We start from the raw sequence: 72089 nt of genomic DNA, 5'->3' as shown, positions 1-72089 counted from the left end.
GAGTACCTTTCTGCTAATCTAATTAAAATTAGTGACATCATTTAACATTTATGTCTTCAACAAAAATTTGGAATCCTGAAAAAGACATTTAATTTGCTAATAAATATATTTGAATCGAATTGAAATCCTTACATATTACTTTAAATAAAGAACACAAGATGATTTATGATGTAGAAAATTCTATCCCTCATTGTCCAAAATCTAATAGTTAAATTGAACTTGTTAAATAATATTTTTGGCCAGGCATGTGGCTTACACCTGGAATCCCAATACTTTGGGAGGCAAAGGCAGGTGGATTGCTTGAGCTGAGTAGTTGCAGACCAGGCTCGGCAACATGGTGAAACCCAATCTTTACAAAAAAAAAAAAAAAAGAAAAAAGAAAAAGAAAACTTATCCAGGCATAGTGGCTTGCCTGCCTGTAGTCCCAGCTACTCAGGAGGATGAGGTGGGAGGATCACCGGAGTCTGGGGAAGCTGGGGCTGCAGTGAGCCATGATTGTGCCACTGCACTCCAGCTTGGGCAACAGAATGAGACCCTGTCTCAAAGAAAGACAGAAAGACAAGGAAGGAAGGAAGGAAGGAAGGAAGGAAGGAAGGAAGGAAGGAAGGAAAGAAAGAGAGAAAGGAAGGAAGGAAAATTAATAGTTTTGGTGCCAATAATCTTTATGGAATTTTGCTTTAATGAAATAGATTTAACTAAGTAGTGACATGATCTGCTTAAGTGTACCGACCCTAGCAATCAGAGGCCTCCATATCCCCACAATGACTTAACAGTTACATTTGACAAGCCTTGATTCTCCTAACCTACGCACAGCATAGTCAGAATTTCAGAATTCCAACTTTCCCTATGCTATTTGGGCACATTGCTTAACTTCTCTAAGATTTGATATTTTTACTCTTAAGATACTACTAATAATAGTACCTAGTTTTTATGATATAATGTGCATCAAACGCATTATACTTTCAGGCAGATGGCAATTTCTCAATAAATATTTGCTAATGTTTTAGTACAAACAGGAAAATTGGATTATGATATTTATGACACTGTTTATTCTCCTTCTAGAAATATTTGTTTCTAAAACTTGTTTTCAAATTAGAGCACTATTTTGTATTCAGATTGAAAATACTATATGTTCAGATTTTTTAAAAAACAGTATTGCATGAATGTTTTAATTAAAATATTCCTAAATGAGCTTGAGCAAGGAGGACAGGGGAGATAAGTAAAATAAGGCTTTGTGGCATAGGAGACATTTGGTGGAAATCTTTCAGCTCAACTAAGATTTGAAAAAAAAAGAGAATTTTTATAAAAAATGTAAAGGCAGGATTTACCCTGATGAGCTTGTGGAGAAAATACAGAGTCTAACATAATTCAAAAGAGACTAATCAGTCAAAGTAGTTTTGAAGGAATATCTTGAAGAGAGAGAACATAAAATGAAGATCAGGTATGTAGTTATTTTAATAATCTATCCATGAGATAAAAAGCATTGGGTTTTATTTTATTTGTCAAAAAGGGACAATAGTTCCAAGAACCATTCTTTGTTCAGCCTAAAGAGGTTTTTACATTTTGAACCAGCGACATATTGTGCTAAGTAGGATAATATCCAAATTTGTGTCTATATCAACAATTTTGTTCTCAATTAAAAACACTTTATTCACACAACTGATGATTATCTGCACTTGATTTAGTGCTGAACTGTCAAAGGGGGACTAATAAAAACAAAATATTAGAGTTGCAAGCAGTGTAAGTGGAAAATAATGATCATATTGAACTCATCATTACTGAAATAAGAAAACAAAGCAAAAAATAAATAAGAAAAAAATTGACTACATGAACATTTGCTTCTCTCCTAAGAATCAAAACCCTTAATTTGCTGTGGCAAAAAAGCATCTGGGTCCATGAACCCATGCAAAAGTCTACTGTTTCTGGGAGATAAGAAGAAGCAAAACACATCAGCTTTCAGAGAAGGTTAAGACACCTCTCATACCCTACCCTACCCCACCTGACACCAGGCAAAGGATCACTGCTTCTCGGAGAGGGATGCAAGAAAAATACTCCTCCATCAGGAGAGGAACAAGGATTGTTTTGGGGCCCAGGATTTTGCACTAATGCAGAGTCGTGCTACTGTGGTAAAGGTTTGGAAAGTCTCCGTCCAGTGACCACAGACAAAGGTACATTGTTCCTATGGAAGGAGAAATAAAAGAGTTTGTCCTTATTGTGGGGTTGAAAACTTGCAATGATATAAATCAGAGGTTTTCTACTACTGAGGTGGGAGGAGGGTAAGGTATTATTTCTTCTGCAAAAAACAACACAGGTAAGTGACAGTTTGACTCCCACTAGAATGAGTCAAGAAGTGCTAAAAATACCCCTTCTGTGAGTGTCCAATGATGAAACTGGCTCAAAAATAACATGAATCATCCCTCTGTCCCCAACCTGAATTTTTTGCCTAGTCACACACACACACACACACACACACACACACACACACACAAAATGATGTTCTACAGTTAGAGAGGAAAAAAAAAGTGGAGAGAGACCCTCTCTATAACATAGGTTGTAAGGACTACCGAAAGCTAACTGGAACAGGATCATTGGCATATGCTCTCCAGAGTCTAAGGCCCCACACAAGGCACATCATATAGCAGCCTACTGCTGGAGAAATCTGAGTTACATTGGTCACTGAATGTTTCAGACACCACAGCAAAAAGCAACCTTTGTTCCTGCCCACACTAATAGCATGACATAAAAATGAAACAGAAATATAAAACAATCTCGACATAAATAATTATCTCATGATCTACTGTTTTTCTACATCAGATGATTTGCATTTTTTAGAAATTGGGAGACACATAAAAGCAAGTTAGAAATTTGAGTTATGAGTTATAATATTTTCAAAGGATAAAAAGTCAACAGAATCAAATTCAGAGATAATTCAGATGTTGGAACTAAGTGCAAGTAATTTAAAATAATAATGATCAAAATGTTAAAGGATCTAGTTAAAAAAAGACAACATGTATGGAAAAATGAGGAATTTCAGCAAAGATGGAAACAGTAAAAGGAAAAATCTAGAAATAAGTGAAAGCATGAGAACAGAGATGAAGAATTACATCAGCAAGCTGATTAGCAGACTGGTCATCAGAGTTAAAGAAAGAAGCAGTAAATTTTATACTAGGTCAATACAAATCATTTGAATGGTAGCACAAAGGGAGGAAAGAGAAAAACCAAATAAACCAATAAACCAAGCAAATAAAATACTCCAGTGAATCCAAGAATTCTCTGGTAATATGAAATTAACTAAAATACAATTAATTGGAATTACAGAAGGAGAGTAAAAACAGAATGTAAGAGAAGAAAAATTTGAAAAAGATGACTAAGGAGACCAAATAACCTCAAAATATCCAAGAAAGATTAATACAAAATTTAAAGAACGCTAGAATAATCACACTAGTCAAACTGCTGAAAACCAATGATTAGCATAAATCTTGAATTCAGTCACAGAAAAAATAGGAACACTGTGTAGAGAGATAAACAGAAACAAACATTATAATGAACTGCTTGTCAGTAACTCTACAAGTCAGAAACCAATAATACAAAATTCTTAAATAACTGAAGAAAAGTCAATCCCCAATCTTATATCCATTAACTGTAATACAGCAAAAATAACAATTAAATGACATTTGCAGATTAACACTGGAAGAGTCCCTTGCTAACAGGTATGCACTAAAATAAATGTCAAAATCATTTCTTGAGGCAAAAGGAATATGGAAGCAGGTGAAAGTTGAAACTACACAAAGAAATAAAGCCAGAGAAGATATAAAGATATATAACCCAATTATTTTACATTGCTCTAAAGATAATTGATTGTCTAATTTTTTAAAAAAAGAGTAACTTTATATTATGGAATTCATAATATTTGAGACTATAATGCATGACATAAATAGTATAAAGGAGAGAGGAAACAGAAATGTACATTTTAAGGTTTTTATACCATAGTTGGTATAGTACAAATTATAGGTTACTGTAATAAGCTAGAATAGGTATTGAAATCTCTAGAGAAACCATGAACATTTTTAAAAAATGGTATGTGCATTGTTTTCACAGAACTTCCAGCTTTTATTTATTTGTTTTTATTCATTTAATTTTATTTATTTTCTTTTGAGATGGAGTCTCGCCCTGTTGCCCAGGCTGCAGTGCAATGGTGTGATCTCAGCTCACTGCAACCACCTCCGCCTCCCAGGGTTCCAATGATTCTCCTGCCTCAGCCTCCTGAGTAGCTGGGATTACAGGTGCCCACCACCATGCCCAGCTAATTTTTGTATTTTTAGTAGAGACGAGGTTTCACCATGTTGGCCAGGCTTGTCTCAAACTCCTGGCCTCATGATCGGCCCACCTCAGCTTCCCAAAGTGCTGGGATTACAGACTTGAGACACTGTACCAGGCCCCAGCTTTTAGTTTTTAAGGTAGTTGTTGTGTTATTACATGTGAAGTAAGGTTATTCTTAAATATCTATGTTTTGAGAATTAATGATAATGACAAATTAGTTTATCTCAATCTAAATGACATTTTAATATTAAATATTTAAATTTTTTATTATTTTTCCTTTTTAACAGAAGTCATTCTAACTGGTGTGAGATGGTATTTCACTGATGTTTTGTTTTGCATTTCTCTGATGATTAGCGATGGTATGCATGTGTTAATATGTTTGTTGGCCACATATGTGTTCTTCTGAAAACTGTCTGTTCACGTTCTTTGCCCATTTTTTAATGGGGTTATTTATTTTTTGCTCGTTGATTTGCCTAAGTCTCTTATGGCTTCTGGATAATAGGCCTTTGCTGTATGCATAATGTGTGAATATTTTCTTCCATTCTGTAGCTGTCTGTTCAATCCCTTGAGAGTTTCTCATGCTGTGTAGAAGAAGCTCTTTAGTTTAATTAAATCATACTTGTCAATTTTCATTTTTCTGGCAATTGCTTTTGAGGACTTACCCATAAATTCATTGCCAAGTGCAATGTCCAGATGAATATTTCCTAGGTTTTCTTCCAGGATTTTTATAGGCAGAGGATGTAATCTCATGTCAATGGGTCTTAATAATCAAATGACTCCACACTGAGAATCATTACTGTGAAAAATTGATTTTGTTATAATGATGGAAATTTAAACATATAAAAGTAAAAACAGATGCCACCTCTTTGCTAGAACTCCACAAGGCAAATTACTATAAGAGAGGCAGAGGAAATTATATATATATATATATATATATATAATCTCCAAAATATAATTTGCAGTGAAATAAATGAAAGCACATTATAAATAAACTTACCTGATTTTACAAACTAACCTGTAAAGGGATTTGTACTAATTTTTCCATTGCCTGCATTGCCCTTTCTTCTAGATCCAAATTATATTTTTGTACTTCACCAATGTGTCTTCACCAATGTGTACTTTCCATACGTTTTTTAAGATTTAATATTACTTCTTCCAACATCTTTTTAGCCTCCTCTAGTTTTTTACATTCCTGTTGTATTTTTTCATACATAATAACTCCTGTTGAATACCTTGATTGTTTTGAGTCAAACAGACATATTTTGAAGATACAGCTTCCAGCTCTGCTGTAAGATCATCAAACTACATTAATAAAATAATATAGCTTGAAAATGAAGTAGGCTGAGAATAATCTCATACAAAACCAATAACAAATTTTGAAATACATTTACTTGCAATAAAATGTTATCTATAATGTAGATTCTTTAAATGTTAACCCTTAAATTACTCAGAAATTCAAGAACAAAGTAAAAGCCACCATAAGTCACATATATTCTTTACTATCATCATCTTTGCCACAGAACTTTTGCACTTGATCTTTATTTTTCTGATAATTTGTGTCTGTTCCTCCTTAAATGGCTCTACGTTAACTCTTATTAGAAAGTTTCAAACCCCTTTCTCTCATCATCATGCCCCAAAATTTGTCAAAAAAAGTTTCAGAGATATAATATTGAGTTATTTAGGCCAAAGTCAATAAATGGCTCTTAGAATAAGACTTTGAAAATAATGTAATACTCTATGCTAGGCATGGTGGCTCATGCCTGTAATCCCAGCACTATAGGAGGCTGTGGCAGAAAGATTACTTGAGGCCAGGAATTTGAAACCAGCCAGAGCAACATAGTGATAACATAATCTCGACAAAAAAAATTTTTTTTTTTAAATTAGCCAGGCATGGTGACTTATGCTTGTAGATCCAACTAGTTGGGAGACTAAGGCACAAGGATGGCTTGGACTCAGAGTTCAGGGCTGCAGTGAATTATGACCAAGCCACTCCACTTCTGCCTCGATGACAGAGACCATATCTCAAAAAAACACAAAATAATCCTATAAATAACGATTCTAATGCCATAAGCCTTTCCCTAGGCTGTAAATGTTTTATGTTAATTTGAATTGCATTTTTAAAAGTAATGACTCTTGGGGTAGAGGCCATAGAATACAGCACCCAGATATAAATCCACATATTTGCCTTACAAGAAATAAATCCACATTCTTGCCTTACAAGAGCTCCTGAAGGAAGCACTAAACATGGAAAGGGACAAACAGTATGAGCCACTGCAAAAACATACCAAATTGTAATGACCATCGACACTATAAAGAAACTGCATTAACTAATGGGAAAAATAAACAGCTAACAACATCATGACAGGATAAATTTCACATGTAACAATATTAACCTTAAATGTAACTGGGCTAAATGCCCCAGTAAAAAGACACAGACGGGCAAGTTGGAAAAAGACTCAAGACCCATTGGTGTGCTGTATTCAGGAGACCCATCTCACATGCAAAGACACACACAGGCTCAAAATAAAGGGACGGAGGAATATTTACCAAGCAAAAAAAAAAAAAAAAAAAAAAAAAAAAAAAAAGCAGGGGTTGCAATCCTAGTCTCTGATAAAACAAACTTTAAATGGAAAAGATCAAAAGAGACAAAGAAGGGCATTACAAAGCAGTGCCATCTGCTTTTCCTCAGGACTCTGCTCCATCAGCCATCAGGTGGCAGCCATTCAGGCTGTTGGAACCTGGCCATCCATGCTTCTCTGAGTGGGTGAAGTTAAAGGCTGGTCCAACTGCATCAGGAGTATGCTTGCAGAGGTGGCTGCTTGCTCTTTGAGCCAGCTTGGCCTTGCCTGGCATGCACAGGCCCCAGCAACTGACACAGTGCTCTGAGTGAGCTTGTCCTGCCTGGGGCCAAATTCTAAGTCTGGCCAGGGCCACAGAAAGGCGAGTCCCCTGGGTGGTAATCCTGACTTTTTTCTGCACTTGAACATAAAGTCCTCCTCAAGACGGCCTGTGGTCTGCCTCTTGGCAACCAAGAAGCCTGCAGTGCCATATAAGCTCAGAGGCATGGACTAGAGCCCCAAAGGCAGTGAACACCCTGCTCCTGAGCCTGCTGCTAATTTCTTCTGTGTGGCTCCATTTGCACAGCTGTTGTACTGAGGCTTGTGCATGCTGGGCAAGGACAAGCTGGCTCAAAGAGCAACCAGCCACTTCTGCAAGGGTGTGACAGGAGCAGGTAGACCAGACACCAACCTCACTCGCTGCCAGCCAGACACAGCACATCAGTTCTTCTACCCTAGAGGTAGGGCCCCAGTGCCATCTGCTTTTCCTGAGGCCTCTGCTCCATTAGCCATCAGGAGGCAGCCACACAGGCTGTGGGAACCTGCCTATCCTTGCTTCCTTGAGTAGCCGAGGTTGGTGGCTGCTCCATCTGCTCCCGGTGCACCCCTGCAAAGGTGGCTGGTTGCTCTTTGAGCCAGCTTGGCCTTGCCTAGCATGCAGAGGCCCCAGCTACTGACACGCTCCTCTGAGTGAGCTTGTCCTGCCTTGGCCCAAATTCTAAGTCTGGTCAGGTCCGTAGAAGGCAGAGTCCCCTAGGTGGTAATGCTGGCTGCTTTCTGCATTTGAACACAAAGTCCTCCTCAAGACGACCTGTGGTCTGCCTCTTGGCAATGAAGAAGCCCACAGTGCCATATGTGCCCTGAGGCATGGACTGGAGCCCCAAAGGCAGTGCACACCGTGCTCCTGATCCTGCTGCTCATTTCCTCTCTGTGGCTCCATTTGTAGCACAGTTGTTGCACTGAGGCTTGTGCATGCCGAGCGAAGCCAAGCTGGCTCAAAGAGGAACCAGCCACCTCCGCAAGGGTGTGCCAGGAGCCGGTGGAGCAGACACTAAACTCACTCACTGCCGGTTGGGGCACATCAGTTCTTCTCCCATAGAGGTTGGGCCCCAGTGCCATCTGCTTTTCCTCAGGCCTCTGCTCCATCAGTCTCCAGGTGGCAGCCACTCAGACTGTTGGAACCTGGCCATCCGTGCTTCCTTGTGTGGGTCAGTTTGATGGCTGCTACATCTGCTCCAGGCACACCCTTGCGGAGGTGGCTGGTTGCTCTTTGAGACAGCTTGGCCTTGACTGGCATGCACAGGCTCCAGCTACTGACATGCTGCTCTGAGTGAGCTTGTCCTGCATTAGGCCAAATTCTAAGTCCAGTCAGGGCCACAGAAGGCAGAGTCCCCTGGGTGGTAATCCTGGCTGCTTTCTGCACTTGAACATAAAGTCCTCCTCAAGATGGCCTGTGGTCTGCCTCTTTGCAACCAAGAAGCCCACAGAGCCATACTAGCCCCGAGGCATTGACTGGAGCCCCAAATGCAGCACACACCCTGCTCCTGAGCCTGCTGCTCTGTTTTCTCTGTGTGGCTCCATTTGTAGCACAGTTGTTGTACTGAGGCTTGTGCATGCTGGGTAAGGCCAAGCTGGCTCAAAGAGCAACCAGCCACCTCTGCAAGGGTGTGCCAGGAGCAGGTGGACCAGCCACCAACCTCACTCACAGCCGGTCGGTGTACATCACTTCTTCTACCCAAGAGGTAGAGCCCCAGTGCCATCTGCTTTTCCTCAGGCCTCTGCTCCATCAGCCATCAGGACGCAGCCATGGAGGCTGTGGGAACCTGGCCATCCCTACTTCCTTGAGTGGGTGAGGTTGGTGGCTGCTCCACCTGCTCCTGGTGCACCCTTGCAGAGGTGGCTGGTTGCTCTTTGAGCCAGCTTGGCCTTGCCTGGCATGCACAGGCTCCAGCTACTGACACACTGCTCTGAGTGAGCTTGTCCTGCCTGGGGCCAAATTCTAAGTCTGGCCAGGGCCACAGAAGGCAGAGCCCCTGGGTGGTAATACTGGCTGCTTTCTGCATTTGAACATAAAGTCCTCCTCAAGATGGCCTGTGGTCTGCATCTTGGCAACGAAGAAGCCCACAGTGCCACACGAGCCCTGAGGCATGGACTGGAGCCCCAAAGGCCGTGCACACCCTGCTCCTGAGCCTGCTGCTTGTTTCCTCTATGTGGCTCCATATGTAGCACAGTTGTCGCACTGAGGCTTGTGCATGCTGGGCAAGGCCAAGCTGGCTCAAAGAGTAACGAGCCACCTCTGCAAGGGTGTGCCAGGAGCAGGTGGACCAGCCACCAACCTCACTCGCTGCCACTCAGGGTACATCACTTCTTCTATCCTAGATGTAGGGTCCCAGTGCCATCTGCTTTTCCTCAGGTCTTTGCTCCATCAGTCTCCAGGTGGCAGCCATTCAGGTTGTTGGAATCTGGCCATCCCTGCTTCCTTGAGTGGGTGATGTTGGTGGCTGCTCCACCTGCTACAGGCACACCCTTGCAGAGGTGGCTGCTTGCTCTTTGAGCCAGCTTGGCCTTGTCTCTCATGCACAAGCTCCAGCTACTGACATGCTGCTCCGAGTGAGCTTGTCCTACGTTAGGCCAAATTCTAAGTCTGGTCAGGGCCACAGAAGGCAGAGTCCCCTGGGTGATAACCCTGGCTGCTTTCTGCACTTGAACATAAAGTCCTCCTCAAGATGTCCTGTGGTTTGCCTCTTTGCAACCAAGAAGCCCACAGTGCCAAATGAGCCCTGAGGCATGGACTGGAGCCCCAAAGGCAGTGCACACCCTGCTCCTGAGCCTGTTGCTCATTTCCTCTATATGGCTCCATTTGTGGGACCATTGTTGTACTGAAGCTTGTGCATGCCGGGCAAGGCCAAGCTGGCTCAAAGAGCAACCAGCCACCTCTGCAAGGGTGTGCCAGGAGCAGGTGGACCAGCCACCAACCTCACTCGCAGCCAGTCGGGGCACATCAGTTCTTCTACCCTAGAGGTAGAGCCCCAGTGTCATCTGCTTTTCCTCAGGCCTCTGCTCCATCAGCCATCAGGAGGCAGCCACTTAGGCTGTGGGAATCTGGCCATCCCTGCTTCCCTCAAGTAGCTGAGGTTGCTGGCTGCTCCACCTGCTCCTGGAGCACCCTTGCAGAGGTGGCTGGTTGCTCTTTGAGACAGCTTGGCCATACCTTTCACGCACAGGCTCCAGCTACTGACACGCTGCTCTGAGTGTGCTTGTCCTGCGTTAGGCCAAATTCTAAGTCCGGTCAGGGCCACAGAAGGCAGAGTCCCCTGGGTGGTAATCCTGGCTGCTTTCTGCACTTGAACATAAAGTCCTCCTCAAGATGGCCTGTGGTCTGCCTCTTTGCAACCAAGAAGCCCACAGAGCCATACTAGCCCCGAGGCATTGACTGGAGCCCCAAACGCAGCACACACCCTGCTCCTGAGCCTGCCGCTCTGTTTTCTCTGTGTGGCTCCATTTGTAGCACAGTTGTTGTACTGAGGCTTGTGCATGCTGGGTAAGGCCAAGCTGGCTCAAAGAGCAACCAGCCACCTCTGCAAGGGTGTGCCAGGAGCAGGTGGACCAGCCACCAACCTCACTCACAGCCGGTCGGTGTACATCACTTCTTCTACCCAAGAGGTAGAGCCCCAGTGCCATCTGCTTTTCCTCAGGCCTCTGCTCCATCAGCCATCAGGACGCAGCCATGCAGGCTGTGGGAACCTGGCCATCCCTACTTCCTTGAGTGGGTGAGGTTGGTGGCTGCTCCACCTGCTCCAGGTGCACCCTTGCAGAGGTGGCTGGTTGCTCTTTGAGCCAGCTTGGCCTTGCCTGGCATACACAGGCCCCAGCTACCGACATGCTGCTCTGAGTGAGCTTGTTCTGCTTTGGCCCAAATTTTCTCTCTGTCCAGGGCAGAGTCCCCTGGGTGGTAATCCTGCCTGCTTTCTGCACTTGAACATCAAGTCCTCCTCAGGATGGCCTGTGGTCTGCCTCTTTGCAACGAAGAAGCCCGCAGTGCCACACGAGCCCTGAGGCATAGACTGGAGCCCCAAAGGCAGCGCACACCCTGCTCCTGAGCCTGCTGCTCATTTCCTCTCTGTGACTCCATACCTAGCACAGATGTTGCACTGAGGCTTGTGTATGCCAGGCAAGGCCAAGCCGGCTCAAAGAGCAACCAGCCACCTCTGCAAGCGTGGGCCAGGAGCCGGTGAAGCAGCCACCAAACTCACTTGTTGCAGGTCAGAGCACATCAGTTCTTCTACCCTAGAGGTAGGGCCCCAGTGCCATCCGCTTTTCCTCAGGCCTTTGCTCCATCAGCCATCAGGAGGCAGCCACTCAGGCTGTGGGAACTTGGCCATCCCTACTTCCTTGAGTAGCTGAGGTTGGTGGCTGCTCCACATGTCCCAGGTGCACCCTTGCAGAGGTGACTGGTTCCTATTTGAGTCAGCTTGGCCTTGCATGGCATGCATAGTCTCCAGCTACTGACATGCTGCTGTGAGTGAGTTTGTCCTGCCTTGGCCCAAATTCTAAGTCTGGTCAGGGCCACAGAACGCCAAGTCCCCTGGGTGGTAATCCTGCTGCTTTCTGTACTCGAACATAAAGTCCTCCTCAAGACAGCCTGTGGTCTGCCTCTTGGCAACCAAGAAGCCCGCAGTGACATACAAGCGCTGAGCCATGGACTGGAGCACCAAAGGCAGTGTACACCCTGCTCCTGAGCCTGCCTCTAATGTCCTCTGTGTGGTTCCATTTGTAGAACAGTTGTTGCACTGAGACTTGTGAATGCTGGGCAAGCCCAAGCTGGCTCAAAGAGCAACCAGCCACCTCTGCAAGGGTGTGCCAGGAGCAGGTGGACCAGCCACGAACATCACTCGCTGCCGGACATGGTACCTCAGTTCTTCTACCCTAAAGGTAGGGCCCCAGTGCCATCTGCTTTTCCTCCGGCCTCTGCTCCATCAGCCATCAGGTGGCAGCCACTCAGGCTGTGGGAACCTGGCCATCCTGGCTTCGTTGAGGGGGTGAGATTGGTGGCTGGTCCAACTGCTCTAGCCACACCCTTGCAGAGGTGTCTGGTTGCTCTTTGAGCCAGCTTGGCTTTGCCTGGCATGCACAGGCCCCAGGTACTGACACGCTGCTCTGAGTGAGCGTGTCATGCCTGGGACCAAATTCTAAGTCTGGCCAGGGTCACAGAAGCCTGAGTCCCCTAGGTTGTAATCCTGGCTGCTTTCTGCACTTGAACATAAAGTCCTCCACAAGATGGCCTGTGATCTGCCTCTTGGCAACCAAGAAGCCCAAAGTGCCATATGAGCCCCGAGGGATGAACTGGAGCCCCAAAGGCAGTGTACACCCTGCTCCTGAGCCTGCTGGTCATTTTCTGTGTGGCTCCATTTGTAGCACAGTTGTTGCACTGAGGCTTGTGCATGCCAGGCAAGGCCAAGCTGGCTCAAAGAGCAACCAGCCACCCCTGCAAGGATCCACCTGGAGCAGGTGGACCAGCCACCAACCTCACCCACTTAAGGAAGCAGGGAATGTGTCTTTGTACCATGCATTTCACTACAAGTACATTTCTCCTGAGTTTGGTGGCCTAGGTTTTCTTCTAGGGTTTTTATGGTTTTAGGTCTTAAGTTTAACTCTTCAATCCATCTTAAGTTAATTTTTGTATAAAGTGTAAGGAAGTGGCCCAGTTTCAGTTTTCTGCATATGGCTAGCCAGTTTTCCTAACACCATTTATTGAATAAGGAATCCTTTCCCCATTGCTTGTTTTTGTCAGGTTTGTCAAAGATCAGATGGTTTTAGATGTGTCGTGTCATTTCTGAGGCCTCTGTTCTGTTCCATTTGTCTATATATCTGGTTTGGTACCAGTACCATGCTGTTTTGGTTACTGTAGCCTTGTAGAATAGTTTGAAGTCAGGTACTGTGATGCCTCCAGCTTTGTTCTTTTTGCTTAGGATTGTCTTGGCTACGTGAGCTCTTTTTTGGCTCCATATGAAATTTAAAGTAGTGTTTCTAATTGTGGGAAGAAACTCAATGGTAGCTTGATGGAGATAGCACTGATTCTATAAATTACTTTGGGAGATATGGCATTCAGGCACAGAAATGTCCTTGTGTTAGGCAATACCATTCAGGACATAGGCATGGGCGAAGACTTCATCACTAGAACACCAAAAGCGATGGCAACAAAAGCCAAAATTGACAAATGGGATCTAATTAAACTAAACAGTGTCTGCAGAGCAAAAGAAACTATCATCAGAGTGAACAGGCAACCCTCAGAATGGGAGAAAATTGTTGCAATCTATCCATCTGACAAAGGGCTAATATGCAGAATCTATAAAAACTTAAACAAATTTACAAGAAAAAAACAACCCCATCAAAAAGTGGGCAAAGGATACGAACAGACACTTCCCAAAGGAGACATTTATGCAGCCAACGAACATGTGAAGCAAAGCACTGGTCTTTAGAGAAATGGAATTCAAAACCATAATGAGATACAATCTTACGCCACTTGGAATGGCCATCATTAAAAAATCAGGAAACAACAGATGCTGGAGAGGATGTGGAGAAATAGGAATGCTTTTACACTGTTGGTGGGAGTATAAATCAGTTCAACCATCGTGGAAGACACTGTCATGATTCTTCAAGGATCTACAACTAGAAATACCATTTGACCCAGCAATCCCATTACAGTGTATATACTCAAAAAATATAAATCATTCCAATATAAAGACACATGCACACGTATGCTTATTGCGGCAGTGTTCACGACAGCAAAGACTTGGAACCAACCCAAATGCCCACCATTGATAGACTGGATAAAGAAAATGTGGCATATATACACCATGGAATACTATGCAGTCATAAAAAAGGATGAGTTCATATCCTTTGCAGGGACATGGATGAAGCTGGAAACTGTCATTCTCAGCAAACTAACACAAAAACGGAAAACCAAACACCACATGATCTCACTCATAAGTGGGAGCGGAACAATGAGAACACATGGACACAGGAAGGGAAACATCACACACAAGGGCCTGTCATGGTGGGGGGCTAGAAAAGGGATGGCATTAGATCATGGGTTGGTGCATGCAGCAAGCCACCATAGCATGTGTATACGTATGTAACAAACCTGCATGTTCTGCACATGTACCCCAGAACTTAAAGTATAATTTTAAAAAAAGAAATTTGCTTTTAATTAAGCTTTTCATCATAGAACTTGTAAAGAAAATACTTCTGAATCTTTTACTACCACATCATAGGTGGGGCAAACTGCTGATATTTTAAAAGTAACACAAATATCAAACAGAAAGAACTAGACTTAGGAACCAAACTCAGGTTTCTGTAGTGAACAGGGCAGAATCTTAACTTTGGGTTGCCACCACTACTCCTTCAGTTTGGCCTTGGCTAGCAAAAGATGCAACCACTTATGTAAAAAATAAAAATAAAAAAGTTAAAAAAATCATTTCTGCTAACTGGATTTTTTTTTTTTTTTTTTTGCGCAGCCACATGAGTTTTAGCCAATTCAGAAGCCTTGTTCCCCACAATTTGGAGCATTCTTTGGATCTGACCAAGTCAGGAAGAGATGGGAGAAAAGTGAAACAACATCAACAAAACCCCAAACATAAACAAACAAAAAGTTAAGCAAAACAAACAAATGCACAATTCATATGATTACTGAGTGTTCTAATGGTAAGGAGAAATTAAAAGCAGCTGGTGAGTAATCTTAAATTTTAGTCATTAAGGAAAAATTTTAAGACAAAACTAATTCAGCTACTTACCTGGAAATAAGTCTCAGACTGGTGATTGTTCTCTGCCATCTTAGAAGCTGGAAAAAACTTACACTCACCTTCCCTCTCAGAAGCAAGCTGAAACTCAAGAAAGGAGATGCCTGCTCTCCATCACCATGGAAGCAGGAAAACTTGCCTTGTTGGAAATAAGTAAAACTTCAGAAAAGGAGTTGCATGGCAATCAACCTTAGATATCAACCAAATTTTGGGAGATCAGGGATTCTCTGCAGGGGAGAAGCTCCCTAACCTCAGCACATTATCCTATTGGTTTGGGCAATAAAGATAGCCCAGGTTGGTATCAAGCAATAATGAGATTTATCAAAGGTCAGGACCACCTTTGTAATCTCCTTCTCTGTGGTTTTTTTTTTTTTTTTTTTGAGACGGAGTCTCACTGTCTCTCCCGGGCTGCAGTGCAGTGGCACGATCTTGGCTCACTGCAAGCTCCACCTCCCAGGTTCACACCATTCTCCTGCCTCAGCCTCCCAAGTAGCTGGGATTACAGGCACCCGCCACCATGCCCAGCTAATTTTTTGTATTTTTCGTAGAGACGGGGTTTCACCGTGTTAGCCAGGATTGTCTCAATCTCCTGACCTTGTGATCCATCCGTTTCAGCCTCCGAAAGTGCTGGGATTACAGGCGTGAACCACCGCACCCAGCCCTCTGTCTTTTTTTTTTTTTTAATCTTTATTGGTAGAGTCTGTTTTGTCAGAAACTAGGAGTGCAACACCTGCTTTTTTCTGTTTTCCATTTCCTTGAAATATTTTTCTCCATTCCTTTATTTTGAGCCTATGTATGGCACTGCATGTGAGATGGGTTTCTTGAAGATGGCATACTCCAATGGGTCTTGGTTCTTTATCCAGCTTGCCCCCTGTGTCTTTCAATTGGAGCATTTAGCCCATTTCCATTTAAGGTTAGTAATGGTATGTGTGGATTTGATCCTGTCGTCATGCTGTCAGCTGGCTTTTTTGCAGACTTATGTATGTGGTTGGTTTTTAGCATCACTTGTCTGTGTACTTCAGTGTGTTTTTGTAGTGGCTGGTGGTGGTCTTTTCTTTCCATATTTAGTGCTTCCTTCAGGAGCTCTTGTAAGGTAGGTCTGGTGATAACGAATTCCCTCAGCATTTGCTTGTCTGAAAAGGATCTTGTTTCTCCTTCACTTATGATGCTTAATTTTGCTGGACATGAAATTCTGGGTTGAAATTTCTTTTCTTTGAGATGTTGAATGTCTTTTCTGGCTTGTACAGTTTCAGTTGAGAGGTCTGCTAAGTCTGATGGAATTCCCTTTGCAGGTGAATTCTTTCTCCCTAGCTGCCTTTAACATTTTTTCTTTTATTTTGACCTCAGAGAATCCGATGATTATGTGTCTTGGGGATGATCTTCTCATGGCATATCTTACTGAGGTTCTCTGGATTTCCTGAAGTTGAATGTTGGCCTGTCTGGCTAGGATGGGGACATTCTCATGAATGATATTCTGAAATGTGTTTTCCAAGTTGGTTCCATTCTCATCTCTTTCAGGTACATTAATCAGTCATAGATTTGGTCATTTATATAATCCCATATTTCTCGGATGTTTTGTTCATTCCCTTTCATTCTTTTCTCCCCCATTCTTGTTTGCCTGTTTTATTTCAGAAAGCCAGTTTTCAAGCTCTGGGATTCTTTCCTCTTCTTGGTCTATTCTGTTGGATGGTCTTGCACATGAGATGGAACTGGTCTGACCTCAGCCCTCCCTAGTCTGCTTGCCTCTCCCAGGACCCCAGCCTGGCCACACCTGCTTACAGGGCACTCTCAGGTGCCCACACATACTACAATAATATTCATAATGCAATCACACACAATCACCATGTGACTGCATTATGAAAATTCTTCTAGTGTGATTTACAGCTCTGTCAGGTCAGTTATTTTCTTCTTTATACTCGCTATTTTGTCTGTTAGTTCCTGCAATGTTTTACAATGATTTTTAGCTTCCTTGTATTGGATTACAACATACTTCTTTCACTCAATGAACTTTGTTCCTACGCATATCCTGAACTCTGCTTGTATCATTTCAGACATCTCAGCCTCAGCCCAGTTCTGAACACTTGCTGGAGACTTGATGCAGTCATTTGGAGAAAAGAAGGCATGCTGAATTTTTGAGTTTTCAGTGTTCTTGCACAGAGTCTTTTTCTCATCTTTACGGGCTTATCCATCTTCAATCTTTGAGGTTGCTGACCTTTGGACAGGGTATTTTTCCTTTACTATATCTGATGACCTTGAGGATTTGATTGTGGTGTAAGGTGGATTCAGCCAACAGGTTTTGTTTTTGGAGGATTTTAAGGGGCCAACATGCAGCTCCCAATTCTTGGACTGTGTGCTTTAACTCTGGGGAACTTGTATTGGGCCACAACTTTGTTCTCTGGCTCCTCGAGGTTTGGAGTCCACTGCACTGAAGGGACCAAAGTGCGGCAGCTGTGGCAGAATGCTAGCAGATGCAAAAGTCCCTGCCTCCCTGTGGGCATTCACCCAGTGGTGGAGGCAAAACAGCTGGGGTGTGGGCCAGGGGGCCCCTGCTGACTGTGTGTGCTGTTGCACTGGAGGTAGTGCTGGTTTGGGGTGGGTGGCTGGCCAGTGAAGGTGCCTTCTCTGATCCCCCCCAAGCAACAGTGGTCACTCAGAGTATAAGAAGGTCCCTTTTCCTCTGCACAGCATTACCTCAAGGGTGAGATGCTAGCAGGGGTGGGGTTTTTGGTTCTGTGCCCACCATGGCTTCATCTTCGTGGCAGTTGGTGTGGGTTGGGGTGTGTGCTGCATTCCCATATGCTGTTAGGGCAAGTACAACAAAACCCACCTGTGTAAACACACACAGCAAAGTGATGTAGGAAGTTTCCATATAAAGGGCTGCAGTATGGAGAGGTAATGTGCAGGCTAGTGCGTGGCTGTAGAGGTCACCTTGCTGCAGCTCTCCACTGATCAGGCACGGTCCGCTTGTACAGAAGCTATGGTGTGGGCACCCGAAAGTGCCCTCTAAGCAGGTGTGGCCTGGCTGGGGTCCTGGGAGAGGCAAGCAGACTAAGGGGTGCTGAGGTCAGACCAGCCCCATCTCATGTGCAAGACTGCCCAGCAGAGATCAGGTCTCAGAGGAGAACTCTCTCAAAAGTGAATCCTCAGCACCGCACAACTGCTCTACACAAACGCGGCCAGACTTCTTTTTTAAGCAAGTCCCCTTTTTTACGAAGAGAACTCTTAGACCTGATCTGTGCTGGGCAATCTTGCACGTGAGATGGGGCTGGTCTGACCTCAGCACTCCTAAAGTGCTGGGATAAAGTGTCTCATAAGAGCAAGTGGAGCCTAGAGACATAGCTGTCCCTGCTCTCCGGGCTCCACATCAGCTGACTTGCTGCTTCACCACTTTCCTTGTCTCCTGGGGGCTCCACCCCAGAGAGGTGTAAGTTAGCAGTTACTTAATGTAATCACCCCAGGTTGGAGGGTCTGTGTTGTGGGCCCAAGCCAGGGTTCCTTGTCTGGTGATGAGCAGTAAGGGGTGTGTTGTACCTGTGGAAGATGGACTGACTTGTTCCTTGTGTCAACTGCAGCTTGTTGGAGGTGTCAATATGGCACTTAGGGTCTTTGCTCCCTTGATATTCTGAGGGTAGCAAGGGCAGTTCCGCTGCAGAGGCAGTGGCAGAGAGGATTTCTGTTGCTCCTGGAAGCTCTGTCCAGGGAGTTACTGAGTTGCTACTGGCTTGAAAGCTCAAGTTGGGGGCTGGCTGGAGACCCAGGCCAGGAAGACCTGCCCATCGAGGAGATATGGAAATGGGCACCCACATAACAGTCTGGCCACTTTTCTGTGGGGCTGCCGTGGTATGCTGGGGGTCCACTCCAGTCGCCAATTGCCTCATATTTTCCAGTGGCTGAAGGTATCAGCAGTGAAACCTGCGAAAAAGCAAAGACGATAGCCTGCCCTTCCCTCTGGGAGCTCTGTACCTCTGAGGTATGAACCTCTTGCCAATCTGAACACACCTGTAGGATGTGACTGGAAGCAAGTTGAGAAGTCTTGCCTAGTAAGGAGGAACAGGAATAGGGACTTGTTTAAAAAAGAAGTCTGGCCACGTTTGTGTAGAGTGGCTATGCTGTGCGGGGGGTTCACTTCAGCCCCTGGTCTCCTCAGACACTCTGAAACTCTAAGACTGAACTGGCTGAGTCATCCAAACAGCAAGGATGACAGTCTGGTCCTCCCCCTGGGAGCTCTGACTCAGGGAGGCCTGAAACCTCTGTCAGCCAGAGAACAGCAGTGAAGGTGGCTGGAGACCCTGGTTGAAAGGCTCCACCCAGTGATTAGAAATGTGGCTGGGGACTGGCTTAAACAAGAATCTGGCCACATTTTCGCAGGGTGGCTGTTCTGTGCTGAGGTACCACTTCCACCCCTGCTCAGCTTGGGCTCTCCAAAACCCACAGGCCAGAAGGGCTAGTTGCCCAAACAACAAAGGTCATGGCCCACCCCTCTCTCTGGGAACTCTGTCCCAGGAAGGTTTCAAATCTCCATTGGCCAGGGAACACTGGTGGGTGTAGCTGGAGGCCTCAGGTGGGAGATCCTGTCTAGTGACGAGGAACAGGATCAGGGGCCTTCTTACAGAAGCATTCTGGCCATGATTTGGTAAAGCAGCTGTGCTATGCCACAGGATCTCTTCTGCCCCTGGTGGGTTTGTACTCTCCAAAGCCCGCACGCTGGAATGGCTAAGTTGCCCAAACAGGAAAGATGGTGGCCTGCCTCATCTTTTCTCTCAGAATTTATCCTGTGTGATGGAGCTTAATTTTTAGGTTGTTAATTTTACCGTCAGTGTTAGAGTTGTTCAGAAAGAATCTCACTGTTATCTTTTAGGTGAGATATATGAGAATTCATTTTCTCCTGTAAATAAACCTGTTCATGTTTGTTCTCTGGAAAGAAGTCCCTTTCAGCTATCTGACTTTGATCACAATCATGTAGAGCAGTCGTCAGTCTACAATGACATGATTGAATTTCCATTTCCAGTGTTTCCTAGCTGTGTCTTACGTTCTCCAGTTCAGAACTGAGCATTCTCAGTTGTCAAAATCCTAAGCTGTCCACTGTACTTCAATATTGGTTTTCGTTAATGCTTCTTCATTCAATTGCATAGCCCTTAGAAGTTTATCAGTCTTTTCTTTCACACTTTCAATTTCCTCCAAAATTTTATTTTCCCTTAGCTGGTTCTGATGTTTTGTTTCATCTAGTTCCAGTCTTAGCATGGCAATTTCTTCCCGCAACATGCTGTTTTCACGCAAGAGATCTTCTTCTTTCTTATGACTAAGAGAAAGCTAAGTAAACAAAGGGAACTTTTAGTTAGCACTCAATAGAATGACATATCATGATTTCTTCTAAAATTAAAGAATGACATTTACATTTGTACAATGAAATAATTCCCATAGTGGATATTTAACTGGAAAAAAGTGGGACAAAACTTCAAATCTAAAAGAGTGTAAATTCCAAAAAGTTGAAATATTCATCTAAAGACCATGAAAAATAAATCACTAGAGGATTTTTAAGAATTTCAGAATTAGAAAAGCCTTTCTCTGAATTACAAAAAACCCAGAGGCATAAAATAGAAGATTAATACATTTGGCTACATTTTTTAAATTGGGTTTACACTCTGATATCTAACCTATAAACCACACCATCATAAGAGCCTTAGCTATGCATATATTAGGACAGAAGCAATTCCTCAAAGTTCTTTAAGTTCCTTTTTCTGAGGAATGTTTTATCAATATACTGTTTTTCTAATATTTTTACAGTCAGTTGTAAGCATTACATTTATTCATAACTGTTAAATCTAAGCATTGTACCCTTCTACAATGTACACATCTGCGTCTAAGCATTGCACTTCTACCTACAACACTCAACTCATTTAGGATCACGATTCTTAAAAGGAGAGGTCAAAAAATATATGCAGCCAGGACCAGTGGCTCACACCTGTAATCCCAGCACTTCAGGAGGCTGAGGCAGGAGAATCGTGTGAACCTGGGAGGCAGAGGTTGCAGTGAACTGAGTTTGTGCCATTGCACTCCAGCGTGGGTGACAGTGCAAGACTCCATCTAGAATACACACACACACACACACACACACACACACACACACACACACACACGTATATATGCAACGTGCAGGATTTTTGCCAGGTCTTCTGATGCTACTGCTAGTGATCCTTCACAAAATCACAGTTGCTTCTGTGGTGTAAATATATAAATACAAAAGAAGCCTTTTATTTCAAAATACAAATGGTAAATAAGATATAACTTACAAGGCTTTTCTTAGAAATCATGAGATTATTTGCCATTGCAATAACTTTTTTTTCCTCTTTATAATGTTTGAAACATTATAGTAGTAAGTGTGAAATAGGGGAAACATACTGAACTATTCATCTGGGAACAAAATACTTATCAATAAATTATCACTAAATGTGTATCATGGCATGTCATTGTTTTCAAAGCTCTTTGCATTGAAATGAGAAACTACTCGGAGCAAACTGTTCCTCTCCTCAAAAGCAAGGATAATGACATCCACAATGTGGCCTCTGACCCAGCTGTACATTTCCTACTTTCCTATTAGTGAAAATAACAAACTGACTTCTCTATTAATATTTTAAAAAGAACTAATGTCCCCAAACTAGCAAATCTGTTGTTAGTAGCAAAACTTATTTTTGATATTGGAAAGATAATCAATTCTTATGAAAAATATCAAATGCTTTTCCTTTGGATTGATGCCATTGTTAAGGTCACTACTCGACTGTTGCAGGCAAATGTAGTTGAATTAAGAACATGGCTTTATCCTATATGTACATATATAGATACATGACCAAGGATATACAGGGTGTGTGTGTATATATATATATATATACACACACACACACACACACGTGTATATATATGTGATTTAAAAATCCTTTATACCTTCCAAAATAAAGCTTTTTAAAAATATATACACATATGAAAACATTTGAAAATGACTAAAGAAAATACCTCAGAATTCATTTTCTTTTCAGCCACTTCTATCTGCTTTTGTTTATTAGTCAGAATCTCATCTTGTGATATTCCAGTGTTCTGTTCTTCAGAAAGTTGTTTCCGGGTATCATTTTGTTCGTCACTAGAAGAAATTTTAATTTTCATGAAATACTGGAGGTGTCCCTAAAATGATCTACAGGGCAAGATGGCACCATCAGATGTCATTCACACAATGTATATCTGCACATTAATCCAAGACAAGACAAAGGGGTCTCACATCTGTTAACCCTGCTATCCCAGTCATGTTGGCACCAGGGACTAGTTTTGTGGAAGATAATTTTTCCATGGACCTGAGGTGGGGGATGGTTCCAGGATGATTCAAGCACATTACATACATTGTGCACTTCATTTCTATTATTACTAATATATAATGAAATAATTATATAACTCGCCATCAGGTAGAATCAGTGGGAGCCCTCAGCTTGTTTTCCTGCAACTAGATGGTCTCATCTAGGGGTGACAGGAGATGGTGACAGATCATAAAGCATTAGATTCTCATAAGGAGTGAACAACCTATATCCCATGCATGAGCAGCTTGCAATAGGGTTCAAGTCACACTCCTTTGACAATCTAATGTCACCGCTGATCTGACAGGAGGAGGAGCTCAGAAGGTAATGTGAGTGACAGAGAGTGGCTGTAAACAGATGAAGCTTCACTTGCTCCCTACCACTAACCTCTTGCTGTGTGGCCCAGGTCCTAACAGGCCAGGGACTGGTACTGGTCTGTGGCCTGGGGATTGGAAACCCCTGTGTTAACACAAACTTTTTATGTTTATTTTTTGGAAACAGTTTCCACTTATATTCTTGATTCCTCTGTAATTTATAGACAACTTAGAAATTCCCTTTGGAACAAGACAGGGTCTAATATTGTGTTTTTAACATAGAACTTTGAATTCATTTTATCTGTGTATGAGAGAGAGATGTGAAATAAACTGATCAACAATCGCTTTCAATTTTACTTTTATTTCATGCATATTAAGAAGAAAACTGGGAAGCCCTAGGCAGAGCAATTGGGCAAGAGAAATAAAGGGCATCCAAATTGGAAAAGAGAAAGTCAAACTCTCTCTTCAGCAATGATATGATCTTATGCCTAGAAAACCCTACAGACTCCTACAAAACACTCCTAGATTTGATAAATGAATTTAGTAAAGTCTCAGAGGTTACAAAATATACAAATACCAATGAATAGTACCACTATACACCAACTACAACCAAGCTGAGAGTCATATCAAGAATCCAATCCTTTTTACAATGGCTGCAAAACAGTAAAATACCTAGGAATATACTTAATGAAGGAGGTGAGTGATCTATCAAAGGATAACTGGAAAACATCACTGAAGAAAATCACAGATGATACAAATAAATGAACATACATTCTATGTTCCTGGACTGAAAGCATTGATATTGTGAAAATGCCATAGTGCCCAAAGTAGTCTACAGAGTCAACACAGTTTCTACCAAAGTACCAATGTCATTCTTCACAGAGTTATTTTAAAAAGCTGCCATTCATGTAGAACCACAAAAGAGCCTGAATAGCAACAGACATACCAAGCAAAAGGAACAAACATGTTGGCATCACATTACCTGACTTCAAATGATACTCTAAGGCCACAGTAACAAACATCATGGTACTGGTATAAAAGTAGATACACAGATCAATGGAACAGAATAGACAACTCAGAAAAAAGGCCACTTACAACCAAATGATCTCTGAGAAAGGATACAAAAACATACACTGGAGAAAGTACACGTTATTCAACAAATGGTGCTGGGAAAAAATGATAGTCACATATAGAAGAATAAAATTGGATCTCTATCTCTCACCATGTAAAAAAATTATTTCAAGATGGATTAATGGCCTAAACCTAAGACCTGAAGACATTAGCCTAGGCAAATAATTTATGATGAGGACCCTGAAAGCAAAAGCAACAAAAATAAAAAATAAATAAATAAATAAAGACCTAATTAAACTAAAAAGCTTCAGCACAGCAAAAGAAATAATCATCAAAGTGAGCCAACAACCTATACAATGGGGAAAATATGGGCAAATTATGAATCTAACAAAGGATTAATGTCCATAACCTACCAGAAACTCAAACAAATCAGCAGGAAAAGTACAAATAATTCCATTAAAAAGTGGGCACCTGACATGAATAGACATTGCTCAAAAGAAGATGTACAAATGGTGAACAAGAATATAAAAACATGCTAAATATTACTAATCATCAGGGAAATGTACAATAAAACAACAGTGAGATATCACCTCACTTCAGCCAGAATGGTCACTACTAAAATAAAAAAAACAGTAGATGTTGGTGTGGATGTGGTGAAAAAAGAAGAGTTATACACTGCTGGTGGGGATACAAATTAGTACAAATCTATGGAAAACATTATGGAGAGTTCTGTTAAAGTAGGTCTTACCATCTCTATCCAGCATTCTCATTTCTGGATACCACCCAAAATAAAAGAAATCATACTCTCAAAAAGACACCTATATACATATGTTTACTGCAGCACAATTCACATATGCAAAGATATGTTATCAGCCAGTGTCCATCAACTGATGAGTGGAATAAAGAAAAAAAAAATATATATATATATATGTATACCTGAGACTGGGTAATTCATAAAGGAAAGAGGCTTAATTGATTCACAGTTACTCATGGCTGGGAAGGCCTCAGGAAACTTACAATCATGGCAGAAGGTAAAGGGGAAGCAGGCAGCTTCTTCAAAAGGTGGCAGGAGAGAGAGAAGTGAAAGGGAAAGAGCCCATTATAGAATTATCTGCTCTTGTGAGAACTCACTATCACGAGAACAGCATGGAGGAAACCGACCCCATGATCCAATACCTCCCAGCTGGTCTTTCTCTCAACACCTGGGAATTACAATTTGACATGAGATTTGGGTGGAAACACAAAGCCAAACTATTGGGGGGGGGGTGTATCCTTACTTTTAAAATATCAAAATGTCATTATTTATATCTCAAAGATACCAATTTTTATTAGTAATGATTTTGTTTGAAAATAAAATGACCTGGTAAATTTTCTTCACTTTTAGCCTAGTATTTAGTCAAAATATAAAAAGCTGAATTTGCCAGCAGCAAACTGTAATTACTTTTAAATGAGGTAAAGATGTATAAGAATATCACCGTTATTGTACTGAGAAGAAAGTGAACAAGAAAAGGAATTTAAAAAGAGAGTAGAGTATCACTACCATATACATACATGAACTGACAAAGAGACTAAAATCTCCTACTGGAGATTATGTTAGGACTTGAGCAAAAGCTTCTAAAAATACCAAAAACAGAAAGAAAATAATTAATTTTAAGGAATAAATTATACAGAGAAATATGTATTTTTAAAAAAAGAAAACAGATATTCCTGAGAGCTGTTATTAACCAATTCATCTTGACCAAAATTTTAAAATGAAGTCTACAATTCTGGAATATAAAATAGTTTCATTTTGAACATAGTTAATTGAAGGCAACTTTTATACAGAAAATTTTTGGTTAAAGTTGACTCTAACTTAGGAAAGAAATGACTTGTACCAATGGTAACAAGAAGCCACCCAAAGCCAGTTTGAAATCTAGTCAATCAATGACCACTGCTCTTGCTCACCAACCAATATCGATGTGAGCAGCTTGCTTCTGAAATACAGCCACGCAGCAGCACCTGCTCCATCAGAATAGACAGTGCCTGACCAGTATTCCTCTTACTATAGGAAGCAAAAAATTCCAACTCTGTCTCTTTATTTCAAATACTAAAGGTTCATAATCCCTTGAAAAGAATTTGTAAGTCCATTGAATGTGCCACCCTAATTTTTTTTTTAATAAAATACTAGTGGCCAGGTGCAGTGGCTCATGCCTGTAATCCCAGCACTTTGAAAGGCCGAAGTGGGTGGATCACCTGAGGTACAGAGTTTGAGACCAGCCTGACCAACGGGGTGAAACCCCATCTTTATTAAAAATACAAATATTAGCCGGGCGTGGTGGCATGCCCCCGTAATCCCAGCTCCTTGGGAGGCTGAGGGAGGAGAAATGCATGAACCAGAAGGTGGAGGTTGCAGTGAACTGAGATCATACCACTGAACTCCAGCCTGGGGGATACAGCGAGACTCCATCTCAAAATAAAATAAAATACCAGTAAAGTTTGCAATTCCTCTGACTCAGTTTGCCATAATTACAATTATGATTACTAGTAAAAGAATAAATAGTGAATAACCACAATATTGGGCTTTTCTCTCTAAATAAAAAAAATTAATATAAAGAATGTAGCTTATTATAAAAAGCCAAAACAATTTTAAAAATGCACGTAATTACCGGGCAAAACTGTTAGAATGAACCATGTCAAACATTTTTAAAGTGAGAATTAATCAAACAATATATCCAGGATAAACTCCATTCACTCATTTAATAAGTATTTATTAGGTAGCTTCATCCAATATGCTAGGCCTTTTTCTAGGCAGTGAGGATATGGTAGTGAAAAATAAAAACCCTATTCATGAGAGTGAGAAAAACACACAATAACAACAGACAGATAAGGCAAAATATACAGGATGTTACAGGAGAAAAACTAAAGCAGGAAAATGAAATGTTTATGTGTTTGATGGGGAGGGTGGTGGGAAAGTTGGGATGGTCAGAAAAGTCCCTGCTGAGAGAGGGGATTTTTTTTTCTAATACAAAAAACCTTTTATTTGTATATCAAAGTCTCTAAGAACTGATGACATAAGGTTAACAGCGTTGATGTCAAGATACAAATGGGTTTGAAGTTAGAGATGATAAATCACTTTGTTTCACTGAACCTTCCCTTCGTTACGTTAGAGAGCATCCCTGGTAGGCACCCAATTGAACCTTAAGCATGACGCGTCTGGGTAGCACACCGTTCTTCCTCAGAAAGTGGTTGTTCCTTAATGTGTTTCTTTTTACCCTTTTTCCTCTTCTTCTTAGAAAGGGGGTTTTAAATAAAGAACTGAAGGAATGGAAAGAGAAAGCTAGGAGGATATCTGGGGAAAAAGCATTCCAGACACAGGGAACTGCGAATCACAGAGGTGTGCCTGGCATCTTTAAGCACTAGGGGTAGATAAGGGATGGCAAGAATTCAGTGTGGCTGAAGCAGAGCAAGGGAGATAATTAGGAGGAACTTTGACACGTACTCTGAGTGAAATGGGAGATAATCAAAAGGGCTGGGGCAGAGGAATGACACAATTTGACTTATGTTTGAAATACATCCACTGAGTTAAGAATTGATGAAAAGGGAAGTTTTTAAAAACCAGGACTATCAATTCCCAGTCTATGACACTCATCTAGACTGCAGATGAGGGTGGCTCAGATGTATGAGATATGACTGGCTTCTGGACATATTCTTCAGGTAGACCTGACAAGATTTACTGAGAGATTAGATGTGAGGTGTCAGAGAGAGAGAGAGAGAGATGAGTCAAGAATGACACCGAGATTTTTGGCAGAGCAACTGGAAGAGTTGCCCTTAACCAAAGTAGGAAAGACTACATGAGGTGTAGATTTCAGGAAGGACATCAGTAGCCCAATTTTGGATCTGACAAGTGTGTGATACCCAATAACTAACCAAACAGAGATGTCAAGTAGGCAGGCTGATATAGAAATCTGGAATTAAGGAGAGAGATCTGAGCTGGAGACATACATTTGGAAATCACTAGCATATACACAGTAGAAAAAGTCATGAGGGGCCGGGTGCAGTGGCTCACACCTGTAATCCCAACACTTTGTGAGGCCAAGGCAGACAGATCACCTGAGGTCAGGAGTTTGAGACCAGGCTGGCCAACATGGGGAAATGCTGTGTCTACTAAAAATACAAAAATCAGCTGAGCATGGTGGCATGCACCTGTAATGCCAGCTACTCAGGAGGCTGAAGCAGGAGAATTGCTTGAACCCAGGAGGCAGAGGTTGTAGTGAGCCGAGATCACACCACTGAACTCCAGACTGGGTGACACAGCGAAACTCTGTCTCCAAAAAAGAAAAAGAAAAAGTCACAAGAAAGAAGATTGAGGAGTGAGCCCTGGGAAACAACAATGTCCAAAAGGAGAAAGATGAGGAGGAGCAAGCCAAACAGAACATGATGAATGGACTAGAAAGGTAGGAGGAAAAGCCTGAGGCAGTGAGGTCCTGAAAGCCAAGTGAAGACGCCGTTAGGGAGGAGATGTCCTCCATTGCCTCAAATATTGCTGACAGATTAAATAAAACGAGGTGGAAGAAAAGTGCCTAGATTTATTACAGAAAAAAATTAGTGATAATCTTGAGGAAAAACGTTGGAGGACTGCTGAAATTGAAGACTTACTGGCATGAGATCAAGAGTGAATGAAAAGAAAATTTGAGTTCGTGAGTGTAGACAGTTCTTTTAAGGACATCATACTTAGGAGTCATGGCTGAGAATGTTGTAATTTTCTTCCACAGTCATGGAAAAGTAATAGACAAATAGTTTCAAATTTTACATAACAGGTTTAGTTTTCAAATTTTATATAACAATTACATATTTTAAAGCTTATAAAAATTATACACATTTGGCATTAAAAATGCCAGACCAAGGTGTTAAATTCTTAAAACTATAGAACTAAAAGTTGCCTTGACCATTTCTAGATTACAGAAGCTGATTATTATTTTGTTCATGCTTATACATAAAGACCAAGAAAAACTAAAAGCTTCAAGGAGAGTATTTCTTGCTTGATAAAAATCAACCAATTCTAGGACAGTTGATACTCATCAAATATACAAAGTAATTGATGACCGTAAAATACTGAGTTCTATTAACAGGAATAAAGTGGCAGAAATGCAGAAAATAATCTTATTTTACAAATGAAATTTTAAAAATTATATGACATCACTGTGGAAAAATATGGTGAGGTGAATACTGAAATATATCCTTTTCTCAAAGGAAAGATAATGTCACACATGCAGGGCACTTTTACAAATAAGTGTTACTGCATTAGCAGCACCTTCCTTTTAGCACACGGGTCAGCAAATTAGCACCTGTGGGCCAAATCCAGCCCACTGCCTGTTTTTGTAAGTAAAGAATCTTGGAACACAGCCATGCTTATTCACTTTACAGTCCATAGAGTCAATTAGCTGGGTGTGATGTTGCACACTTGGGGTCCCAGCCAGTGGAAAGGCTGAGGTGGGAGGATTACTAGAGCCCAGAAAGTCAAGGCTGCAGTGAGCTGTGATCACACAATTGCACTCCAGCCTGGGCAACAGAGACCCTGTCTCAAAAAAAATAATTATATATAGTCCACAAAGCCTAAAATATTTACTAAATGGCTCTTTGCAGAAAAAGCTGGCCAGCTCCTGGTTTAGCAGATGAAAGATACTTTGATATATTTTAATAAAAGTTTTACCCAATATACTCAAATGTTTATATTAAATATAGATCCCCATGTACAATCCCTTGGCAATATTCAGATTGAAGGTCCAATATTTCGGCACTCAGGCACTAACAACAAAAATTTAATAACTAGCAATCTTGTTGCTAACAAGGTAGAGTGTCAATGTAGCATGTAGCTTCCATTTGCAACACAGCAGATATTACAAGAATTCTAACAAAATTATCTTAAGATGTGTTACCAAACTAAATGCTTTAAATACATTTTAATTGTGGAATAATCAGTATACTCTAGATCTAACCTCATTTGTAAAAAATGGTTGCATACTGTATTATTTTCTGGGTATGAAAATTGAGCTATTTCCTATTGGTAAGGATTTACTTTTGATAATGATAAATTCCTATTGATAAGGATCCATCTTTTTGATATAATAATGCTGTAAGAAATGTCCTTACACATAAGTATATATGTGACAAATCTATACAAATATCCTTAACATACCTATATATCCTTACTATGTTATATATATGTGTGTGTGAATATGCTACTAAATTAATGTTCAAAATGTATTTACCAACAGTGTATGAAATGTCTTTTTCAATGAGACCATTTCCTTTGCAGCAACACACATGGAGCTGGAGGCCATTATCCTAAGCAAACTAATGCAGGAACAGAAAATCAAATGCCACATATTCTTACTCATTAGTGGGAACTAAACAATGAGAACTCATGGACACAAAGAGGAGAATAACAGACACCAGGGTCTACTTGAGGGTGGAGTGTGGCAGGAGGGAGACGACCAAAAAACTACCTCTCGAGTATTTTGCTTATTATGTGGCTGATGAAATAATCTGTAGTCCAAACCTCCATGATACAGTTTACCTATATAATAAACCTGCACATGAACTTCTGAAGCTAAAATAAAAGTTCATTAAAAAGAAAAGAAAATGCCTTTTCCCTCACATTTGCCAATGCTGGTTATTTTTCAAATAAATTAATGACTGGAAAAAACGGTAACTCGTTGTTTACTGATTTTCATTTTTCTGATTAACAGGCAAGGCTGAATATTCTAGTAAAAGTATAAAATTTGTTCATCATGAATATTAGCCCAAATTAGGATTAGTTTGACAGCATATAGTTATCTCCTATTAAATGTTGCCATAGGCTTACCTGTGATACTCTTCATTCTCAGTGTCAGGAAATTGCTGATTTTCAGGTTTTCTGCTCCTCCTTTGTGGAATTACTCCATCATCACCATTGCCAGCACTGGCACCATTAGTCAGGTTTTCTGGTAATCCGACAGGATTACTTCCATGCTTCTTTATTTCTTCTTCAACCTTGAGTGGAAGTTTGATATTAAGGATGGTTATCACTTTATTGAATAAAAATAACCTTTTTAATTGATTTTATCAATTGACTCAGTTTGCCATTATTTTAGTCATTAAAAATATCTCACACTTAAATTTGATCATATATACACAACTATTACCGTATAATTTTAAGATGTAATTATCATGTCATTAGTATATCATTGACATTTTTGTAAAGTTTGCTTGATTGCTGTTTGACTGAATAAAACAGAATTTTCCAAAATTCAAAAAGGGCCCTCCTTCATTTTGTGCTTTTATTCCCAAAAACTCTTCAGAATCTTATATATGAATTTACCCCATTTGACTCGTGGGAACACAAAAATAAAACGACATAGACACAAAATGTGTCTTCTGTCTTTACCACCTAGATTTTACATTAAACACTCAGATGTAGAGGATGAGACACTGGGGGACTTCAGGAATAGAAAGGAAGATGGCCCTTTTCTGCACTAAGATATTCTCCTCCCCCACTGCCTTTGATCGTTCTTTTTTCGTTTGGTTCCTGGATATCAAAAACATGATGGTGCTCACTGAAACATGAAAACCAAAGTTTGCCACAACACAAGGAGCAGAGTGAAACTGCTGAGGTGCAAGCGTGGAATTCCAGAAAATTAGATGCTCCCCAAATTTCACATTCAATAGCTATACAATTTTCCAGCTGGAAGTTACAAAGAATAAGTAATTATCTTCTTTAGCCACATTATCTAGTGATAATCAGACTAAAACCAAGAAAGATAAAATGATTGGTCCAAAGCTCCTAAAGTGGCATTACCTAGCATTTTATGGCACCACTCAGGATTGTTCCATAATAATGAAAGAATCTCTCTAGGGTTTGTATCTCTTGAAAACTCAATGTACAGAATTCTTTCTGAGTTAAATATTAAATTTTTCACTGGTGATTTATGCTACTTACATGATAGGATCATGTATGCCTACACTTACTACACTTTGTTAAACAGCATAACATAAAAATCTAATTTAACAGAAACATTTGAACATAAAGGTATACCTCTCTATCACAGTCCTTATTTATTTCTGGTTCTTGAGACATTTTCTACAGATGCAAAAATAGAAGGTTAATTTGCTTGTTGTATTTCCGTGTATGTCTCCTCTTTTGGAATGCATGTTAAAATAATTTTATTCTTAAGTAATCAAGTATGGACATGAAAAATTAGAAAATAAAAAAAAATTTAACTGTTAAAATAATGAAAGAAATAAATAATTAAAATTAAGAATTAACTTTTTAATCTATGTTTAGCTACTGCCACATCATTGGCTTCTGAGTAACATGTGAAAAATAATTGACCTTAGACAAAGGGAGAATAAAAACATGAACCAGCAAACTTAACTTTGTTACCATTTGTTTGAACTAAACTTAATTTGTTATGTGTTAAATCTACCAAAAATGAATTAGCAGATGATTTGTAGTGTTCCAAGGGCTTCCTCACTTGAAAAGAGTATATCTCATGAAACCCTAACTAGTGAGCCCCTGTAGTGCACTGAAGTGCTTTTTTAAAAGATTCCTAATTGGATTGTAGGCATGCTTCAAATTTTTAGGAGCTGAAATCAACACCAAACAGAAAGAAATGCAAATTCTTAAATTTTAATTGAAATTATATGCTGTAATATGATAGTGTTATGTATCTAGATGATCTGCTTAAGTCCAGTTCTAATATATTCTAAGGTGTACTAATTACAATGGATAAAATTTTTTTAATAATCTGTACTGATTTTCTGCAACTAAAATAAGGTAGAAGGTTATTGTGTTTGTGCACTAACACCAAATGTCCCATTCTGCAAGATATGATTCTTGTAATAGGCAGTTGGGTTGCTTTTATGACCTGGTTCCCTCCCTGAACAGAAATGCTGAAGTCAGCGAGAGACCACAAGGCAGAATATGTCTTTAACCTTGGTATCAGTGACTGACAATATAAAACTGCAGATTTTCAATCACTGGCCGTGATTATTCTTTAACCATGAATCCAGCTCAGGGACCTTCAGTGTTACATTGTTCATAGTTCTATTGCTTAATAATATAATCCAATAATTGATGTTACTTTATCATGTTAGGGTGTTGTAAAAATAAAAGAACAAACAAAGGTCTGGAATATGTTTTTGCCTCTATTCCAAAAGGAAAGATTAGCTATAAGCTAATCAAAAAGGCAGATAAGAATATTTTAAATAGAATACTGTAAAATAAGAGTATTTTAAATTTTATAGTGGTTATGTTTTTAAGCTAAATATCAAATGTTAAATTAGAATTTATTGATTCTTCTGTTAATGAGATTGCTGAATTTATTAAAATAAATTTTAAGAATCTTATTAAAAAATTCTTAAAAAAAGAATCTATTGATTCTTAAAACCTAGTCTGAAAGGTAATTTCATTTGGACTATCTAATATTGATAAAGCAAAGAAAACAACATTAAATCAAAAATTTAAATTTAAAATTTTCCATGCCTCTGGCTGGCTATTTTTACTGACTTTAAGCCTTTGTGACTCTTCCTCTGATGTCAGCTTTAAGTCTTGTTCTGTTGAGAAATCCATATATTCAGTTAAGATGAACCACTTAGAACAGTTAAAAACTATTGCCTTTATAAAAATAGATTGAAGACAACATTTTATTTTATTTCATAAATTGAGTGTTTAGTCTTTCATGAAATAGTTACTTAGGAAATAATTCTCCAAAACTTCAACAAACCACTTGGGGAGACACCTGATGTGATTCACTCACAAATTCATCCACCCCACATAAATGAACAAAACCACCAGAAACACAACTTTAAAATACAGTAGAAACATATAAGGTAACTCAGTATGTTGTTCACTTCCTAATAGTGAAGCAGTAAATGTAAAGAAAAGAAAATTTAGTTTTAAAGAGAAACAAGTTTTCCTGCACTTAGCTACTCTGACTCTAAGGATAGTATCAGGCAGGGCCCAGGAAAGATTGTGGTGACCCTGTCTGAGAAGCCAGAGCCCACAGGTATGGGCTCCAGACATTCCAGAGAAAAGTTAAGAAAACAAATTCCTTTACCATCTCCCCTCCCCCTCAGCATTTATTCATAGCTATTTTTACAAATGCATATATTTTGCAAATTCTTGTTTTCCTTCAATGCAGCTGCAAGGTCACAAGCTATGCAGTGGTTGCAAAACTGTCACTATATGATTAACTGCCTTTGTTCTGCTTCTGTAAGTTTGCCTATATAAGCCAAGCCTTGTCTTTGTTCAGGGCTCAGGTTTTTGATGCAAATCCGCTGAGCTGGTGTGCACCTAAATAAAATCCTCTTGTTTGACCCACTGGGTCTCTCCTGCCTCCTGTTTTCTGCAAAAATAGTAACTTACAAATGATTTCCAAAATTACTACTGACACCTTTGTTAGTGTACAATGTCGTCTTAACATCTAAAATGTTTCCATCCACTATTATGACAAATTTATATTCATTTTTCTTTTTTTTTTGTTTTTTTGTTTGAGCCAGGGTCTTGCTCTGTCACCAGGCTGGAGTGTGGTGGCACAATCTCAGCTCACTGCAACCTCTGACTCCCTGGTTCAAATGATTCTCCTGTCTCATTCTCCTGAGAAGCTGGGATTACAGGCACACACCATCATGCCCAGCTAATTTTTGTATTTTTAGTAGAGATGGGATTTCACCATTGGCCAGGATGGTCCTGATCTTTTGACCTTGTGATCCACCTGCTCCAGCCTCCCAAAATGCTGCAATTACAGGTGTGAGCCACCACACCTAGCCTTATTTTCATCTTTTAAAACAATGCTATGGGAAGTCTTCCTTGATTCTGCAGATGTTTCCCCAGATAAACAGGTAACTCCTTCCTTGAGGTAGCCTTAGGACCTCACTGATTTTTCTACTGCACCTTTACCACCTGAACTGTACATTATTCCTCCACAGGTCTGTCCTCTCTACTCCAAGACTGCAGAGGACAGTCTTGCACATCATCTTTGTAAAAACAGGCTTTATTTTACTCAGAAATTTCTTATTGAGTCCTGCTACATACATGCTAGGTGTTAGGGTTTAAAAAGAATGAAAATAAAGCCTGTCAGGGATGACTTTTCTAGAACACCTGCCCAAGCAGAGACTTAAATATTGAGGCTAGCTAGATTAAAAGTGGTAGAGGGCAAGAAAGGGTGACAGCATGCCACACAGCAGCAAGAGCAGGAGCGAGGCCTGAAAGAGTAAAAGTATTTGCCTGCAATAGAAGGAGGAGTGAGTAGGGCATTAAGAGCCACTCAGTAATGCCAGAGAAAGGGCACACAGGGAAAAGGGCTAAAGATGTAGAGTAGGGCAGAAGTCAGATTATGAAAGCCTTATGCGTACTTTTAAGATGCTTAGACATTAACGTTCAAGAGTGGTCCCTGGTCCTATCTGTATTTAGATGTAGATCATTTTAATGCCAAAACCAATATTCCTAGTGAGCCATTATTCATTAAGACAAGGTGACAGCTAGCTCATGTGGACACAGCTGAGATGATACTATGTAGCAAATTCTCAAAATTCTAATGAACGCTTGGAAAGTCAATTCTATAATAAGTCATAGAAATTATAATAAATCACTTAATATTTGGGAAGGTGCTTTATAAAGTTATAGTGTATATGAATATAACTAATAGTTGTGAATTCAGAGCTGTGACAATAAAGCAAAAAAATCACACTGTGTTTGAGTCAGCAATCTTTAGATTTCTATCTAGTCTTCCTACCCAGTCCATAAATTCTAAGTATAATCCTAGTACTTGCTCTCAAGTTTAAGTTAAATGCTAGCCTATACAAAAAACACTCTTTCTCTTACTTCTTTTTTGTTAGTTATATATTGCTTTATATAAAGGAAGAACACAAAAATACCCTGCTAAAGGGATTCTGTTTGGCTGCAGGCTGCAAGAGGGGAAAAACACAAAGCACATTTTGCAGAAAATGATTTTTTAGAAGTCAGAACTATGACATGAAGTCAAGCAGGGCACTCTAGGACTGACTTTGCTGTGCTTCCTTAATATGCTCCTTGCTCTCTTTCTTTTCTGGAAGCTGTGACTCACACAGGTCATGGAGAAAATTTCCTACTCCTTCCTCATGTCCAGGTTAAATACTAGTGTACAACGTGGAAACCTGTAAATTATCTGACATTTCTCTCTGTCCCCCAAAACTTTCTCATTCAATTATCACTAAATCATATTGACTATACCTCTCTTCTTCCTCTGCTTTATATTACCACTGCCACTGAGAACATAAACATTTACAAAATGGCTTTTATTACAAACAACTCTTCCAACTATTAATGTTATTTCTTACATGAAAAAAATTAAGCAAAACAAATGAAAAAAGCATAACACCAAAAAAAGGCCAACACATTAAAATGAGTAACTGAGATTCCAAACTTTATTTTGCCACGGGCAGGCGAAAACCTTAGAATACATTGACATGGAAACTATAGCTGACTACTGCAAAAGCTTCCTTTGTCTCCTGGTTTCTTTACATGGTTATCTTCCATCAATCCCAGCAAACTATAGGCCACAGGCCAAATCCAATCTGCCTTTTGGCTTTGTAAATAAAGTTTTATAGGAGCTCAGTCATGCCTGTTTGCTTACATATAATCATGGTGGCTTTCACACTACAACAACAGACAACAGCCTGGTTAAGTAGATATGACAGAGACCACATAGTCTAAAATATTTCCCACCTGGTCCTTTACAGAAAAAGATTGCTAACCCATTTTACACCATAAGCAGAATATGCCTTAATATTCAAATTTAATCTTGTAACTCCCCTGCTCAAATTTCTCCAATGAGCCCCCGCAGCACACATTGTTGGCTCCTATCAATAGCCGTTCCTTATTCTTTCTTGCAGAAGAAACACAAGTCTATAGGGATATTTATTATCCCAATCCCCCTCCTCAGCCTCAGAAAGAGAAATGTTTATTCTAAGCTAATCATGTATTTGCCATCCCATTGCCTGGTTTGGGAATGAGCATGTGGTGTGACCCAGCCAATGAAATGTTACAGGAAGCCCCTTGCATGCTTCTAAGTTTTCTCCCTGTTTAAAAGACACATGTGAAGAAAAGCAGCCCTTGAAATGTTGTGTTGTGAGAACAAGATGTTTGGAGCTGCTGCGGATTAGCCAACCATGAAAGGAGACATGAAGAAAACACTGCCAACAGCACAGCTGAAAGAGGGACAAATGGGATCCTAGGATATCACTGAACAACCAAAACAACTCTGGTTCCTACTGTTTTAGCCACTGCTCATCTAGTATTTACAGTCCAAAGCATTCTACCTGGTAAATTTCCCATGGCCCACAGGGTAAGACCTACTCATTTCTATAGTATTAAAAAAGTCTATCATAAACTTGCCTTAGCTAAGTATTCACCTCATTCCCAACCTCTGGTGTCTCACACTTTTGGTACTAGCAAAAGTGAACTGCTCAGAAACCCTGCAAAGTTCACTCGGCATCTTGTCTTTTGCACTTGTTGCTCTTCCTGCCAAACAGGCAATCTCATTAGATGTTCTTCTGGCAAACACACAAACTTGTTGCATGTTCCTTCTGCCAAAAATTATTCTTCTGCTTCTTTACCTAGAAAAATTCTTCTCACTCTGCATGCTTACTTTGAATCATACCTACTTTTTTTCAAAACTTTCATTCCTCATCACGTATGTCTGGCACATAATTAATACATAATAAATCATAATTATAAGCTTCCAGTTGGCATCTAGCACACAGTAAGCACTGAATAAAGTAGTAAAATAATAAAAATGACAATGATAATAACAAGCTCCTGTCTGTATTTTTAATTGTGTGTGTTCTGTAGCATTAGAAAAATGATTAGTATCTAAAAAACATTTGATAGTTATTTGTTAAGTGGACAAGTGAAAACATAGAAATGTTTTCTTTGTAAATTCTGTTGAAAAAGCACAGAAATGAAATAGAGACACCTCTATTATGAGCACCTTAAAGATCAAAACTACATCTATTCCATCTTTGTCTTCTGCAACTTATAAAACCTAACTTACAGAAGCTTTTTGATAAATAGATGGCTAAATTAAAGGTGTCCTCATCCAGTTTGGATTATACAATGTATTAGGTGTCCACAACCAGGTGGCATACTAGTATTTTTGTTAATGTCTTCACATTTTTCTACTTTTATTATAATCTGCTGAGCCTAGAGTTGGGCAATTTGTATATTTATTATGACAATCTTTTGGTAAATGGTAGCAGAGCATCTTGTTCTAACAAAATTACTGTTATCAAGACAATTGACCAGCAGGCAGAGAACACATCTTGTTCCAACAAAGTAAATGTATCTCTTTCCAACTTCAAATGAGGAGGAATGAAGTCAGTAAGAGTGAGACCTTGTTGGGACAAGGATATGTAACATGACTTGTGCTTTGGCGTTCTTTTGTGATCAAAAATTCCTTACTTTTATTTTTTTATCTACGGTAGGACCACACAGAGCAGGGGTCCACAACTCCCAGGTCACAGACTGGTACCAGTCCATGGACTATTATGAACCACACCACACAGGAGGAGGTGAGCAGCAGGCAAACCAGGGAAGCTTCACCTGTACTTACAGCCACACCCCATGGCTCATATTACCGCCTGAACTCTGCCTCCAGTCAGATCAGTGATAGCACTAGATACTCATTGGAGCATGAACCCTATTGTGAACTGCTCATCTGAGGGATCTAGGTTGTGTGCTTCATATGAGAATCTAATGCCTGATGATCTGTCACTGTCTCACTTTGCCCACAGATGAGACCATCTAGTTGCAGAAAAATAAGCTCAGAGTTTCCACGGATTCTACATTATGGTAAGTTGTATAATTATTTCATTATATATTACAATGTAATAATAATATAAAGTAGCACAATAAATGAAACATGGCTGAATAATCCTGAAACCATCCCCACCTTCCCCCAGCCCATGGAAAGACTGTCTTCCACAAAACCGGTCCCTGCTGCCAAAAACATTGTGGACAACTGACCTAAAGTAATTCATTATCACAAGTCTTACCTGGATTGCTCTTTTCAGAAGAGATTTTTAGCATCTGTTTTTCTTTATAGTCAGAAAGTAATTCACAAATTCTATGTATAAAAATGTAAGAAACCAAATTACTATTTTAATACTGATATAAAAAATACTTACCAAATGTAAAATTCTTAGAGTATTTCAAACAATATCATAATATCAGAATTTAACAGTATTATCCCATACACTTATGAGTTCATTCTACAAACTTTTCTTTAAGCTTCTAATTAAAGAAGAAAAAAATTTAGGTGAAATGCTCGTAAATCAAGGGCACTGTGACCCAGTAAATCAGCATGCATTAGCATGACATAATAGAAAGTGTCCCAACTCTGCATAAGTCCTAGCTACATAATGAACAGCTATTTGTTCTTGGACAGCTTTCTTCTCTTAGGCTCAATGTCTTCTTCTACAAAGTGAGGACTTTGCTGCCTTATTTCACTAGGTTGTTATAAAGATTTAACAAGGTAACATTTTTTAAATGCTCAGAGAAATAGTGAAGCAATGGAATAATCTGTTCCTAAACTTTATGACTAAAATTATCTTGGAATCCCAGATAAAACCCCATGTGTATTTTGTTCATAGGTTCTAATATGCAAATGCTGTAGTTTTCAGAAAATGTTATTAAGTCCTAATTTTGCTTCTTAGTTGTCCTACTCCTTATGGCTTATAATTCAGGGCATCTCAACTGTGTCATAGTTTGTAACTAAATTTTTTCATAAATCTCTCATTAAAGTAGATAATGTGATTGTCCACTATTACGGAGTTGACCAATTTGTTGTGCTAAGGGCAGAAAAACCAATGGATGTTAAGACCTGGCTTGGAGCAATGATCCTTCTCTACAGACTCAAACTCTGAGCCAGCAGATGTTTGTTAGGATAATGCTTTATATTGATGTTCAATTCCAGCTGACATGGGAGACCAAAACTCTACTTTTATTTTTTTTCAGTTTTCATGAAGAAGCTGCAAATTGACATTCTCTAATTTTTGACGTACATACTTATAATATATTTTGCACTGAACACATTATTCAGCTCTAAATCACCTCACAGACCATCTTCCATGACTATTTTTGCAGCACAAATCACATTTCGATATTTTGGTGGCACCTATTTTGCTTTGATTCACACTGTTTCCTTACAGCTAGTCAGCAAATAGTGAAATGATCTTCCAGTGACTGCACAAAATATGGAATGCTTCAAAGAGTTGTGCTGCCTCCTTATGCAGAAGCCATGCTAACTTTCTCTGTATTGTTCCAATTTTAGGATATGTGCCGCCAAAGCAGGCACAAAGCCCTACTTTTACACATGATTTGTGATGAGTCATGGACAAGGCTTGGCTCTTGTCCATGACTCATCACTACTTACTTAACCTACTTGAGATTCTGAGAATTCTCTTCAATGGCTTCCTGTGAGGTACAATTTGAAAATATTTTAAAATCTTGAGCTAGAGATGGAAGTAGCTTGGACGATTTTCATTATCATGTAAATCAGATCACTCAAGGGGCCAACCACAGTTGGGAGCCACTGCCTGGGGAAGGCTCATATGGGACTTTCTACTGCCTAAGCTTCTACACAGGATATAAAGGTGCCTCACAGTGTAGATCTGGTAGCAAAGAAGAGGAAACAAACACTGATCTCTTTCTGCCACATTATTTGAACCCCTCTGACCCTTTATAACAAGCCCACCTAATATCTGCTAGAGAAAAGACCAACAACGGCCTGAAAGGATCTCCTACCATGAAGGTCTCAGCTAATTCTTGGCTAAGATGTGGGTTCCACATTAGGTTCTGAATACAGAAGGAAGGGTCAATTTGCTCACTTTGTGTGCGGATAAAGTCAGGATGCCCAGCGGCCAGAGCAGGGTGCTGGTGCTTTGGGAACAATGGCTGAGCATATAAGCATAGGTAAGGGAACTAAAAAATGTTGTAACTTCAAAGTCACTGTATGAATCCCCATGAAGACTTGAGGGATCTGAATCAGTAAGGGCATCTTGGCGTCAAAGGTCAACAATTACCAGGCAGCAGAACCAGTTTGAGTGGCAACAATGCAGCAACAGAAACAATGGAAACAACAGAATGATTGGAATGTCCTTTTTTTTCTCCTCCTTCTGACTTGATAAAAGGGACTGACTTCCTTGGATTTAGTGAACCCCTTTGGTTCTTGAAAAATTCAAGGAGTATGTAGGAGATAGTCCCCAGAAGACAGTACAAGGCTTTCTGCTAAACTGGACATTTCAAGACCCAAATAACTAATCAGAAAAATCAAAGATGTGATACTCTTTTTTATCCCATGCATAGGTGTTATACTTGGATGAAATGAACAATATTGGGATCTCTAAGGATAAAGGTCTTAAAAGTCCTGAGGTAAAGAATCCTGCACCCATTGGTACTTCTAACTTGTCTTGCTTTTTGTCTGATTTCTGGCTGATGCAGGGGACTAACTCACTGCCACTCTAAAACTACCTGAACCAAACTATGACATCTCACCTGATATGTAAGATACAATTGTTATAATTATTTTAAACCTCAATTTAGCATTAACTAGCCTTTTCATGTAAACACTTACACATGATGATGACTAGAAACAGCATACTCTCTGGCCGTCTGTCCAGATAGATCTTGAGAAGATACATCAACATTTTGCTCAAGTAGAAGATTGACTATACTTGCTGATCCACAACATACAGCAAGTATGAGGGCAGTTCTAAAATTACAGAGATAATTTCTCCTTTAGGAACTGTAATAAAGTTATTTTAAAAGCTAATTTGATATACTTTACCAATTTAACATCTTGCCTGTCCATGCAGAATCAAACATTTACATGCGCTAAAAGACATAAGCATCTTGGGTGCTCAAGAGTTCATCTTTGTAAAATACCACCAAGGTTAAAAGGAAGGGACAAAAAGGAAACCTCTTATCTCAGTGGGGTATTGCATAGCAGAAGCTACTAATTTAAAGTCCTTTGATGGGCAAGAAACAATGCTAGGGCCACTTATCTGAAGTGGACAAAGATTTAAGTGAAGATTTTGTCACAGCTTCCCTAGACTGATATGCTGTAATAGAAAATTAGCTAGGGGCTAAGATAAATAAGAGCTCTCTGCATGCTGAAAGCAGTAATATTAATAATAATGGTAAGAATAGTAGTCACAGGAGTTTCAGTTAATGATGCCAATAAGCATGTGCTACGCACTGAATTAAATGCCACATATATCTTTCCTGCTTATGCACAGCCAACTTTGAAGGATATATTCTCCTACTTTTCACATATGACAACATATTGGGTGGTAAATAACGTTCCCAATGTCACACACGTAGCAAGTAAGAAAGTTAGGAATTAAACCCAGTCTTGTGTGAATCCAAAGCCTAGCTCTTTTCCCTTTATCACCCACCTACAGCTTGCCTTCATTACAGGAAAAGTGTATCCACTTAAAACTATCTTCACTCCCTCTCTCCATACCAACTAAAAATAAAAACATCAAAATACACTGGAAATAAAAAAGGAAAAAAGCTGTTGAACCCACAGTATGTGGGAATAGCAATTAATTGTCATGTAGGGATAAGCTAACATTAATATTCTTCAAAGAAAGCAACTTAAAGCAGAGTCATTGAAAAGATAAAAGGATTTTCAACTCCTATTTATGTTTAATACAGCATATTTAGTGGAAAAGCATATAAGATATAGAGGTTAAAACCTACTAGAAAGGGTTAAGAAGTTCAATACTGAGTCATAAAGTAAACTGAAAGTTAAAGTTCAAACTTCATAAAATTAATATGAAATCCCTTTAGCTAACGTAAGATCATGTAACCAAAAACATCATACAACAAATAACATCAGTCAATATAATAAGAGAAGATGAATCCTACTAAAACAGTTCTTTATGTTGCCCAGTCCAAATAATTGCTTTTCTAGTTAACTGATTTGTGTTGATACTGATCACTATGTCCCAATAAGTATAATTTAATCTTATTAATTTATTACTTATGACTTGAGTGACTGCTATCAATCTAGAACAACACACAGATTAAAAGAAATAACCATACCTTCCATATCTATCAAGTGCATTTAAATTAGCTTTTTTCTTGATTAAAAATTTCACCACTTGCTGTTTTTGTTCATGTACGCCAAGCAAAAGTGGTGTGAGGCCACACTGTAAAACAATATAAAACAAAAACAATATGTAATTCAAAAAATTATGTATTTCTCAACTGAACTGGAAGCTTATGGACTTACACTCACAGAAAGTAAATAAAATTTGGTCGCTTCCTTCTCACTGTTCTGTACTTTCCCACATGCCACTCCTTCCCTTGGAAACATCCCTTCTCTGCCTCACCACATTAAATCTGATCATCTCAAAAACTCACTTTAAACATTTACTGTTTCCAAGACTCTTTGTTTCTAAATGAGCATTTGGCATGGCACTTTTGGATGATTTTTTTTTTTCATTTAAACAAAAAGCTTCTTGAGGGTAGGGGCTGTATCTTTTATCTCTATATTATCCAACCCTAAGACAAAATTGTTGTGTATAAAGCAAGAATTTGAATGTAAAATATTTCTTTAGTTTCACATGTTTTACCAAAGTTCAAGCTCCAACGTGCAATAAATATTGCTATTAATACTTACACTGCCCATTTCAAGAATTTTTCCAACATTTATTCATTTAAAATCTATTTGTATTTAATTTTTCCAGATTGTTAACTAGATAGATAATCAGTTCATAGGATTACTGAAACTAAGAGATTTCCTATCTGTATTCTTAATAACTCCATGGTTTTTAGTGTTTAAACCTGCCATCCTGATTAAGCCAAAGCTCTACAAACTTAAGAGACATACTGGATAGCCCATAATACAGCTTCAATTGACAAAAAAGGTTTAGAATTTGCTACAATTCTGAGAAAACTCTGCTCTTAAAAATGACTTACTGACCTAAGCACTTGAATGATTGAACAAAGGGACACAAAGTCCTGAGAAAGCCATCCTCTACTTATTGGAAGACTACTCACTGCAAATTTCTAAAGACCTTCTGAATGGCAGTGAATAACTGATGGTAGAAAGGAAAAGGTATTATTCTGTAAGCTGATAGATAGTGCCAATAATATTCATTTTAATATCCCAATGACAGAGATAAGTCAGACTAGGCCAGGAATGGTGGCTCACACCTGTAATCTTAGCATTTTGGGAGCCTGAGGTGGGTGATTCACTTGAGCCCAGGAGTTCAAGATCAGCCTGAGAAACATGGCAAAAACCTCATCTCTACTAAAAAAAAAAAATACAAAAACAGATTGGAGGACCACCAGAGCTTAGGGACGTCAAGGCTGTGGTGATCTGTGACCGCACCACTGCACTCCAGCCTGGGGAACAGAGTGAGACCCCATCTCAAAAACAAACAAACAAAAATTTAGATTAATGTTATTGGAAAGGAAAGATTTAAAGGAATTAGCACATATCCAACTCCAACTCTTCTAGAAATACCTGAAGTTTCTGACATATAAGAATTTACATATTACACTTATGTATTCAGTGGTTAAGCAGGAGTGTATCCGGATTTTGAGAAATTTGTTGTTGTTGTTGTTGTTAGAGACAGGGTCTCATTATGTTGACCAGGCTAGACTAGAACTCCTAAGCTCAAGCAATCCTCCCACCTCAGCCTCCCTAGCAGCTGGGACTACAGCCATGCACCACCATGACTGGCTTCAAGGAAACATTTTTAAACATACATATCCAGGCTTTATTAGACTTACTCTATCAAAATCTTCAGGGGAAAACCTAGACTTGAAGATTATTTAAAATTTTTCCTGAGGTAACTGGAATGCACAACTCTAGCTGGAAGCTAGTGCAATAGACAATTATTTCAGTCTCATCTCTCATCCACATAAACAATTCCCTTTATCATTTGAGGACTTGGCCAAAAAGAGGAAAGAGTAGGAGAGAGACTCATTTGCTGAAAACACCACAAAATTTTTCCCGGTAAGAGTAGAACAAGGTCTAGTAAACTCAAAATCCAACCTGATCTTTTTACTTATAAGCCCCTTATCTCCCACCTTCCCATCAAGACATTCTAGAATTGAAAGCAGAGTTGAGACTCTAATTGGCCATTTCTACCAGAATAGGATACTAAGTTGGTTAATTACTTGTTATTCCTTCTACTCAAGGGTTTCCCACTACATTACCACATATTCACTGCCAATCTGGTTCCTCAGAGGCCTCCTAAAATTGATCTCTAGGCAGTTTACAACCCACTAACTCCCTCTCCCAAACTGAAAACTGTCATTCTCTAAAATGGAAAAGAACCCTGTCTCACCATATAAAGGAAACAAATGAATGAACAACAATAACAACACACACACACCCACACAAAAACCTCTTCATGGTCTTTTCCCCCATTACCTAATTTCCAAGTTGGCCTGGATATTTCTGATTGCTGCGTTTTTCCCTTTCCACTTCTGCCTCATGAGCAATCAGAAATATCTTAAGCCTTGCCACTGAGAGATACATCACCTCATATCTATTAGTGTTTTTTTAGGAATTTGCCAAAGTAGCAGGATTACTATTCACTGAAACATGTTTAAGTTTTCTTGGAGTTTTAATGTAAAACCTATTTCCAGGGCAAATTTTGTCATTTTACATTTGTTAGGGAAAAAAAACTTGGCAGGGAAAAATTGAAAAAAAAAAAAGTATTACCTTTTACAAATTCAGTGTTTTTTTTTTTAAAAAGCATTAACCACAAGTGCACTGAAAAAACTGTACCCTCTAATGCTTCTTTAAAAGTAACAATATTTAAAATAAAGTCTTAGATAATTAAGTCATTTCAAAATATTTTCATTCAGGTTATGCTTGAGCCTCCAAATACGGAAAACTGGCCCTTACACAGGTCAATGTTAACACGAATGCATTTCAGTATTTTGAAGATAAAATTGGTAGATCTATACCTTGTTTTTTGATTCAATATCAGCACCATATAAGAGCAGTGCTTTGGCCATTAATTTATCTTCATTGTAGACAGCATAGTGTAGAGCGGTATTTCCATACTCATCTGGAATATTTTGATCAGCGCCATGTTCCAGCAACATTAACACACATTCATCTTCCTGGCATTGTACGGCCTGTCAGTGTTAGACCAAAAACAAATTATAAGTCCTAGGAATTCAAAATAACATTCCACAGCTTTCACCAACTAGTTATATTTAAATGAGAAAACTCATTTTTATGCTATCTATTGAAATCAAACCCATCTCACACTGATATAGTTGACTACTGCATACCTTTATCAGAGCTGTCCTTTTTTTGTTGTCAAGGACATTAAGTTGACATCGTCTGTCCAGCAGGAGTTGTACTACTTCTGAATTTCCATTGGCAGAGGCCAAATGTAGAGCAGTCCTATGAGAGTGAGAAGACTTCAGGAAATTGTAGTGCACTAGCTAATGCCACATTAATGATTCATGTAGTTGCAAACACTGAATAGCCTATTACTCTGCCTTCAAAACAAACTCAATTTTCCTTTGAAGAAAGCACACTACTTATTACCTCTCATTACTCACTGTATTAATGAAAGAGCAGCCTATTTGAATAGAAAGAGCATAGCTCTTGGATGACATTCAACTTGGGCTGGAATCCTACTTGAAGCTCTGTCGCTTCCTAGCTGTTGCTTAGCCTTTTTGTGTCTCAATTTCCTCATCAATAAAATGGGAATGAAAATAGTCAGTTTCTCAGAGGAAACCACTGTAATGCTTAAATAAGACTCTACACAAAATATAGAATAGTTCCTAACACAAATAACAGCTCAAAAATTGTAAGATATTATAATTTTTACTAATACCACTAAAGGCAACATTTGAATTAAGTGAAACGATACAATTATACCTACACTTTCAGGTACATTTTAAAGATTACAGGTAGCGCTGTACTGTATTTTATTGAGCCTAAGATGGTCATTGTCTCCATGTTTTAACATTTCTTACACTGAAATACCACTTATAATTCATGATTTACTATAATTATAATTGGCAGCATTTAAATAATTTTCTTAGTGAGACATAAAATAATGGGGCATCATACAATCCCTGGTGCCTTACATTAAGTAGAATATGTTATAATATAACAGGTCTGGGGCAGTTCCAGTCAGATGACTAGCATTTAGATAAATTTTAGTTCTTAAAAGAACTATGGAATAAGAGGGCTGAGGTGAAAACAAAAACAATTTTCTAAAATAATCTATTTCTTACTTTGGTTTTCAAAAACTTTAAGCCAAAGAAAACTTGAAATTCAAATGAATAGCAGGGGCTCATTTTTTTCAATACTTAGATTTATACAATGTATGTGCATCAGATATTTCCAATCATTCATATTAGGATTTAAGACTGTTATAAATTTTCTCTTTTTAAAATGGATTTATGAAACTATTTGTGGAGCTTTTTTCAACTTTTACATTCGGGGATACAGGTGCAGGATGTGCAGGTTGGTTAACACAGGTAAACGTGTGCCAAGGGGGTTGGTTGTACAGATTATTTCATTACCCAGGTGTTAAGCCTAGTACCCATTAGTTCTATTTCCTGCTTCTTTCCTTCCTCCCACCCTCCACCCTCTCATAGGCCCCAGTGTGTGTTGCTTCCCTCTAGGTGTCTGTGTGTTCTCCTCATTTAGCTCCCACCTATAAGTGAGACCATGCAGTATTTGGTTTTCTCTTCCTATGTTAGTTTGCTAAGGATAATGGCCTTCAACACCATCCATGTCCCTGCAAAGGACAGGCTCTTGTTCTTTCTTTTATGGCTACATAGTATTCCATGCTGTTTATGTACCACATTTAAGTTCTTAAAACAGCTAAAACAGTCTTTACCCAAGCCTTATAAATTTTCAAAAGGGTAGTTAAGGGTTATCTTTTACTATTTTCCACCTTCAGAAATGCTTTTGTTTGAAAGCAGGGAGGAAAAGCTTCAATTGAGATTAAGTCCTAATGCCCCAATTTTGATTCTCTCAGCTTGCTCAGGCGCAGCAGGTAAACATGAAGTTTTCAAAGGTGGAAGGATCCTGAGAGATAGCAGAATATGCCTGCCATATAATAGGTGTCTGGCTTATGTTTGATGACTAAACGGATTGAAAGAATGGATAAACATAGGTTGGAAGTTCAATATTTTTAAAAGAAAACTCCTGTTGAGTAGAGCAATACATTTGCGATAGTAACGATCATTTATATTTGCTATTTTAGTTTTCATAAATATATAACTAAACTAAAATAATTAATCCATACTATTTACACATGTTAATCTATATATAATGAAAGATAATTATATAATAAAATGTATATACAATAAAATCTACCAGAAGAGGTAAACAGAAGCCCTCTACTTCTGAAGAGGGTAAAAGTTCACAGAAGATAGCCATCCACAGGTATAAAAATAAATAATAGAATGTGAGAAATTATTTGTATCTATGCAAGCAGCATATTCCTTCTCTTCCCAAGGATTATTTCATTACTAATGAAACTTAACTAAAACTTTTCAGATGTTCATTGCAGAAATCACAGATAAGAGAAAGGGAAAAACTTCACTTACAAATCCCCAGAAATAAGTTTGATTATATTTTCCACATATTTCCAGCTAACACAAGAGCAGATTCTGTTTGTGTATATGTATAACAAACTGATTTTTTCTCACTCGATATAGCAAAGTACATCTCTGCATGCCGACATATCTCTGTATCTACTGACACCCTCAATGGTTACATATTATTCCATCCTATGGATGCACTGAAATTTGTTCATAAAATCTTTATATGAGTTCTTCTCAATACATGGCTATTTTAAGCAATACTAAGAAAAACAGCTGTGTCTGTTTCATATAGATATTTCAGTATAATGGAATAGATGGGTAAAAGGCATACACATTTTAAAAATGTGGTTCTTACCATCAAAGTGTCTATTTGAAAAGTCGCAGCAACTTAAACTTTCAGCAAGTATGTAAGTACCACTGTTCTTCACCCTCACAAACTTTGTGGACAGAAAACAGTATTTCATTCCTTTATATTTATTTATTTATTTTTATTTATTTATTTTTTTGAGATGGAGTCTCACTCCATCACCCAGGCTGGAGTGTAGTGGTGCAATCTCAGCTCACTGCAACCTCCGTCTCCCTGGTTCAAGCAATTCTCCTGCCTCAGCCTCCTGAGTAGCTAGGATTACAGGTGCATGCCACCATGCCCAGCTAATTCTTTGTATTTTTAGTAGAAACGGGTTTCACCATGCTGGCCAGGCTAGTATCAAACTCCTGACCTCGTGATCCACCTGCCTTGGCCTCCCAAAGTGCTGGGATTACAGGCATGAGGCACCATGGCTGGCCTTTCATTCCTCTTCTAACTTAAACAGAAAATAGTCTTTCATTCCTCTTCTAACTTCAATTCCTTCTCTTAGCAGGAATGCTATGTTTTCCTATGTGCACAGGTCACTGGTAGACATGCAAAAAAGTACCTTGCCCAATTTTAAATTGAGCTTATTTTATTATATCTGCATATATATGCCGGTTTCAGTGGCTCATGACTGTAATCTCAGCACTTTGGGAGGCTGAGGTGGGTGGATCACAAGGACAGGAGTTCAAGACCAGCCTGGCAAAGATGGTGAAATCCCGTCTTGATTAAGAACACAAAAAATTAGCCAGGCATGGTGGTGGGTGCCTGTAATCCCAGCTACTTGGTAGGCTGAGGCAGAGAATTACTTGAACCAGGAACCAGAGGTTGTAGTGAGCTGATATTGCACCACTGCACTCCAGCCTGGGCTATGGAGTGAGAGTCTGTCTCAGAAAAATAAATAAATACTTGCACATATAAATAGGCATTTGTGTTTTCTTCTGGTACTTTTCTCCTTTTGTATCTTTTAAATTTTTAATCTATACTCCAGGAACTTATTTTTGTGACATAAAAATCTAGGTAGTTTTCTCCAAACAGCATGCATTTAATTTATGAATAATTCACTTTGTTTCACCAATATGAAACATCACCATTATCAAGTGCTAAATTCTTACATATATTTGGGTATTTCTGGATTTCCTATTCTGTTCTGTTCATTTATGTCTTTTCAGCTGTTAGTAAACAATTTGTGGAAATAACACACGCACATTTTGATATCTGGAAAAGCAAGTCTTTTTCCATTCTGTTACAAAAAATCAATTTATCACAATGATAAAATACATGTGCAATTTAAAGACACTAAGACTTTGCTATTTTTATTTGGCTTATGTAAAAGTGATAAACACAGAAAAAGCTCACATCTTAAGAAAAATGAACCTTCCTATTCAAAGATATGAACCATACTTCCCATTTCAGTTTCCTTTTAAGATTACTCAGTAAAGAACGTATTTACATAGGGTACACATCGATATAAAATCCATATTGGATTTTATTTGAAAAATATTTAGCCCAGAAGTTGATATATTATGGGACTTAGTTCTCAATATACACCTTTCTATAGTGTATAGAACATTGTTTTAAAATGTGTACATTAAAAATAATCTGCTGTATCGACTTAATTTTGCGAGTTAAATCACTTTAAAACCGTCTATTAGTGTTCTATAAGGGAAATTATAATTGGATTGGAAATCAGCTAAAGTTTTGTTTTTGTGTTGCTGTTTATAAAGGGACCTGGGCCCTGACCTCTCTGAGGTTTCCACGCCCAGGGTGGTGTGGGGCCTGCGGAGGAAGAGAAAGCCTGGCTCCTCCCTCCCTGTGCCAGGAGGGTATGTCCCCATCATCCCCCCATGTCCCGCCTCCTCCCATCCCAGGCCCGGTTACCTGTTTTGCTTGTCCCTCTTGTTCATGTCAGTGTCCCTGAGCATGACGATGAGATCCTTTCTGGGGACTTTACCCCACCAGGCAGCTCTGTGGAGCTTGTCCAGATCTTCTCGACGGACGTGGTACCTTGGCTCTATGAAGGCGCTGTCGTCGTAGTCTCCCCAAGTGCCCACGTTGCTCTTGCCGCTCCCCCTGCAGCAGGGGAAGCAGTGACAGCACCACTTGCCCATCTTGCTCCTGAGTGTCTTCATAAAGGAGTTGTCATGGCCTCCAGAAGTGCCCACATTGCTCGTGCCGCTCCCCCTGCAGCAGGGGAAGCAGTGGTGGCAACACTTGCCCATCTTGCTCCTGAGCGTCTTCATAAAGGAGTCGTCGTGGTCTCCAGAAGTGCCCATGTTGCTCTTGCCGCTCCCCCTGCAGCAGGGGAAGCGGTGGTGGCACCACTTGCCTATCTTGCTCCTGAGATCAAATGGCTTCTTCACAGCAGAGGCAGCGGGCATTGAACAAACCTCAGCCACCATCTGCTTTTAACAGCCAGGGGAGGCCGGTAGTAGCGAACAGATCGCGTCTACCAACCAGTTTCACCAACTAGCAGGAAACCCTGGGTTTCCAATCTGTTTGAAGAGAAAGGTCAATCCCAGCCAAAACTTGCTAACCCCAGCAAGGGAGCCCAGCCCACCCCACCCAGGGAAAACCCACACCCACCCGGGGAAAGCCCACGCCCACCAGGGGGACCCCACGCCCACCCCAGGAAAGGCCAAGCCCCCCCTCCCAAGGAAACACCCAGCCCAGTCAAGGGAATGCCAAACCCAGCAGAGAAAAGGTCAAGCCCAGCAAAGGAATGCGAGGGAGGAAACGCCAATCCAAGCAAGAAACACCAGGCAAAGCGACTAACAGCCAAGCCAAGCTAGGAACGCAAGGCCAAGCGAGGAACGCGAAGCGAAGCGTACTCCTTACAGGTAAGCCAAGCCGTTATGCGCGTGCGGGGCGCGCGTGCGGGGCGCGCGTGCCTCAGACGTTATGCGGCGTGCGCGTGAGGCGTGCGCGTGTCATTGCACGTGGTGCAGGAAGTGGCCGATGTGTGCAATCCGCGTGCGCAAGTCTTGGCGCCACAAATGTCAGTGACAGCCCAAAGTTCATGGGAGTTGGCCCAGCTTTCTGGCCACTGAGGAGAAGCCTGTGGTGGGAAAAAACCTCTTGAAGCAGGACTGGGGCTAGAGCGCCTGGAACTCGAGGATGCTGACAGCCTCCTCTGAAGAAAGCCCCCAAGACACTAGTGGTGGCACTGTTGCGGGTGGCCGCCGCTGCAGCTTAGAGCTCTGGTTGGCGGAGCTGGATGCAAATGGCCTCAAAATCTCCGAGCACAAGACGCCCACGGAGCCCAGGGCCTGCCTGAGGCGCCTTCCACACCTGCTCCTCCTTGGTCCGCACCCAGAACACAGGGCCATCAGCAACGGGGCACTCGGGTCCACAGAATCGGGGCTGGGCTGCTAGCTCCTGCTGTGGTGCCCCCTGCCTGGTGTCCAAACCAGCGCCAACAGCTGTGGGGCTTCTGGCCCGGGGTGCTTCGCTTCACTGGCATGCAGTAGGGTTGAGGTGCAGGCCGCTGTCTCCAGGCCTGCAAGAGGGGGCTGGGAGGAGCACCTACCACTGATGGGGAGATGCAGGAAGGCACCCCCACGTGCAGATCCTGGGAACAGGACACTGCCAGCACCAGGGAGCCAGATCGGAGCCTCCCTGGCAGCCTGTGAGCTGGACCCTGGCAGTGGCACCTCGACTCTCCTGCTGGGACCCTCCTGCTGTGCAGGCTTATGCAGCCAGGCTCCAGGCTGCTTCACCCATACTGCAGGTGCTTTGGTGTGGGAGGAAAAATGCATTCTGGCCAGGCACTGTGGCTCACGCCTGTAATCCCAGCACTTTGGGAGGCTGAGGCGGGCGGATCATAAGGTCAGGAGATAAAGACCATCCTGGCTAACACGGTGAAACCTCATCTCTACTAAAAATACAAAATACTAGCGGGCATAGTGGTGGGCGCCTGTAGTCCCAGCTACTCGGGAGGCAGGAGAATGGCGTGAACCCGGGAGCTGGAGCTTGCAGTGAGCCCGAGATCGCATCACTGCAACCTGGGCGACAAAGCAAGACTCTGTCAAAAAAAGAAAGAGAGAGAGAGACAGAGACAAAGACAGAGATGGAGACAGAGAGACAGACGGAGAGAGAGAAAAATGGATTCTAAGCCTGGGACACCGACCTGCTCTTGCCAACAAAAGCAGAGGGGAAGCCAATTACAAGTGCAAAAAAAAAGTTTTTATTTCAGTGGGATGAATGTCTAGGTGTGCAGTCACTGGAGTAAACGTCACTGGGACATGCTGTGTAATTCTTTGTGTACATTGCTGAGTTCTACTGCTAATGTTAGCCCATTTCATTCATGAAATTGGTAATTTATGACATCCCTTTTTTCTTTATCATTATTAGTTAAGGTTTGTCAATTTTATAGATATTTTCAAAGAACCAGCTTTATTTCTTTGCTTTTCTTTGTTGTTTTCTTTTGGCTGTTTCATTTATTTCTGCTCTTATCCTTATTATATTCTTTCTTATATTTGTTTTGATTTTATTTTGCTACTATTTTCTACTTTCCTGATGTGATAGCTTGAATTTTTATTTGAGAGATTTCTACTTTTCTATTATATATATTTAGTGAAATACATTTTCCTCTCAGCACTGACGTCAACTGTGTTAAATCAAGTTTGATATGTTGTATTTTTATTTTTATTCAGTTTAATATATTTAATTGTTTCCCTTGAGACGTTCTCCTTAGAAGTGTGCTTGCTGTTTAGCACTATTCACAATAGCAAAGACATGGAATCAACCTAAATGCCCATTGGTAATAGACTGGATGAAGAAAATGCAGTACCCATACAACATGGAATACTATGCAGCCATAAAAATGAGGGAGATCATGTCCATTGCAGGGACATGGATGGAACAGGAAGCCATTATCCTCAGGAAACTAATGCAGAAACAAAGCCAAACTTCTAATGTTCTCACTTATAAGTAGGAGCTGAACAATGAGAACACATGGACACAGGGAAGTAAGCAACACACACTGGGGCCTGTGGATGGGGGAGGGAGAGGAGAGCATCGGGAAAAATCTCTAATGCATGCTGGGCTTAAACCGAGGTGATGGGTTGATAGGTAGGGAAAACCACCATGGCACAAATTTACCTATGTAACAAACCTGCACATCCTTCACATCTACCCCAGAAGTTAAAATAAATAAAAATGTAAAAAAAAAGAACTAAAAAAGTATGCTGTTTATTTTTCAAGTATTTAAGATTCTGCTGTTATTTTACTTTTTTATTTTTAATTTGATGCCATTTTGGCTGGAGGATACATTCTACAGGATTTCAGTTTTTAAAAAATTCTTAATGTTTGTTAAAATCCAGGATACAGTCCATTTTGGTTTATGTTCTGTGGGTACCTAAATGTTCTGCTGTATTCTGCTGCTAGAGGGTGGAGCCCGTTTTTTTCTTCTTCTTTTTTTTTTTTTTTTTTTGAGGCAGAGTCTCACCCTTTTGTCCAGGTTGGAGTGCAATGGCACAATCTCGGCTTACTGCAACCTTTGCCTCCCGGGTTCAAGCGATACTCCTGCCTCAACCTCCCGAGTAGCTGGGATTACAGTCATGCACCACCACGCCCGGCTAATTCTTGTTTTGTTTTTTTTTGTTTTTTTTTTTTCTTTTTTTTGTGACGGAGTTTCACTCTTGTTGCCCAGACTGGAGTGCAATGGTGCGATCTCAGCTCACCACAGCCTCCACCTCCCAGGTTCAAGTGATTCTCCTGCCTCAGCCTCCCGAGTAGCTGGGATTACAGGCATGCACCACCATGCTGGGCTAATTTTGTATTTTTAGTAGAGATGGAGTTTCTCCATATTGAGGCTGGTCTCAAACTCCTGACCTCAGGTGATCTGCCCGCCTCGGCCTCCCAAAATGCTGGGATCACAGGCGTGAGCCACCGGGCCCAGCCTTAATTCTAGTATTTTTAGTAGAGATGGGGTTTTGCCATGTTGGCCAGGCTGGTCAACTCCTGACCTCAGGTGATCCACTCGCCTTGGCCTCCCAAAATGCTGGGATTACACCCACCGCACCCAGCCAGTGGTGGAGCACTTTATAAATGCCAGTAAGATCCTGTTGCTTGATGGTGTTGTTGAGTTTTTTTTTTTTATATAACATTGATAGTATTTAGATCTAGTTTTTCTACCAATTATTGAAAGATGCTTGTTGAAGTCTCCAATTACAATTGTTGATTTGTCTATTTATTCTTGCAGTTCTATCAGATTTTGCTTCACATATTTTGTAGCTCTGTTATTGGTTGCACATACATTTAAGATTGCCAAATCTTTTTCGTGAACTGACTCTTTTTTTCTTACGTGATGCCCTTCTCTGTCTCTCCCAATTGTCTTTGCTCTGAAATTAATTTTAGCTGGTATTGAGATAACACTCCTGCCCTCTTTTATTAATGTTTACATAACATACCATTTTTCCTCCTTTTACTTTCAACCGATCTATATTATTATTGTGTGCTAGTGTAGACTCTCATTTCTTCATCTTATGAGTTTTAAAGAAAACTCCTAAGATTGGTTATAAATAGCAAAACAGACCAAATGGCAATAACCACCTACCCACTAAATCTTGTCATGTGATATTCCTGTATATCATACTTGCACCTTCTCTGTTCAATCATTGTGACCCACTTCAAAGAATTTGGCAGGTTCAGCATAGTTTCTTATATACATAACTAATTGTCCAACCTTTCTCAAATTTCCGGTCAAATCTTAGCTCTATTTACAAAACATATATTTTGGATAGCAAACTAAAATTTATTTTTTTACTAAACTCCATATCAATTCCTCTCTAAGAGCCACGGTAACTCTTTCTTTCCTGGTATCCAAAAGACACAACCTTGGCTGGCTCTGATTAACATTTGCTTATACATGCTGATAGGCCCACTAAACTATGCAATTATGACAGAATAATATTAAAAAGCTTAGAATTAATCTGTTTTCAAGCCCAAGAGTATATGAAAAATATAGAACATTTACCAATTAACTTTGTATTAGGCACTTCACACATTTCTCATATTCTTATTTAATCCTTGTAATTGCACAAATGATCTTCTGTGGTAGGCATCATCTTCTCTTCTTTACAACTGAAAAACTGAACTGAACATCAGGTAGCTGGAATTAAGCTGGGCTTTTACTGACACTCACCTTTGTGCTAGTCTTAGAGAGGTTGCACATCTGACTAAAATGTTCACACTTCTCTAAATCCGCTCCACGTGTAGTGTCTTTCTACTATGGCTTGGTGACCCAGGTTTACTCCTGGGGCTTGCTTTGACCAGTGGAACTTTGGCAGGCATTACAAAAGCAAAGGCTTAAATGGAGTTTGCATAATTAGACTTGATTTGTGCCTCTTTCACTACCATGAGACAAACATATCTCAGCTAGTCTCTTGTTTCCAGGAAGATGAAAGAAAGGTGGTGCAGATCCTCGTTAGATAATTTGCCCAATGCAAGCCAGTAAATAATAAAACTCCCTCCAGTCAGTAAACTGCAGAAGTGCAAGTTCAGTGAAGCCCAACTAGTTTCAACCTAGATCAATTTGGTCTTAGATGTTTCCAGATACTTGAGCTGAGAGGATAAATGATTATTTTTCTGAGTTGTGGGGTGGTTTGTTATGCTGCAGTTGATAACCAATACAAAATTGGAAACTCTTTCCTCTGCTTTTTGCAGATGACAAAATGAAACACAATGTCTGATTGGAGAAGCTTACAGAAGTGTTGAAGCATCTTTGCTGACCGTGCATAAGGAAAGTTCAACATTAATGTTAAGAGGCCAGAAAGACTGGGTTTAGGTGGCTTGTTAGTTTTTCTGTCCGAAAACAGTACTTGATGTTCTCTATTAATCTAGGACAAAAGATGAGAACTAAAAGGAAAGGATAGAATACTCTCCATGATGTACTGTAGTAACACACCGGTATACTTCTTAGTATATAAATGTCAAAAAGAAGTGTTCTGACTAGCTCCTCTCTGTATGCCCTGCTGGAAGAGGTAAAATATAACATGCAAGACTCACTTTTGCAGTTAAAGTAACCAGGGAAATTTTAAACGTTCCATCATGGTTTGACAAACTATAGCCCATAAGCCAAATCTAGCCTGCTGCCACTTTTTATTAAGTTTCACTGAAGAAGACAGCCATATCTCTCATTACATATTGCGTATTGCTGCTTTTGCTCCACATTAGCAGAGGTGAGCAGTTGAGAGCGACATTACAGCACATAAAACTTGAATTACGGTGGTGGCTGCTTTCCCCCTCTCTATTTGCTTGTCCTTTATCTGTTTTCTTTCTTCTTTTCTTTTTTCTTTTTTTTTTTTTTTTTGAGACAGAGTCTCTCTCTGTGGCCCAGGCTGGAGTGCAGTGGTGGGATCTCGGCTCACTGCAAGCTCTGCCTCCCGGGTTCACGCCATTCTCCTGCCTCAGCCTCCCGCGTAGCTGGGACTACAGGTGCCCGCCACCACACCTGACTAATTTTTTATATTTTTAGTAGAGACGGGGGTTTCACTGTGTTAGCCAGGATGGTCTCAATCTCCTGACCTCGTGATTCACCCGCCTCGGCCTCCCAAAGTTCTGGGATTACAGGCGTGAGCCACCGTGCCCGGCCTTGTCCTTTTTCTGTTTTCACACTCCTCCCGGCTGTGTAGTCACTCATTCTCTCTCATTTATCACAGCCTTTCCCAGTCCTGACTTACTATCTGGCTCATTTTAGAAAATGTTTGCTGACCCTTGCTGTAGAGTGCTGTAGGAAGGCATGGCTGGAAGATGTTGGACTAGAGCAGGAAAGTACAGCTGATCATGTGAGGAAATCGTGTTGGTGTAGTTGTGGCTGTGGTTGTAGTACTGTGGTTGTACTTAACAAATGGGAAAAGAGACATGATTGCAGGGAATTCTCACTGGAGTCCATTGTGAAATTTGAGGTCGATGCTTCTGTCACTCACCTGCTGTAGAAAATTATTCAATGGCTTATCTACTTTAAAAAATCTTATTTTTATGCAGCACCTTTACAACATTAGTGTCATCCCAAAGATTTAACTTGATTTCTAGATGGAAATTTGAACCAAGAGAAATGGGACACTCTGGAAATGTAGCCAGGCCCAGATATATTTTCTATAAAACATCGTGTGTGTGTGTGTGTGTGTGTGTGTGTGTTTTTAAAAGGTATCAGTCAGATATTGCCCCAATAATATGTATGCTTGGATCAAGCACAAAGTGTAGACATAACTGCAAGGCATATGCTGTCTGACCATATTTCAGAGCACTCTAAATTATTTATTTGTTGTGTGCATCCTCCAGCCCTGACAAATCCCCAAGGATGAAATAAAGACTACACTCCTTTCCACTTCAAAGTTCCTCTCAGTTTTACTGTTCAAATTACGGTGGTGGCCGCTTTCCCCCTCTCTATTTGCTTGTCCTTTATCTGTTTTCTTTTTTCTTTCTTTTTTCTTTTTTTTTTTTTTTGAGACCGAGTCTCTCTCTGTCGCCCAGGCTGGAGTGCAGTGGTGCAATCTCGGCTCACCGCAACCTCTGCCTCCCGGGTTCACACCATTCTCCTGCCTCAGCCCCGCTAGTAGCTGGGACTACAGGCGCCCGCCACCACTCCTGGCTAATTTTTTTGTATTTTTTAGTAGAGAAGAGGGTTTCGCCGTGTTAGCCAGGATGGTCTAGATCTCCTGACCTCGTGATCCGCCCAGTAAACTAGTTTTCTGTAGCTTGTATACTGTCATATATTCACAAGGATTCATAAAAGAAATATTCATTCTTTTACATTGTTTCATATCTCTTAATACCTTTATTTTCTCTTTATTTTCCTTCAGATTTATGAACTAAAACGTTAATGCTTGAAGCTGAAACTTTTTCCCTCAGCTTTTGTACATGTAAATCTCTTTTTATATTGCAACTCTTCTTGCCATGTTCAAGGTTATTAAAATATGTTCGCATTTTTGTAGATGGATTGTTGTGCTAGTAACATTTTTGTAAACACTTTTCCTTTGACTACCTTAATTTGCTTTCGAATTTTTCACAATCCTTACAATATCATGAATTTTGAAAACATGGAATAAGGGCTTCTGACATTAAGAAGAATGGGTTTAACAAAATCAGCTAATTTGGTTTCTGAGTATATTTTGCCACTCTTTAGCAAAACCATCATAAAATTGTGATAGAAGATGTCTGTTAGTTGTATGGGTGGATTGTTTTAAACACTGGCTGGGTATGCATAAACAGTCATTTTCTTTTCTTTTTTTTTTTTTTTTGAGACAGAGTCTCACTCTGTCACCCAGGCTGGAGTGCAGCGGTGTGATCTTAGCTTGCTGCAAGCTCCGCTTCCTGGGTTCATGCCATTCTCCTGCTCAGCCTCCTGAGTAGCTGGGACTACAGGCACCCACCACCACGCCTGGCTACTTTTTTGTATTTTTGGTAGAGACAGGGTTTCACCGTGTTAGCCATGATGGTCTCGATCTCCTGACCTGGTGATCTGCCCGCCTCGGCCTCCCAAAGTGCTGGGATTACACATGTGAGCCACTGCACCCAGCCTATATAGTCATTTTTTAAGATAGAATTTTAATTTTAGAATAGGTTTAGATTGCTAGAAAATTGACTATAACACAGAGTGTTCTCCCATACCCCACACTCAGTTTCCTCTCTCAGTAACTTCTTGTACTGGTATGGTAACTTTTTTGAAACTAACAAGCCAATATTGCCACATGATATTAAATTAAAGTCCATACATTGTTTAGATTTCCTTAATTGTTATCAAATGTTATGAAGCCATTTTGATAGGAGAAAAATTTATGGTATATATGTACAGATTGACCACCTCCAAAGAAAGAGGGGAGGTAAATAATAAGAGGGTCTGATGTTTTGCTATAATTTTTACAATCACAGTTTTAAATCATGGCATTTTCCAAAATTTATTAGCTATGTAATCATAGTCAAGTTACTTTGCCTCTTTAAGCCCTACTTCCTTTATGTAAAAGTGAGCAAAACAATAGTATCTCACAGATTGGTGATGAGCATTAAATAAAATGTTGCAGATAAAGTTCTTAGTAAAGTCTGGAACATAGTTCTCAATAAATGTTGGCTATTTTTGCTATTATTACTAAATTTAAAGGCTGAAGACAAGCCGACTGATAGTATTCAGAATTACTCATAGAATGTTTATATTGGCTCAGACTGATGAGTATAACAGACCCAATATTCACATTATCTCCAGGTACAATTTGCCCTATGAGACACCGGATATAGTAAGTAGCCCATCAGGTATCCAGCAGTAAAAACTAAATTAGAAGAAGGAAGTCCTGTCCCAACTGTTTTGACATATTGTGGCTGAATTTTTAGGTTTTAGTGAAAATAATAATGATGGCTTGATCTTCAAAGTTTTTTTTTTTACCATTTCCCAAATAGCTGGGGATTATTGTAGTGTAACCACTTAAAACTCTGATGAAATGTGGAAAGAATTTCTTTTTCTAATTGATACTTTGTGAGTGCAACTACTTTGCATTGTGCAGAGAGAAAAATATAATTCCAGGTATTCGCCAAATCAAAAGTGCACAAACAAGTCCCTAAATTTCTTCCTGTCCTCAGATTTGCACCATAAAGTTTCAGACCAAATAAAAAATTGTTTTTTCACTAATTTTCTTTGAGGAAATGTAAGAGAAAAAAAAGAAAGAAACAAGTGTTTTGAAGGGTAGAATTTTGGCAATTATATGAGATTGTAAAATCTGAATGTGGATTAGCTTCAACCCATCAAAGATTCAAGAACAGCTACAGTTCTAAGAATGAGCCAAAAAAAACCCCAAAAAAAACAGGTATGCCTTGAGGGGAGGGAATTAGGAAGGGAATTTATGGCCATTCAGACATTTTTCCAACATTAAGCCTTCACGAATTTTGCATTGGAAAGAAAAATTTATAAATTAAGAAACTCAGTATCCAGTCCACCCTGTGATAAATGCTGCAATGTGCCCAAGCATTCCTAGTGGAGTATGGCTTTGTGCTTTGCCAATCATAACAATGGGAGATAGAAGTAATAAGAGCCTGCATGAAGCACTGTGCTAATGATAATGTTCCCAGTAAGAACAAAATAGAGGCTATTACTTTTAAACATCATTGAATATAATCAAACACTAGGTAGGCTTGTCTGTATTTAGATTTTATAACTCTATGTTTATAGCTATAAAATAAAAAAGACATGAAATTTCTGTCAAGAAAACTATTTATTATTACAAATGTGAATTTCTCTAGACGGTAAATTCTTTGGAATTAGTTGACTTCATGTAAGTTGATTTGTTCAGTAACACAGAGTAGACTTCTTGTAAATAGGAACAAGTGTGCATCTGATCAAGATCCACTATTTTCTTATATATATATCCCTTTTCTGCCCTCCCTCAGAATACTATCTTTCACAAAACAACACACATCTCTTCCACCAACTTCTCCCCAGAATATTGCATATTCGATCAGTGTCCACAAATGTTAGATACAGAATGTTAAATTACTATTAGGTTGGTGCAAATGTAGTTGTGATTAATGGCAAAAATCGCAATTATTTTTGCACCAACCTAATAGTAACATTGAAAAACAGTATTAGTTATTCAACATCAAAAAGATCTTCCGGAACAGTCATCACCACAGATGGGCCAAACTATTATTTGTAGGGCATTGCAGTAAGTTAGAATTTTATCAAATTCATAAATTAATGGATATTTTGTTAAGGGATGTGAACAGCCTGTAGTATAAATTTGAGCTATACATTGTTGGGAGAACAAAATAATAAAACAATATAATAGTAGCAATCACGTGGTGACCTTTCCGTCACACTTACAATTTTCAATGCACTTGTCTATTTATCATTTCATGGGTGGATGGGTTAGCTGAGTGGCGGGGCCATCAGATGTCATATATACAGATGACTCCCTTCTATACACCCTTCTGCAATTAGTTGATGTGTATTTTACTTTTGCTTTTCCCTTCCCATTTCACTACTAGTTAAAAATCCTAATCTTGAGTTCTAAATCACACATAGTTTTACTCATGTGTAGTTGTACCTGACAAAGAATTACACTACATAAATTCCATCCATTAGAGGTGTGGCCAAATGGACAGAAAACCATTAACATTGATTACTTCAGTGCATGTGGGATTGCAAATGCAGATGAGAAGGAGAAGATTTTTATTTTTTCTTTATATAAGTTTACCTTATTTATTCTAATAGAAGGCTCAAGTATCATTTATAGTGAAACATTAAAACTTTCTTAAAAGTTCATGTCCTTAATGTTCTGTAAAGGGAGCATAAACTCATTTATTGCAACAAATGCAACAATTTATTTCATTCCTCAGATTATTGATCCTAATATAAATAAAACTGTTCTGAACTTGCACAGAGATATTTAAACAAACAAAAACTAGAGAAGAAGTGAAAAAAAAGAATGCTTTTTAAATTACTTAATCATTGTTGATGGACTGAAAACATCCAACTTACATCTCCTGAATTAAATTTGATATTTTCCTGGAGAGTAGTGAGGAGTAGTTGTGGGTAGATAGAAAACAGAGTGTATTTTGAAAAATGTAAAATTTAGAGAAGCTTAATTTAAATACTCCCTGTGTGTCAAAGAGCTATTAAATAAAATTTTCATGATTTTAATGTAAGTCAATCTGAACTAGCATATGGTCTAAATTTCTCTTAGGTTGCACATGGATTTAAAATGTAGGGGGAAAAGATCACTTGGCAAATATGCTTTCGGTTTTGAAAAACTTCCAAATGTTTAAAAAGTACTTTTCAAATCAACCATAGCCACATGCATCCAGGTTTTCTCATTCTCACCACTGAAGGATAAAAAGAACTAGAATTAAGGCAAAATGGATGGAGAGGTCATACATATGCTGTAAAACTAAAAATCAGTTGATTCTTTAGGGAATTGGTTAAAAAAATAAATTTAGTCCTTATGGCAATTTAACCCAAAGAATCTAACACTTATTCTTAGTGACTTAGGATCATGGATGATATTAATCTGTCACAAAATGATTCTATGACTATTTCCAGAAGTGGAAAAGTGCAGAAATAGAAAATGCACATGATATTGCTATTTTATTTTGTTCCAAGTCTTGTTACTATTGGTGGAAAACAGTGTTCCAAAGGAATGAATATTTAGATAAATTATGGCATGAAGAATCATTTTCAATCCTTTATGCATAGATACATTGATAATAACTGAACATCTTTGGCATCTGGCTTCCAGATACAGTGACGATTCCCTCACGATATCTAGAAATTAAATAGATGTGCATGAACACTTTAAAAAATGTAAAAACATTAAATGTCAGTTATTTTGAAATGTTATTTTTTTAAATAAGAAGCATTGTTAATTAAAAATTAGAAAATAGAGAGCTATATTTGGACAATTAGTTACTCAATGTTTTTTCCAAATAACAGATAAAATATATTTTGATGTTTTTTGTTTTAAATAAATGCAAATATATAGATGCAAAACAAATCAGACATTGCTACAAATGAAATATGTGTGCTGTCTGTAATTCTCAAACATTGAATAATATTCAGTGAACTTCAACACATGCCTTTGGTGGCCCATTAAAATTCATTATAATGAATTTTGAATTAGATTCCAAAATGAACACACTATTTTCTTAGCTTTTAGTGTCTGTTGGTTTTTTCTATTTTCATTTTTTTTTTTTTTTTTTGACTGAGGTGGAGTCTCACTCTGTCACCCAGGCTGGAGTGCAGTAGTGCAACCTCGGGTTACTGCAAGCACCGCCTCCCAGGTTCAAGAGATTCTCTTACCTCAGCTTCTCAAGTAGCTGAGGTTACAGGTGCGTGCCACCATGCCCAGCTAATTTTTGTATTTTTGGTAGAGATGAGGTTTCACCATGCTGGCCAGGCTGGTCTCGAACTCCCGACCTCAGGTGATCCACCCACCTTGGCCTCCCAGAGTGCTGGGATTACAGGCGTGAGCCACTGCACCTGGCTGGTTTTTTTTTTTTTCTATTTTCATTACTAAGACTAAACAATAGTTATGTGACTGAATACAGCTGATCATTTTACCAACTCCTTTCAGCAAATTCATTTTGTCATTTTAATTAAGTACAAATTTAAGAAGTGAAAAAATATAGATACTATAGCACATATATTTCCCAAAACGTAATATGTGTGTGTGTGTGTCTGTGTGCATTTGGGAAATAAAAGAGTATTATATTTTACTCAAACAACATCAAACATGCGGTCAGGTAAGTTTGATGAAGAAGGTAATATTTCAGCCTAAGAATGAGAATTCTGTAAGACAATGTGTTACTTTATAGTATCAGTTATGTGACCCTTCCACACTGATATTTTGGGTGCAATTGCACCCTCTTTGCCATATACTCTTGGGAGAATAGAAGGTTCTTCACATTTTTCCATTCATTGTAACTTCTCCTGTAGGACGGCCCACAAATACATTTCCTGGACTATATTAAGGAAACAAAAGCAAACAAATATGAGAAAATAATAAAGGTAAGTGTCTGGGAGGGTGGGAAATCAAATTCAGTGGGGTTTAAACTATATCTCATACAAGTGCCCCAAAGTTGTGCTTTTGGAGAAATTCACCTTGGAAAGAGACATGGTCAAGTGATATATTCCCTTTACCTTTTTTAAAAAACAATACATAGCTGTATTCTTGGAAGAGAGGCAAGGAGTGCTGTAAGGTGACTATCTTTGATTTCTGTTGTGCTTCAGAGGAAGTGTAACTTTCTTAAAAGATACCTTGACTTTTGTCATATTTAGCTATTCGTTCCTTTTTATTTAGGAAAAAAAGTCTGAGCCTGCTGTGGCTTTGGGCTCTTATTATCTTTTACTGGGCTTCTTGGATCTCATAAATGATAACTCTACTTTTATTGTTGCCTTCTCCAACGGAACCTGAATACCAGCGTCACCTTCATTTACCCTAAAGCATGATTCTCTGCCTAAGAAAACCCCTATAGTTGACATTTACATTTACTTTATACCTCTCTTAATCTTTTGAGGAATGCCTCTCTACCTATTCTGCATAGTAAAGTTCTAATTAATTACAACTATGAAACAGATATTTCCTTCTTTTCTTATGTTTTATATATTGAATTACTTCATTATTGCCAAGCATAATCTGCTTTGCTAAATTATTCAATACAAGCTTGCCTCTTCCATGAGACTTTGGAATTCCTGAGATAAGAAATTACGTTTTATTCTGAAAGTGTGCTTAAATCAATGGAAAGATGGTTTGTCCAAACAGGATATAGAGGAATAGAGTTATTCTGTACACAGCCACCTTTAGTTGCAAGAGCGGCTAGAAATAGGAGTCATGCTACCTTTTTAAAGACAGACATGTCCTCAGCCGGGCGCAGTGGCTAATGCCTGTAATCCCAGCAATTTGGGAGGCTGAGGCAGGCGGATCAGGAGGTCAGGAGATCGAGCCCATCCTGGCTAACACGGCAAAACCCAACTCTACTAAAAATAAAAATAAAATAAAATAAAATAAAATAAAATAAATTAGCTGGGTGTGGTGGTGAACGCCAATAGAGGCAGAAAATCATTTGTTTTAACATCCATTCATGTCTGTAAAAAATTCTAAGTACATTGGAAATGAAAGGGAACCTCTCCAGTCCAATAAAGGGCAATTATGAAAAACCTATAGCAACCATTATAACATATGATAAAATCTTGAATGCATGCCCCTTTAAGATTAGGAAGAATGCAAGTATTCATGCTCTCACCACTTCTATTCAACATGTGCTAACCACTGAAATAAAGTTTTTTTTAAAGGTATTAATATTAGGAAGAAAAAATAAAAATCTATTTATTCATAGAAGAAATGTATGTGTAAAGCATACTATGGTGTCTTTAAAGAACTATAATTTACAAGGAAATTTATCAAGGGTTGCAGGATACAACATCAACATTTAAAAATCAAATCTTGGTGAGAATGTGAAACAACTATTAACTCTGAAAAATGAAACAAAGTAAACTTAAATGTTCTTCTTCTTCCTTTGTTTTTTTGTATAAAGTGTTAAGGATATAAAAATATTAGAAGTCATGCCATAAAAGTAAAAAAAGAAAAAAAAATTCTCTTTGAATTTTTATTTTTTGACTTTTCTTTTTTTTTTTTTTTTTTTTTGAGACGGAGTCTCGCTCTGTCGCCCAGGCTGAGTGCAGTGGTGTGATCTCGGCTCACTGCAAGCTCCACCTCCCGGGTTCAGGCCATTCTCCTGCCTCAGCCTCCTAAGTAGCTGGGACTACAGGCGCCCACCACCACGCCCAGCTAATTTTTTTTTTGTATTTTTTTTTTTGTATTTTTTATTAGAGACGGGGTTTCACCGTGTTAGCCAGAATGGTCTCAATCTCCTGACCTCGTGATCTGCCCACCTTGGCCTCCCAAAGTGCTGGGATTTAAGGTGTGAGCCACTGTGCCCAGCCATTTTTTGACTTTTTAATAACAGTCCTTCTGACTGGTGTGAGATGGTATCTCATTGTGGTTTTGATTTGCATTTCTCTAATGGTCAAGCTGAGCATTTTTTTTTTCATATGCTTATTGGCCGTATACATGTTTTCTTTTGGGAAGTATCTGTTCATATAAAAAGTGGTAATATTTTTTGAGAAAAAAATGAATAAATTCAGAGACAAACTCTTCTGTTGGTTAAAAGTAATATTATTGAATATATACATGCCAATTCATAAATTGAATACAATTTAATAAAATACCAGTAATACTTTTCATTGTAAAATTAATTCAAGATTATCTAGAGGAAGAAAATCTATCCAAGGTGATAAAACTTTCCTAGAAGGTTTAAAAAGTCTCCATTTTGAGGACTATTTTAGATCTTCAGATTAATTTTATCTTATGTATTAGAGTGAACATTAAGAGGTGAGTAAGATCCCGGATTATATGCACAATTATGAAAAAAATCATGTTTTTAAAAGTTTTGGTGACAAGACTAACCTACTCCAAGATGGGGTTATTATTCCACCTAAGAATGTATCTAACCTCATTCATTTTGCTTCCTTTCTCTATTTTCCTTTGTGCAGCTCTCTTTATCATTGTTTTCTTTTTGCGGTTATATGGATTTGTAGACTGTGCATTTATATGGACTGCCATGCGAGCTGTCACAGCCCAGGCAGTGGAGTGTGGTTGGCTTGTGGGTAGTAAGAAGAATTTACCAACAACTGTATAGATTTGGAAAGGAAAGCTGTATTAGATGGAAAGAACGCTGCAGAGGAGTGCAGCAGGGCTCCTCAGCAAGAGAGGACTGAGTACGCCACTGCGGTAGATTTTTCCTTAGGGTATTTATGGACCTTAAAGTGGGAGCTTAAGGGTAATTTTTACCATATTAGCCACATAGGTCATGGTAAACAATTACATTTATAGACATTTTGGTGCCTTGATGTCAGCAAGGGTTGCACAATGAGTTTAGAATACATGCATTCCAGAGATGCATAGAAATTCTGGTTACTCACAAATTTTTGGAAAAGAAATCTCATACCAGATGCCAGCTTTACATAATAGGGATGTCTAATTACTTCTGAATTCCTTGGATAAGGAGTTCTGCCTCTGGATGGTCTTGCTCTTCTCGTGGACTAGTATCTCTCTGTCTCTTCACCTTTTTTTTTTTTAAGTCATACGACTATCTTTCCATTTATGTCTCTGCTAGTCTTTCTTTTCCCTTTTCTCTTGATTTTTATTTTGATTATTGTAACTTTTTCTGTACTTCTCTCTCTCTCCTTTCTTCTTTCTTTCCTTTTTCTACTCTTACACTTTGTTTTTGAACTGTGAAATAAATTAGAACAAATATATTTGGTGCTAAATTATGTTTATTACCCCCAAATCTGTGTTATTTCACTTGTAAAGTGACCCATAAACTCAGTGTTTTCTTTAAAGCAAAAGATTAAAATAATTTTAAAATAAAATTAATTTGCATTTATTTTTTGACTCAATTAATTTTTAAAATTAATAATCTTTAATGGAAAAATGTTTTTCATCCTTGTTTTAGTTGAGCAGAGTGAAAGGGAACAAATTACAAATACCAGGATCATGACACATCTTTTCATGCTATGTAGGAGGTCACCTTCCCTTTAGCAATTGTTCTATCCTATACCAAGAAACTATTTTCTCTAAGAAGAATTATGCAACAGTATTCATGAGCTTTTCAATATTTCCTTTGCTAATGTCCTTATCACCGTCAACATCCTACAACTGAGTAAGGTGCTTATCTTGCATGCAAAATTTAAAGGCGTGCCCAAAAACTCAATAGTAGAGATAAACATTTTAATCAATATTTTGAGAAATCAAAATTAATTTTAAAATTTGTGATAAAGTACCAAATTTTAAGCAAAGTCAGGATCAGCAACTGCCATGTTGAGCCACGTTGGAACCTGAGGCAACAGGAAAAATAAATAATATTGGTGAAGTCTTTTTTAAAAATTATACTTTAAGTTCTGGGATACATGTGTAGAATATGCAGGTTTGTTACATAGGTAAATATGTGCCATGGTGGTTTGCTGCACCCATCAACCTGTCACCTACATTAGGTATTTCTCCTAATGCTATCCTTCCCCTAGCCCCCCACCCTGTGACAGGCCCCCGTGTGGGATGTTCCCCTCCCTGTGTCCCTGTGTTGTCATTGTTCAACTCCCACTTAAGAGTGAGAACATGTGGTGTTTGGTTTTCTGTTCCTCTGTTAGTTTGCTGAGAATGATGGTTTCTAGCTTCATCCATGTCCCTGCAAAGGACATGAACTCATCCTTTTTTATGGCTGCATAGTATTCCATAATGTATATGTGACCCATTTTCTTTATCCAGTCTATGATTGATGGGCATTTGGGTTGGTTCCAAGTCTTTGCTATTGTGAACAGTGCCGCAGTAAACATACATGTGCATGTGTCTTTATAGTAGAATGATATATAATTCTTTGGGTATATACCCAGTAATGGGATTGCTGGGTCAAATGGTATTTCTGGTTCTACATCCTTGAGGAATCGCTACACTGTCTTCCACAATGGTTGAACTAATTTACCCTCCCACCAACAGTGTAAAAGGGTTCCTATTTCTCCACATCCTCTGCAGCATCTGTTGTTTCCTGACCTTTTAATGATCACCATTCTAACTGGCATGAGATAGTATCTCATTGTGGTTTTGATTTGCATTTCTCTAATGACCAGTGATGATGAGCTTTTTTTTCATATGTTTGTTGGCTGCATAAATGTCTTCTTTTGAGAAGTGTCTGTTCATATCCTTTGTTCACTTTTTGATGGGGTTGTTTTTTTCTTGTAAATTTGTTTAAGTTCCCTGTAGATGCTAGATATTAGCCCTTTGTCAGATGGATAGATTGCAAAAATTTCCTCTCATTCTGTAGGTTGACTGTCCACTCTGATGAGAGTTTTTTTTTTTTTTTTCTGTGCAGAAGCTCTTTGGTTTAATTAGATCCCATTTGTCAATTTTGGCTTTTGTTGCCATTGGTTTTGGTGTTTTAGTCATGAAGTCTTTGCCCATGCCTATGTCCTGAGTGGTATTGCCTAGGTTTTCTTCTAGGGTTTTTATGGTTTTAGGTTTTCCGTTTAAGCCTTTAATCCATCTTGAGTTAATTTTGTATAAGGTGTAAGGAAGGGGTTCAGTTTCAGTTTTCTGCATATATCTAGCCAGTTTTCACAACATCATTTATTAAATTGGGAATCCTTTTCCCATTGCTTGCTTTTGTCAGGCTTGTTAAAGATCAGATGGTTGTAGGTGTGTGGCATTATTTCTAAGGCCTCTTTTCTGTTCCATTGGTCTATATATCTGTTTTGGTACCAGTACCATGCTGTTTTGGTTACTGCGGCCTTGTAGTATAGTTTGAAGTCAGGTAGTGTGATGCCTCCAGATTTGTTCTTTTTGCTTAGGATTGTCTTGGCTATACAGGCTCTTTTTTGGTTCCATATGAAATTTAAAGTTGTTTTTTCTAATTCTGTGAAGAAAGTCAATGGTAGCTTGATGGGGATAGCATTGAATCTGTAAATTACTTTAGGCAGTATGGCCGTTTTCATGATATTGATTCTTCCTATCCATGAGCACAGAACATTTTTCCATTTGTTTGTGTCCTCTCTTTTTCCTTGAGCAGTGGTTTGTAATTCTCCTTGAAGAGGTCCTTCATATCCCTTGTTAGTTGTATTCCTAGGTATTTTATTCTGTTTGTAGCAATTGTGAATGGGAGTTCACTCATGATTTGGCTGTTTATCTATTAATGGTGTATAGGAATGTTTGTAATTTTTGCACATTGATTTTGTATCCCGAGACTTTGCTGAAGTTGCTTATCAGCTTAAGGAGATTTTGGGCTAAGATGATGGGGTTTTCTAAATATACAATCATGTCATCCGCAAACTTTGACAATTTACCTCCCTCTCTTCCTATTTGAATACGCTTTATTTCTTTCTCTTCCCTGATTGCCCTGGCCAGAACTTCCAACGCTGTGTTGAATAAGAATGGTGAGAAAGGGCATCCTTGTCTCGTGCTGGTTTTCAAACAGAATGCTTCCAGCTTTTGCCCATTCGGTATGATATTGGCTGTGGGTGTGTCATAAATAGCTCTTATTATTTTCAGATACGTTCCATCAATACCTTGTTTATTTAGAGTTTTTAGCATGAAGGGGTGAATTTTATCGAAGGCCTTTTCTGCATCTATTGAGATAATCATGTGATGTTTGTCATTGGTTCTGTTTATGTGATGGATTATGTTTACTGACTGGGTATGTTGAACCAGCCTTGCATCCGAGGGATGAAGCCAACTTGATCATGGTGGATAAGCTTTTTGATGTGCTGCTGGAATCGGTTTGCCAGTATTTTATTGAGGATTTTTGCATTGATGTTCATCAGGGATATTGGCCTGAAATTTTCTTTTTTATGTGTGTCTCTGCCAGGTTTTGGTATCAGGATGATGCTGGCCTCATAAAATGAGTTAGGGAGGAGTCCCTCTTTTTCTATTGTTTGTAATAGTTTCTGAAGGAATGGTACCAGCTCCTCTTTGTACCTCCGGTAGCATTTGGAAGGCAAGCTGATTAGCAACCTTAAATCCATCTACAAAGTCCCTTTTGGCAATTCAGGTAACATATTCACATTATAATATTGTAAGGTCTTATATATACTTGGTCTATATATAATTCATTGTTCTCAAGTCCCTTATATTGTCAGTTGTTTTCTGTGCTTCTCCAATATTACTTAGATATTACAGTTTTATAATTTGTTTGCAGATTTGATCTTCAACAAAGCTGACACTGGGGAAAGGACACACTCTTCAATAAATGGTGCCGGGAAAATTGGATAGCCACATCCAGAAGAATGAAACTGGACCACTATCTCACTATATACAATAATCAACTCAAAGTAGATTAAAAACTTAAACAGAAGATCTGAAACTATAAAAATACTTGAAGAAAACCTAGGGAAAAATTTCCTGGACTTTTGTCTAGGCAAAGAATTTATGACTAACACCTCAAAAGCCACAAGCAACACAAATAAAAATAGACAAATGGGACTTAATTAACTTAGAAAACTTCTGAGCAGCAGAAGAAATAATCAGCAGAGTGAAGAGACAACCTCCTGAATGGAAGAAAATATTTGCAAACTGTTCATCTAATAGTGGACTAATACCTAGAATTTACCAAAAACTCAAACAACTCAACAGGAAAAAAAAAATTCCACTGGAAAGTGGCCAAAGGATATAAATAGACATTTCTCAAAAGAAGACATACAAAAGGCCAAAAGATATATGAAAAAATGCTCAACATCACTAATCATTATATAAATGCAAATCAAAACCACAATGAAATATTATTTTCCCCTAGTCATAATGACTATTACTAAAAACAAAAACAAAGCAAAACAAAATATAACAGATTGAAAAAGGAACTCTTCTACACTGTTGGTGGGAATGTAAACCAGTATAGCAACTGTGGACAACATTATGGCGATTCCTCACAAAAGTAAAAATAGAATTACCATTGGAAACAGCAATTTTACTACTGGGTATTTACTCAAAGGGGAAAAAAATCAATATACCAAGGGGATACCTGCACTCGCATGTTTATTGCAGTACTTTTCACAATGCAAAGATATGAGACCAACCTAAGTGGGGGTTTGGGCTTATGAAGGTGATAGTAAAAAGACTCAGGGTTTGTGAAGTTGGTGAGGGATTTTGCAAAGCTCTTCAAACTGCATGCAGAACTGTTGACCAGTGAAGATGGCAAGGTGGACGGCTCAGCAGCCAGGGATGTGCTGGTGCGCGGGGGCAGTAGCATGATGTGCAGGTGTACCCAGCAATGTTTGGGGTACTCAGGTACCAAGTGGTGCTTGGAAGAGGTGATGAAGCTCTGAAATAATTTCCGAGCATGATCTATTATCAAGCCAGTAACATACAAAATACAGAATATTTCCTGAAGATATCCTCCAATAAAAATCATGAAAAAATAAAACAGAAAA

The 72089-nt window shown here is 39.2% G+C and overlaps 1 protein-coding gene and 1 non-coding gene across 3 annotated transcripts; both read right to left on the bottom strand.

The window, feature by feature from the left end:
- Positions 1 to 15638: 15638 nt before the first annotated feature.
- LOC112206658 (POTE ankyrin domain family member B3) lies at positions 15639 to 51493 on the bottom strand. 2 transcript variants are annotated; one of them, XM_054675190.2, is made up of 11 exons: positions 50516 to 51491; positions 46003 to 46117; positions 45670 to 45843; positions 42784 to 42890; positions 41309 to 41446; positions 38730 to 38800; positions 33181 to 33251; positions 31732 to 31776; positions 30523 to 30689; positions 21965 to 22088; positions 15639 to 20266 (listed from the first exon to the last, which is right to left on the bottom strand). In XM_054675190.2, exons 1-11 carry the CDS (start codon positions 51034 to 51036, stop codon positions 20027 to 20029), a joined length of 1773 nt encoding a protein of 590 aa, XP_054531165.1. In that variant the 5' UTR covers positions 51037 to 51491; the 3' UTR covers positions 15639 to 20026. The 2 variants fall into 2 exon arrangements, with proteins under 2 accessions (XP_054531165.1, XP_054531166.1); XM_054675191.2 differs by having other exon boundaries at positions 18181 to 20266; positions 33205 to 33251; positions 50516 to 51493.
- Positions 39924 to 40030, bottom strand: LOC112206680 (U6 spliceosomal RNA). The gene has a single exon (XR_002941115.2). It is a non-coding gene; the product is annotated as a U6 spliceosomal RNA (small nuclear RNA).
- Positions 51494 to 72089: the final 20596 nt, after the last annotated feature.

The sequence above is a fragment of the Pan troglodytes genome, chromosome 22 (assembly GCF_028858775.2).
Source record: "Pan troglodytes isolate AG18354 chromosome 22, NHGRI_mPanTro3-v2.0_pri, whole genome shotgun sequence".
NCBI lineage: Eukaryota > Metazoa > Chordata > Mammalia > Primates > Hominidae > Pan > Pan troglodytes.
The sequence above is the reverse complement of the archived record's forward strand: the minus strand, read 5'-3'. Positions and strand labels throughout refer to the sequence as shown.

What these genes read in the sequence shown, in the direction of transcription:
- LOC112206658 (XM_054675190.2), bottom strand. Translation starts at nt 51,036, where the DNA reads ATGGTGGCTGAGGTTTGTTCAATGCCCGCTGCCTCTGCTGTGAAGAAG. An exon ending in GTTTCTAGTCATCATCATGT is followed by an intron (nt 38,801 to 41,308) that starts GTAAGTGTTTAC and finishes TTTTATACATAG; the next exon opens with AATTTGTGAATTACTTTCTG. An exon ending in TTCTGAAAAGAGCAATCCAG is followed by an intron (nt 33,252 to 38,729) that starts GTAAGACTTGTG and finishes ATTTCTCAACAG; the next exon opens with AACAAGACTTAAAGCTGACA.